General features: G+C 37.3%; 5 protein-coding genes across 8 annotated transcripts in view; 3 read left to right on the top strand and 2 right to left on the bottom strand.

Annotated features, from left to right (window-relative positions):
* The first annotated feature begins 16685 nt into the window (after positions 1-16685).
* alkal2a (ALK and LTK ligand 2a) lies at positions 16686-21808 on the top strand. 2 transcript variants are annotated; one of them, XM_084099702.1, is made up of 6 exons: positions 16686-17441; positions 18286-18562; positions 19385-19438; positions 19531-19611; positions 19846-19913; positions 21248-21808. In XM_084099702.1, exons 2-5 carry the CDS (start codon positions 18331-18333, stop codon positions 19902-19904), a joined length of 426 nt encoding a protein of 141 aa, XP_083955828.1. In that variant the 5' UTR covers positions 16686-17441; positions 18286-18330; the 3' UTR covers positions 19905-19913; positions 21248-21808. The 2 variants fall into 2 exon arrangements, with proteins under 2 accessions (XP_083955828.1, XP_083955827.1); XM_084099701.1 differs by having other exon boundaries at positions 17140-17441; positions 21251-21808.
* A 740-nt stretch (positions 21809-22548) lies between these two features.
* acp1 (acid phosphatase 1) lies at positions 22549-42614 on the bottom strand. Of its 2 annotated transcripts, none has more exons than XM_084098499.1 (6): positions 42548-42614; positions 38019-38092; positions 37315-37428; positions 32979-33040; positions 30168-30273; positions 22549-23711 (listed from the first exon to the last, which is right to left on the bottom strand). In XM_084098499.1, exons 1-6 carry the CDS (start codon positions 42588-42590, stop codon positions 23634-23636), a joined length of 477 nt encoding a protein of 158 aa, XP_083954625.1. In that variant the 5' UTR covers positions 42591-42614; the 3' UTR covers positions 22549-23633. The 2 variants fall into 2 exon arrangements, with proteins under 2 accessions (XP_083954625.1, XP_083954626.1); XM_084098500.1 differs by lacking the exon at positions 37315-37428 and adding an exon at positions 37149-37262 and having other exon boundaries at positions 23487-23711.
* A 4331-nt stretch (positions 42615-46945) lies between these two features.
* Positions 46946-49637, top strand: fam110c (family with sequence similarity 110 member C). Its single transcript, XM_084099439.1, has one exon. It carries the CDS (start codon positions 47092-47094, stop codon positions 48058-48060), a length of 969 nt encoding a protein of 322 aa, XP_083955565.1. The 5' UTR covers positions 46946-47091; the 3' UTR covers positions 48061-49637.
* A 1152-nt stretch (positions 49638-50789) lies between these two features.
* fbxo25 (F-box protein 25) lies at positions 50790-60258 on the top strand. Of its 2 annotated transcripts, XM_084099833.1 has the most exons (11): positions 50792-50892; positions 51272-51422; positions 52222-52325; positions 53428-53477; positions 53640-53732; positions 54369-54462; positions 54607-54791; positions 55217-55399; positions 56797-56940; positions 57733-57759; positions 59422-60258. In XM_084099833.1, exons 2-11 carry the CDS (start codon positions 51295-51297, stop codon positions 59509-59511), a joined length of 1098 nt encoding a protein of 365 aa, XP_083955959.1. In that variant the 5' UTR covers positions 50792-50892; positions 51272-51294; the 3' UTR covers positions 59512-60258. The 2 variants fall into 2 exon arrangements, with proteins under 2 accessions (XP_083955960.1, XP_083955959.1); XM_084099834.1 differs by lacking the exon at positions 57733-57759 and having other exon boundaries at positions 50790-50892.
* A 1441-nt stretch (positions 60259-61699) lies between these two features.
* LOC311073822 (testis development-related protein) overlaps positions 61700-64221 on the bottom strand; it is a 14952-nt gene continuing 12430 nt past the window's right edge. Inside the window, exon 4 of the mRNA XM_084099832.1 lies at positions 61700-64221. This exon is cut by the window's right edge and continues 144 nt beyond it. Within this exon, the coding sequence (XP_083955958.1) occupies positions 63933-64221 (289 nt within the window). The 3' untranslated portion in view covers positions 61700-63932.

Here is a 64221-nt window from a genome sequence, read left to right as displayed (position 1 = left end):
ATTTTAACATTGAGCTCATTTTTTTGTACATTTCCTTTTTGTACAACATCCTTGATGTGTCATTACAAGTGCACAGGTCATGTGAGTGATTCCTTCGGAGTAACTGTAACAGTAATCGGAGTAACAGTAGTAACAGTAATCGATTGTCGAGTTCATGCGCGTGATCATAGGTACTAAACCTATGCGCGTGAACTCGACAATCGATTACTGTGTGGACTTTGACCGAAAACAGGATGTAAATACAGGTATGTGCGCTGGCTGAATAAACATAATTTTTATTCATATCTTTCACATCTACTGCAGTCAGATTCACCGTGTTCACTCTGAAGGAATCATCTAACATTGGCTGTGCACTTGTAATGACACATCAAGGATGTTAAGAGGCTAAAAGCAGGTTTAAAACTTGCCCCATTGAAGTCAACAGGGTGCAAATTTTAAAAAGAGGATAACACGGTGTAGGCAACACCGATTTTTGTCGTTGTTCTCTGTACTGACAGCACTCCAAATGTACAAAAAAATGTTCAATGTTAAAACTGACCGGAGTTCTCCTTTAAAGCAGAACTCGGCAACTCTAGCGAACTCTAGTCACTTCTTCACTGATTTTCCCTTTTGTTGTCGCATGTTTTCCCCACGAGCTCCCCCTACAGCTGTTGTATATTTCACAACACGGTCGTAAAAAACTCACTTGTGGCGGCCTCCTCCCCCTCTCTACCGCTGCTCATGTGCGTTTGTTATGATCGGAGTAAGCCAACTGTATCGTGTGGAGCTATGTCTACCGAGGTGGGTAATCTGGTAATACATCATACATGGGTGTGTTTATGTCGAATTGCCGTAAAGCAATTCGTGTTTCGCGCTCGTTCTCGCTTCTCACGAGACTTCCAATTTCTATCTTGCTGGGACGGTAGTCCCCAAGTTGCAAGGTTGGTTTTCTGCCTGGGACTGCTGGGGGGAGCGGGGAAAGTCACCAATATCACCAGAACAGGTTGTTTAACCCATAGATATCATATATAAAGGCTAGATGTCTCGTGCGCGCTGCTGGCCAATGGAGATCGACGTCCGCACACGGCGGCCATCTTGCCACAGTGGACTCGCTCACTCGTTTAATGGTGCATATACTTTTAAATAACCATAACTTGCTCAATTTTCTACCGATTTTCAAACGGTTTGGTTTGTTATAAACGTCAGAGATGTAGTTATGACACTACATACATACACTGCATACATATGAAAAATTATAACATACATGTTCAAGCATTCGGAATTATAGCCACGTTAATAACGTTTGTAAGAAACCAAATCGTTTGTAAATCCGTCAAAATTTCAGCGAGATATGAGGATTTGTGTGCATGCTGATCACTCACGTAATGCACAGCTTCACTGCGGTAAGATGGCCGAACGGTGATGCCGGAAGTGACTGCGCCATAAGACATCTAGCGTTTATATGATATCTATGGTTTAACCATCCAAATGATTTCTAGACAGTTTTATTAAGTTAAAAAAGTTACCAAGTTCTGCTTTAACGATCGATCAATCAACAAATTAAACTCACTCATATTTGTCAACAGTTACTAAAACGTTATTCGAATTTGACAAATAATCCATTTTCTTGTCCCTTATAATCAACATAATGCAGGGGAAACTGTCAAATGAACTGCAGCAGTGCTAAACTTGCATCATACAATTACAACACACGAACATCATTGCATGAATCAAACTCACTAAGACTGTCGACAGTTTGTTTTACAAGTTTGTATTATATCCATGTATGTGGTTACAGTCAAATCATATAAAACAGTGAATCAAATCACTCCGGAACTCTGTTCTGTCTTGCCTGCAGTCGAGATTCGAGCCGGTGACATGAGCTCCACTGACAGTCCCTCCTATTGGTTGGCTCATGAAATTCGCTTCTCATTTGCATAAAGTTTAAATTTCTGAACTTTTGTTGCGTGTCTCGCGATGCTTGACACGCCCACATTCTGTCGCCAATGGTCACTGTAGCTTGTGTCGCCGGAAGTAGCCAGCGAGTAGCAAAACCTTTGTTTATTTTATTTTATATTATCATTAAATTAAATTAAATTGTATTTATTATTTTGCTTTATCCAACAGGTTTGTAAATATATCCAGTCCTTTGGCAAGTAGAAAAGTACATTAATTATTACAGGTTTATGGGCCCATGTGCTTCTAAATGATCATAGGACATGAAAATATATATTTTTTTTAATCTGCTTGTCACATTCATCTTATTAAGCAAAGATGACCAACGGTAGAAAGTGAGATGACCATTAGGTGTAAAGGCACTGACACCTGAGAACATCAAAGTGCATGGTGGGGTTTTTGGTTGTGTTTAGTCTTTAGTACTGATCTGAGATCAGTTATCTATCTTGGCTAGAGTGGTTATCATTAGAATTTTGTAATGAAAAGCTGTTTTTTGATCCGAGTTTGTCATAGCAGAGTGGGCGTTAAGGGAAGAGAAGTTTGAATTAACTTAACTTGTTCTCAGCTGGTGCCCACATGAGGTGAGATCTGACTCATGCTGTCACTTTACTGTCTCACATCCCCTTTCATGGCACAATGAAGGAAACTTCTCAGCTACCTTTATGGAATATTGAATAAAATGTAGTTGTTATCTGCGTAACCACTGTCAAATGTTCAAAGTGGAGATTGATGATTTTTATGTGGGGTTTAGACAATGACTTTTTTGCTTAAGATCAATATGAACATTTATAAATTAACAGAGACCTGCATTTAATCTAATACTGTCTGGTCATGTTCATAACAGCTGTTCATTTTCAAATTTTTTTATTTATTTTTTGTTATAGTTTTTGTCTTCTGGTGAAAAATGTGTAAATGTTGATCTTATCATATTTATTAATTTTACTCTTTTTACTTGGAATAAAATGGCATAAGTTTTTTGTCAACAAAAATAACATTATGTGCAAAGAATTACATAATGTGCAATGATTCTTTTTTTTCAACAAACAAAAATTCTAAGTAAAAATTCAAACATTTTTATGTTAAAATTTAACGTTAATATTCAAGTTTATGCTAACATTTCTTAAACAAGAAATTATAGAGAGACTGTAACTTGGTTCAAAGTCACCTGTGCATTCTTTGTTTCTGTGCAAGTGTAACTTGAAATATTACTTTTTTGTAGTAGATATATTTTTTAGTGACTGTTTCTGCAGGTTGCATCATGACAGTAGGTGGTGTATAGTGGTCTTTATGGATGCTTCTCAATCAGAAGGCTGTGTCCTAAGGCTACATATCTCGGCTGCAACTTCAAAGGATGTCACAATTTAAAAGATCCTTTAAAGGCAGCCTTCATTTCACATCCTTTGCTTTTTGAAGGATGCATCAAGTGTATCTTTTGCATCCTCCAATCACCCACAATCCTTTGCACACATTCCAGTTCATAAATTATTAATCATGAGCCGCATTGACTTTCCTGTCCGAAGCCAAACACAAACTAACTGCCCTACCTACCACGAGATTCTCTGATTCTGATTGTGATTCTCCTGATCCTGATTCCCTAATTAAAAGATAAAAAAGATCCCGGACGAGCCCCCATATTGTACCACTGAGAGACTACAGACGGTTGTTGTTTAGTGTACTGCAATAATAGAAAGGCAGTTAATATAAAAGTTTTTAATATAAAGTATTTTTCAAATTATAATTTTAGTAGTATTTTCGCATTGTGACCGGGCTGGGGGAAAAATGTATGACGTATAGCGTTTATTGCTGGGGAAGACTGTAGCCTACAAGCCTCTGAAGGACTGGACTAGGAAGGACTCACTAGGATGCAGGCTTCTTTTTGAGAAGCACCCCACGAGTGAGCATTGGAATCATTCATTCAAATGATTCGTTCAAAAACGCTGCTATTCTTATTAATGAGTCATTGAATCATTTATTCAATTGTTCAAAAATGCTGATTCGTTCATGAACCAAACGAATAATTCCCTACACTGATTCATTCAAAAACAATGAATAATTCAGGAATGAAACACCACTACTGTGTTTTGATCGGTGTTGTAAAGTTTCGCTGGTGGAGCAAAAACAAAGTTTTTGGCAATATTTTGTCTGAAATATAAGTTACTCAGAATTAATTTGTTCGTTTAATTGACTGTTGTATAACAACAGAGAAAGCGGCTTAATGCTTTCTGCCGAACAGATGGAAATGAATGAGGCTAATGAATAATTTACTAATGAAGTTAAAGTTGCCAGCCTCATCGTTCGTGCTTGTGCAGTGATTAAAATCCACCTAGCTACATTTTATGCATTATATGCGTTTGAATTATGTATTAATTTGCTAACATTTTTAATTCATTTTTAAGGAGGCCCAGCCCTTCTCTGACAGAGCATCGAAGGCTGCTTGGTAGGTTTCTCTCTCAGGACAACCTTGGAAAGCCAGAATATTAATAGCATCTCCCCCTCATCTCATGTGACATCAGGAGTGAGATGTTGTCGGAAGGTTAAGTGAATGACTTCAAAGTGTACTTAGGTCAGTCTGCATTTCCCAAATCTGGTTCAGGAAGACCCCCTTAAAAATTTAGCTTCAACTCTGACTCACATACTACGCTAACTAGTTGACAAATGTGTCTGGAGCAGAAACATTCTGTTGGGATAATCTGTCTCTGAGTCATTGGATCCACAGTACACATTTCTTGTAATGACTGAAATTTATTACGTGCACACTTACCTCCCTTATAGCAAATGCACCATATTAGAAATATATATCACTATGAAATGAATATATAACATAATTGTCAACTGAAGGTCAGGAAAATCATCTAATAGATGTTCAAAGAGCCACGTACAAGTTTGTTTTGATGTCTTTGGTTTTTAACCAGCCATTATGAGCGATATTAAGCAATTTGGGCTTAGTTTTGTATTTGCCGTAGTAATCTTTGGCTTTAAAGATGACTTAAGTAATTGTCATTGAATGTATTTAAATTCAACCAAGTGTAAATGAACATCTTGGGACTGAACAGAAAATGGGATTCCCCCTTAAAGTGAACATTTCTAACAATCACCCAACCATGAGCGTGAAATTGTAGCTAAGCACAAATCTCATAATCATAATGAACTTCAGTTGTCTTGGTAATCCCCATGATTAACAAATGTGGTTTGCAGTGTATAGCAGAGGCAGCTATTTTGTAAGGGAGAGCATCTTGAATCACTTTTGAACTGTATGCAAAAGCTCAAAAACGAATGACATGTTTATACAATCGAACTAAAGCTGAGCTGTTTTACCTAAATGCAAAACAAGGCAAAAGTGTGCAAAAGGCAACAGCACATGATGTTAAAAGTATCAAGGCTACCATCCCCCTAGCTGCTACCAAGCTGCTAGCTGCTGTCAACCAAATGCATAAATGTAAGAATAAAAAAGCCCTAACCATGCATTTCAGCATCTTATTCCAGTGTGTGTTTGAAAACCAGTTTAAAAAGCAGTCATTGCAATTCCAATTTATACGGTACTGAAATTACACAATTCACCTTGTATTGTGCAGACTTAAGTTTGAGATCTTAAAGTTGTTATTTTCAGTTGGTATGGTATTCTGTGTGATATGATATGGTATTCAAAAGTTTGGGACCAGTTTTTTAAATACTTTTGTTAAGCAAAAGTAATTAATACTTTAGTTAAGGATGCATTCAATAACTCAAAAGTGTCAAGACATGTATAATGTTACAAAAATATATATTTAAAATAAACTGTGTTCTTTTGGACTTTCTATTCAACAAGAAATCCTGAAAAAAATTGAATTTTCCACAAAAATATTCAAGATTGTTTATTGTCAAAGCAGCACAGCTGTTTTCTACATTAATAAAAAAAATAGGAAATGTTTCCCAGCTAACAGGGAATGTTCTGAGAGCTTTGGCTAAATGTTCTGGCAAAACGTTCAACATGTTTTTGTTAGCTGGGTTGTTGAGCACCAAATCAGCATTTCGAGTGATTTATGAAGGGTCATATGACTGGAGTAAAATTGCTGAAAATTCATCTTTGCCAGCAGGAATAAATTATATTTTTATATATATTAAAATAAAAATTGGTTGTTTTAAATTGTAATAATTTTTCACAATATTACTGTTTTTACTGTATTTTTAATCAAATTAATCCAGCTTTGGTAAGCATAAGAGACTTCTTTCAAAAACATCAAAACTCTTACCGACCCCAAAATGATGAATGGTTTCGTAAGTTTAAGGGATTTCCATCCCCTAGATCAATTTGAAAAATAACAGCACATCTAACAAAAGCCGCAGGATTTGAACTGTAGGACTATAGTTACACGCTAAGGTTTAATACTTGCCTAAGCAAGCACCACTGAAATCAAAGCAATGGAGGTCTGACGGAAAGGGCGATTTTCAGCTTTAATAGAGACAGACAGTTTTAATAGTACAAAATTAGGCAGAATGATGGATTATAGAATGATAAAGACCTCAACTGGTCTCTGAATGTGCATTTGATTGGTGTTACAGTAAATGTTTAATCCTCCATCAGGACTGTGGCTTGTGGCAGTGGAGAAACGAGCACTTCTACCATGTTTTTGTTCTTTTAATTCTTTGTTATTATGCAAGAAAACAATTGCAGAGGCTTTTTATTTAGCCATCTAATTGGCTATAATCAAACCATAGATTGTGACACAAGAGACGTTCTCACCTCAACCAGATGTGCCTCATCAGAAATGGATCACAGAGCTCTCTTTCTGTTTCTGCCTCCATTTCCTCACCCGGCAAACTCACGCACACGTATAAAGACCACCAACACACTAATAACTACAACCACCGACACACCCACAACCACTCGGACCTCAGCCACTCCTCTCCTGATAGCCTAAATGGTGGTCATAGGACATTATCATTAGTTCTATCAGAGGACATTTGCTCAGGAAGAGAAACAGAGCCGTGACAGTGGGTGTGGAAGATGAACCCCGCGCACAAATTATGCCGAGACGAGTCAGATGATCTCATCACTATTGATAGCAATGAGTCCAACAGCAAAGAGCACAGATACATCAGATCAAACGGTTTAGGTCATTACCGAGATGCACATGTGCACTCACTCACTCGCAGGCATACCAGACGTGCAATCACAAATACCGCACACAATGAAAATTATACAAATAAGCACACGCATGCCCACACACACGCCATAGAGGCCAGTGTCCACGGTTTGACTTCAAAAGTACTCGCATCTCATACGATTCAACTCATTAACAGTCATTTAGCATGACGTGATAAAAGTCATTATACATACACACTCTTAAAAATAAAGTTTCCAATAAGAACAAAAATGGTTTTACAGCTTGACAAGTCATTCCTGTATGAAACTTGTAAAAGTTTGTAAAGGTTTAGTTGATTCCACGTAGCAAGTAAATATTGTCTTTTTTTAAAAGTTTGGAATAATGTGCAATGATGCATCATTCACAGTAAGTACAATTGAATCTTGATAAGAAAACCTTTTTCGAAATGTCATTTTGATTTTGACATTTTATTCTCTAGCAGGGTTTTTATTGTTAACTAAAACAAACTACAGTGTAAAAGATGATATGATTAATAAGTTATGACAACATATGTTTGTACATTACTTTAACTCATCAAAATAAGTTAAGCAATTTTCAACTTTTTTTTATGTTATACAAGATTCAACTCCTTTTTAAAGTCAGTTTAATGTAATTTAAGTTGAAATGACTTGAACATTCAAGTTTACTGTACTTAAAAATTTAAGGCAGCATTTTTTTTACAGTGTAAAACTATTAAAAGATTTCTGTTAATTGAAATAAAGCAGAAATAAAATAAAATATAAATATTAGTTGAAAAACTTAAGCCATGAAAATTTTAAATTAGCACTAAAAGCATTAGCTGGAAATAAAAACTAACTAAAACTAAAACTGAAATAAAAATAAATTAAACCTTAATAGCAAAAAATGAAATAAAAAATTAACTAATGGCAAAAATCACAAAACTAAATTACAAAAAGTTTACCTAAAATTAACATAATAATAAAAATGTTTTCACAAAATTCTTTGTGCAGTTTAAGAGTATATTGCGGTTGATTGTTTACCACACTTATTCGACATAATTGATGAATTTTGCAATGTCGACAGTTATTGAACTGAACTGAATCAACACTGAACTGACTCAAGCTGAATAATGACACTATTGTATTACTTCTGTATGCATCATTGATCATTATTTTCCTGTTTATCACTGTAAAGCTGCTTTGAAAAAATGTGTATTGTATAAAGTGATATAAATAAAGGTGACTTGACTTGTTGTCTTGAGTTTGAGTCTGGCTTATGTCATTTTCTGATCCCAGTCTTGCTCAATCTCTTATTGCTTCCTGTTCTCTTTACACTTTTCTCTCTGTGCCACAGGGCCAAACATGATGTAAAAAATACATTATATATAGATTCAACTGCTCTTGAGTTTAGAAAAGGACATGCATGTATGTATAGTTCCCACCATGCAAGAGAGCATTTTCTTGCTGAAGAGCAAGTGACCCAGATCAGTGGATTCCTGCATGTTTTCTTCTGACAGCTTTTGGGATTTTGATATGTGTTTTCTCTATTCTTTTTCATTATACTGGTTATTCGTTGCCTAACATTCCTGCAAATCAGTGTGTTTATTCTTGCTTGTATTTTAATCTTTCTTGGTGCTCCACAATCATTAGTCAATCACTCCTGCAGAGAATCACTCAACATTGTTATTAAATTATGTTTTGTAAATATTTTGGCTATTTTAAAAATGTATGTTTAACAAGTTTAAATGCATTCTGACAATTCACACCTATAATGCACACAATGGCCTTATAGGGCCTGCTTTTTGTATTATTAATACTGTATAACATTTTGTATCTGTTATTTGTATTTTTTAAATATATATTTTTATCTTTTGGACATAAAAATTATCTCAATAAAAAATAAATTATTAAAAACTAATTTTAAAATTACATTATTGTTTTATTTATATAATTTGATATACAGTGCAATGCATAAGTGAATACACCCATGCTAAAGTTGACTAAAAAGAGGAATAAAAAATCATATTTTGGAAATTGAACTTAATGCCTTAATTTAAAAAATTAGGAAAAATCCAACCTTTAAGGACACCAATTTTCTTTGTGAATGAATAATGTATCGTAAATAAATAAATGTTCTTCCTTAAAATACATGGTGCATAAGTGAGTACACCCCTATGTTAAATTCCCATAGAGGCAGGCAGATTTTTATTTTTAAGTATGTTTTTTAATTTTTTTTTAGGATACTATGCATCCTGATAAAGTTTCCTTGGCCTTTGGAATTAAAATAGCCCCACATCATCACATAGCCTTCACCATACCTAGAGATTGGCATGATTTTATTTCAGTTAGCCTAAAAGCTAGTTTGATTTGCATTGAGAGATGATCTTATGGAAAGTACCCCATGCCAATCTCTAGGTATGGTGAAGGCTATGTGATGATGTGGGGCTATTTTAATTCCAAAGGCCAAGGGAACTTTATCAGGATGCATAGTATCCTGGATCCATGAAGTAACTGGCCTTTAAAAATAAAAATCTGCCTGCCTCTATGGGAATTTAACATAGGGGTGTACTCACTTATGCACCATGTATTTTAAGGAAGAACATTTATTTATTTACGATACATTATTCATTCACAAAGAAAATTGGTGTCCTTAAAGGTTGGATTTTTCCTAATTTTTTAAATTAAGGCATTAAGTTCAATTTCCAAAATATGATTTTTTATTCCTCTTTTTAGTCAACTTTAGCATGGGTGTATTCACTTATGCATTGCACTGTATATCATAATGTTATTTATATAGATTTTTAATGTCAACAGTTTTTTTGTATTTTTTTATGAACATTTGAACATGAAAATGTTTGAAATAAAATATAAATTATTAAAGCTGCCGTCCGTATCTTTTGGTGCTCTAGTGGTTAATAAACAGAACTGCATGCGTTTACAGAAGAACATTGTAGCCGGAGTTACTTCTCTCTGTTTATGTCTACGACGAGTCACGCAGGTACTGGGCTACTCCGCAGCGGTACGACCCGTACCAGTCTTAAATATTCAGAATACAAACACTTATAATAGGTGTCCCGTTGATTAAGACAAAAACACGGTTTGGAAAATGGATTCATGATGTACTCCCTTAAAAGGGGTCATATGATGCGATTTCTTTTTTTTCCTTTTTTCTTTAGAGTGTTATGTAGTTGTTTGTGCATGTATAAATCTGCAGATTTACAAAGCTCAAAGTGTCAAACCTAAAGAGATATTCTTTGTAAAAGTTAAGGCTCAGCCACGCCTTCCTAAAACGCTTCATTCAAACAAATCTACATCAGTCTGTGGGGGCAGAGTTTCATAACACCGCCCAAATGCATACGCAAAGAAAGAAGGCGTAACTTCTATTCTCGCTGTATTATTGTCCCCGCCGGCGCCGCCATGTCGTGGAGACGCTGTGTTTTTCGTTGCGAAAGCCAAACTACTTTGTTTGGCCTTCCAAAAGAGGACACAATTAGAAAACAGTGGTTAAGCTTTATTTGCAACACTGTTCCAGAACAGTACAACCAAAATATTCGACTGTGTGCTGTGCATTTTTCGGAGAACTGTTTCCAGAACCTGGGAGAGTACAAGGCCGGCTGTGCACAAAGACTGATTCTAAAAAGTGGGGCAATTCCATCATTGCAAGTACATTCTGGCGGTTCTGACTCACAGACACAGCCTGTAAATATGTTTTTATATTTTAAGAATTTACTATTCAAACGAGTTTTGAGCAATATAAAGTAGCGCTTGTTTGTCGTGTCTACGATCACAAATGCAGACATGGTTTTATGTTTACATAGTGTTCTCCCCCCAGTAGCGCAGCTCGACGCATAAAAAGACAGTTTAAGTCATTATAATCAGTAATTATGTCCCCAATGGATGCAACAAATAAAACTTTACCAATCTGATACGATCTGGTCCAGTCGCGCTGGCAAAGTTGATCGATCAGCTTGGTCATCTGCATTTTCCGGATCAGATTCGGGCTCGAATTGATATGGTAGGCTAGTACTGACATTATCACCTGTCATTATTGCTTTGGGAGCTGATGTTCCAGATATGGTAAGGGGCGTGACATTTCCGTCACACGCTTAAGGTATTTGGGCCAATCACAATGCCCTGGATCGCTGGCCAATCAGAGCACACCGTGCTTTTCAGAATGATGAGCGTTGTAAAAATTGACGTGTTTCAGAAAAGCGGGGCATAGAGGAGCAACAATAATGTAAGGTATGTGCAAAATAATGACTTTTTTTAACCTAAAACCACGTAAACACACTGCATCAAACCAAACACACAAAATAATGTTCTTTTTAGAACCATCATGACCCCTTTAATAATAATACTTTTTTTAAGCCATTTTTTCTACCCTATTTCTGGAAGATGGAAGAGAGGGAGAGACTGATATGCCTGAGATCTGCTCATCTTCAACACCTCTCCTCCACAGGTGGCAATCTGAAACTCATCTCTCTTGCCTGCTGATTTTGGCATGTAGCTGTTATCTTAACTTAACCTTTACAAACTTTTCAGAAAAAAAGAGAGAAATATCCCTGACACGTCCAGAAGCTTCCCATGCACGGCGTGGCTGCTGTTTCACAGTCTTACAACAACAGCTCAGCGAGTGTATGTAAACAAGACCTCTACACTCAGCTCCATCATTTCATATCACAACTATTTTCTTTTTGATGGGGAATGTGTTTTGCTCTCCCCTGACAATCAGTCTCACTGGAAACTGCGTGCACACACACACGCAGACACAAATTTACACAAAGAATTTGGCAGGGTTGTTTGAACTAAGTTACAAAAAAAACCTGTTGCAACTGCAAACAGCACGTCTTTCATTTTGTCACTCGGCACAGATCTGCATGAAAACAATTCAAAGATAAAGGCCGAACTGACAGCGTGACATCATTCAACAATCCTTCAATCTGTCTTATAACTCAGTCTTACAAAAGACTCTTCTGACACATAATCAGTCATAATTTGTGATTCTATGCCAAATGACAATTTCAAAATGCATGTAAATAATCCGCAGGATCACGCATGCCTTTCACAAATACTTTAAACACCTCTGTGTTTAAAACACCTGCGTTCTCGAGGAGCCACACCTATTGGCACTTTGCACGGAGACTACAATTGTAATATACACAATTGATATATATATATATATATATACAGCTCTGGAAAAAAATTAAGAGAACACTGCAAAATTATCAGTTTCTCTGGTTTTACTAGTATTTATAGATATGTGTTTGGATAAAATTACAATTTTTGTTTTATTCTATGAGCTACTGACAACATTTCTCCCAAATTCCAAATAAAAATATTGTCATTTATTTGCAGAAAACGACAACTGGTCAAAATAACAAAAAAGATGCAGTGTTGTCAGACCTCGAATAATGGAAAGAAAATAAGTTCATATTCATTTTTAAACAACACAATGCTACTGTTTTAACTTAGGAAGAGTTCAGAAGAGTTCAGAAATCAATATTTGGTGGAATAACCCTGATTTTCAATCACAGCTTTCATGCATCTTGGCATGCTCTCCACCAGTCTTTCACATTGATGTTGGGTGACTTTATGCCACTCCTGGTGCAAAAATTCAAGCAGCTCGGCTTTGTTTGATGGCTTGTGACCATCCATCTTCCTCTTGATCACATTCCAGAGGTTTTCAATGGGGTTCAGGTCTGGAGATTGAGCTGGCCATGACAGGGTTTTGATCTGGTGGTCCTCCATCCACACCTTGATTGACCTGGCTGTGTGGCATGGAGCATTGTCCTGCTGGAAAAAAACAATCCTCAGAGTTGGGGAACATTGTCAGAGCAGAAGGAAGTAAGTTTTCTTCCAGGACAACCTTGCACGTGGCTTGATTCATGCATCTTTTACAAAGACAAATCTGCCCGATTCCAGCCTTGCTGAAGCACCTCCAGATCATCACCGATCCTCCACCAAATTCCACAGTGGGTGCGAGACACTAGCCTTTACTATTACCCTTCAAATTGCGCAAATTGAAATTGCGAATTGAAAATACGCTTAATGGAAACACGTAATTTATCGCAAAAAAGTTTTTACGCTCGCATGAGGTGGTTTTTCAGGCAATTCGAAAAAGAAATATTTCACAAAACTGGCTGTAATATATTAACCTACAAACATTCGTTGCCATGATTTTTGGAATGACTTCTCGCGAGAGGGAAAAATTACGTTTTAGTCACATAACATCAGTTAATGGAAACGGCGTCATTTCGCAATAGTTTTTTTTTTACTTTTAGAAAAAATCGCAAAAGTTTTGCGCAAATCTGTAATGGAAACGCGTCTACTGTGGCTTGTAGGCCTCTCCAGGTCTCCATCTAACCATTAGACGACCAGGTGTCGGACAAAGCTGAAAATTTATGATCTGGGATTGATGATTCTCATTTGCTACAAAAAACATTCAATATTAGATCAAATTAGCGCAGAATCAACTTAGCATTTCTGTTGGTGACCGCATCAAGGATCACTCAAATTTCGACATGCATCATCAAAAGCAGTTGTTAAGAACTGTTACTTTTAAAAGTATGTGTTACAATATTGCGTTGCTCCCTAAAAAAGTAACTAATTGCATTACTTAGTTACTTTTTATGGAAAGTAATGCGTTACATTGCAGGCGAAGAAGAAACATGCAATAGAAGCATTGCCCATGTAAAATAACGTGATCATCAAACATTACACAGCATACAAATCTAAACTGCCTGATCTTACCGAATAAAATGTTGAACCCATGAAGAGGTATAGGATTGTTAAAACTATTGGGGTGTTGATGGACGCTTTTAATCTCAGCTTTTTGTTCAAAATGTTGCTTTTTTAATTAAACTTACCCAAAGTGTCAAGTGTTAATAAAAAAAGAATGCATGAATAAGTGCTAGAATAAAATGTTTTTTTTGTTGCTTTTTTTTAAAGCAGAGGTTCTGTTCTTTCTTTTGATATATAGTATGTTCAGATATTCACATCAAAATTTTCTGGGGGCCATGAAAGTTTTGTGAAAATGATCCAAATAAGGTTTATTGCATCACATGAGCTAAAGTTTAATCGTGATAATGCCTAAATCTCATTATAATCGCATTATAAGGGTGCATGTAAACGTAGTTATTGATATTGCTGTTTATTTAATTTTATTGATGTTTGTATATATCATCAAAAAAGTTGTAATTAAAGTCAGTCTCTAGGTAGTTATAGAATCAATCAAATGCAACGAAATTTAATAATCTGTCTTGCTTTACAAGTATTGTTTTGATGCCAGTGTACTTTACCTTGGTTACAAAAGACTAATTTACACTCATTGAGGAAACAAACAAATTAGCAAACAAAAACCAACACATATTCACCAACATCCAATATAGCCTAATTTGTCTTGTAAATGCTTTGTCAAAGAGCTTCCTAATGGTGTAGGATAGTAACAGGGAAAGAGAGAGAGAAACAAAGCCAAAAATAAAAAACAGATTGTCAAGACTGTCTGCCAGTTTAAGATGATTCTCATGCAATTGCCTAGATTGCATGAGATATAGGACGTTTATAGGATAGTTTGTCATGTATTTGTTACTTCAAAATGTGGCAGCCATTTAACAAAAGAAATGTATGTCAGTTTTGCCAACAGAGCCATGTATATTACAGAGAAGTACAACTATATGGACCAAGAAGTTCAGCCAACATGAAATAAAAGAACACAATAAAAGAAATTTATTGGACTTAAAGAATCCCCAAGTGGTCACATAAAAAATACTTCAGCATCCAAATGCTAGCAGAGGAAACATTTAGTCCATTTCAGAGCTGAGAGGACAAAGGAGGATAAATAGACAAACCAGATGGGCAGTCTGAGAAAGACTCCAACATACGGAAAGGTGAATGAGGATGCAATGAGGAGAAACTCTATGATATGAGAATGACCACTTTTCATCAACAAAAAGCCTCATTTCTACTGCAAGAATGAGATCGGCTCATTTAAGTCTGAGAATTCTGTGAAATTTCCGAATGAGAAAAAAGAAATGTATGGTGTGCTGCAGTGTAACCAAAGACATGCCACCATATGTCATGTAAGAATGCCATAATTTCAATTCAGAATAACTCATTTCCCTTACATGCTTTGTTTGCTTACAATAAAGTCTATTCTATAACGGGGCCTGGTGTTTGCCCTTTAAAACTCTTCAATGATTTATGAGGCAATCCTTTGAGTGGCATGTTTGAATTATAGATTTCCAGATATTTCCAGTTCTTTCAAGGTTTATTTTAATTATTTGGAACAGGTCGTGAAAAGTTGAGACTCAAAGGTATCAAGGAGGCAGAATTTCCATCACTTCCTGTTCCAAACTTAATTTTTAATTTAATTGAAGTTTTTATATAAAACGGCACTCCCTACAGCAGCTTAAAATACTTCACCCATAAATGAAAATATAAAATCTGTACTGTTACATTTTTTAAAAGAAAACACTAAAAACTTTTTTACTGTCATTTATCTTATAGCATAGTGAAAAAATATATTATATTTAATGGGAAAATACATATAATTTTACAGTAACATGCATGACCCATCACATTTTATCATTTTTTATCAGTTATGTACATTAAGGTGTTTAATGCTACATTATTGTTTGTTATTTCTGCCGTGCTTCTCAAATATAATTCGCAGATGTGTATATTAAAACTTGGCACATGAAAACCGCAAACAAAATATTCGATTTTGTTGCATGAACTGCTTTTATGTTGATTTTTGGAGCCTGACATCCTCCGTATATGTAATGAAATGTAATTTTACAGTAACTTGTTACTGCAAGTCAAACATTTTCCATTTATTTTCATCATTTTCAGTGAAAGACCCTAAAGGACTTTTCTCCAGATGTTGTGCAGGACCCATCACATTTTATTAAATTGAATTTAATACTTATGCTTTGTTATCAGTTATGTCAAGTGTTTAATGCTTTTGTTTGTTATTCGCGCCATCCTTCTCAAATATCATTAGAGGATGTGCATATTAAACTTGGCACATGAAAACCACACAAAATGTTTGATTTTTGGGTCAAACTATTGCTTTAAATGTCTTGCTTACGCCACCAATTCATGAGGTTTGAACAACCTTTCAGATACCATGCAATCTAAATCTTCAACCAGTTCAACCGTCATTCTTTAGGTCTCACTGTACAGAAAAGGGTTTTATGATATCTGTAGTGTAATCACTTTATCATGTGTACCTGCCTTTATGAGCACTTCACTTCACTGATAAGATAACCACACACATTAAGCTGTTTCCATGTAAACAATCCAAAACAGTGGAAGACAATGAGTTTCAACAAAGTTTTAACTGCATAACGTTATGTTGTTATAAAAAGCACACAGATTCAGAGGCCTAAGCAAACAGGGCCCTCCTCATATTAACATTTATTTTGCCTTAAGTTGTTTTCCTATATGTTCAGGTTTAATTCTGTGTAAGACAGTGAACACTTACATTGTTAGGTGTTGGTCTAATTGACTTTTAGGGGCCCTTGATGGCATGCCTACCTTTGCCTAGTGTTGAGTCCGCCCATGCAGATCACCGTTCGTGACCGGGATGGGAGCCAAATTGCTCCATGTTCTCTTTTGCTTTGAGGGAGTGGTATGAACGAAAGCAAACACAAACTAATCCGAACTCACTTTTCTCTGGTCTGTTTGGCTGACTGTTTCTCTTGCGCTATCATTACCATTACGCAGAATAATTACATCAGCTGCAGCCACTTCCAGGCATCGATCTGTAACTCGAATCAATCCTCTGGAGACACGAAGGGATGAAATGGTGATCTATGGTGGTGTGTGAGAGAAAAACCTGATTTTCAGGCACTATAAGAGTTCCAGTCTGTGCAATGGTGGGACAGTTCCTGGTATAGCTACGTCTCTTCCTGCAAGCACAGCTTTCTAAGTGCTTTAATGAGATAGTGGGCAAGAAAAATGTCCATGGGATGCTGCATGTGAGAAACGGGAATAAGAGGATGTGCAGCGTACGTGTGACGAGTTTCTAATTAAAGACACGGCGATGTAAGCCCTCGAGGGACAACTCCTTCCGTCTGGCAGCCTCAATAAATTGGCGAGAATTGACGACGAATGTTTCGAGACATTTACTACAAGCGACGCGCGCGCTCAGTGTCCACGAGGAGCTTTCACTGGAGTTTTCTCAAGTCTCGGAAACATCAGAAAGGAGTTTGACCACTCAAACTTCCCACGCTTGAGTATAATAAAGGACGATTCGCTTGAAAGGATAGTTCTCTCTCTCTCTTTTTCCCAGCTCGTTCTGCAAACCTTGCGTGGTTATATAGGCACCGGACACTCAAGACTCAATAAAACACACCGCGCGCTCAATTGCCTCAGGCTGTGCCGATTGAGAGAAAGAACAGCAGCCAACGACCGTCCTCAGGTAGGTTTTACTGGAGGCATTTAAGACCTATGGTGATTATTTTTTTTTACTTTTTTTTTTTTTTTTTTGACCATATCATACCTAACGTTATTGCTTACACATTTTTTCTCCGGAACTATTTTGATTTACAAAAGGATTGTAAATTAGGAGAAAAATCAATGCGCTTCTATGGGCTGTGATGCTTTAAATGCGAATGTGTAGTTTCTTAGCTTGTACTTTCATAGTTTAACTAGTTACTTTATCTAGAGTATCAGTCAGTTTGAATTTGTTGAATTTTAATTCAGTCTGAATTTATGTTTAGGAGCTTATTGCACATATCTCTTTAATAACTTTGGTGTGCTCATTTATATTGTATGTCTCGTATAGTTTTCCATAAAACTCCTAATAAAACGAATAATGGTTAACAATAAAATCCAGGTGCAACGCTGAGATTATTTGGTCTTGGAAGAATATGAGGAGAAATTAGTTGATACTGAAACTTTTGATTGCATATGTGGGTATCTTTCCAAATCTGAGCACAGTTTGAGACATTGTTGAAATCTGTAACTCTAGAGAAAACACGTGTGAGTTTCTGGGATCTCTTACTCTGGAGAAACATCTGAGCATGACACTTCTTGTCTTCATGCAATTAAATTGCTGTTGATGAGAAATAAATGAGTTTTGATTACCTAAATGATTAAAAACTACTTTGTGAATGACACAAGAATGACTAGGTGTGTCCAAACTGACTGGTAGTGAAAGTGAAATAACACTTCTTTTTTAAGAAATCGTAAAAACTTCCAAAGTTTATTTTTAACGTAAAGTGGACTTTTGCATCTTATAAACCCTGTGACTTCTTCACCAGGACCTGGGCAGTGCGGGACGTGCGCGCACTCTGGTTGCAGGAGCGATGTGCGCGCTGCGGGCTCCGGTGATGCTAATGGGGCTCGTAATGTTAATCTGTACCTCCGCACAAAGCGATGCCAGGGCGAACAAGGTCGAAAAAACATTCAGACGGATAATGGACATCATGAGACAGGTGGAAAACAGATCTGACGACGCGAGCGCGCAGAAGACTGAGCACGCACTCGAGCCAAATGACGCTCATAATCTCAAAACGGAAAGTGGGGAAACAATTTTAGGTAAGCAGAGCATTAAATGTCCACAAAACTAAAAATGTATGTTCTCATTGCATTGTGTCAAGTTACATTTACTTAAAAAAAGATAGCACACTTTTCAAGCAAACTGTTTGTTTTTAAATTAAGATAAAATGACACTTACTGGTTGTCAAACCTTATAGTGGAACATGTCCATGTACCTACCAAGAAACTGACTTCATGCTTCCACCATAAATCACTTTGAGACCAGTTATTTGAAAGTCATTGCAAAAATAGGTCTAGCTGATAGAGCTTTCTCTGAACTAACTTCACTTTTCTGAACCATTTCAGTCTATAAAGTTGCCACTTGGTTTGATATTTTATGTAATGCAATGAAATCACACTCTATATGCCTTGACCTATATTTAGGAAGGATATGACTTACCCACTAGGGCACTAGCCAAAATCTTAACTCTCAAAGCATTGGGTGAAACAGCGTTGCATTGCACTGTTGTGTGCCAACTAGTCAGACATGTGATATTGGTGATCAGCGACTCCCAGTTATATCAGTGGTCTCTGGCCTAGGATTTTATCATATAAGAGAGACATTAAGCTACATGTACTTAAGAACGAATGAATGTTGAACGAATAGTTATAATATTGGTGAGTGTGTCAAATGAATACTAAGAATAGGTGATCATGGTGTGTACAGAAAGTTTTTTTGGGGGGGTCTAAACCGCTTAGTTAGAGCATGATCATTGCTGGGGAATGTTGAGCTGAGTATTTGTCTGAGCTTCAGACTCGTCCCTCTTGAAGGATCAGCGGATATTCAGGATTTGACCTTTGAATGTTTCTTTCTCTTTGCAGAAATCTTTCCCAGAGACCTCAGAAAGAAAGAGAAGGTTATAAAACACTTAACAGGTGAGAGACTTTTGAGTTTTCTGTGACCTCAAAGCAACAAAGGAAAACAAATGTGTTTGAGAATTTTAACTGGGCTGTTTTCCTTCCATCAGGTCCTCTTTATTTCAGTCCAAAATGCAGGAAGACTGTCTACAGGCTTTACCATAACACCAGAGACTGCACCATCCCTGCATGTGAGTACAGTCAAGCTTTCCCATCTCTTCAGCCCCACAAACAGGTTACACCTCTGCCCACATGCACCAGGACCCTGTACAAACCGTCTTTATATTCATGACAGTCTCAATGTCGGCTAGGTGCCCCTGATTTACCTCTGCACATGGAGTTTTAACACAGAAACAGTATAGGCTACAAATTCAGGACTCATCCAGCTGATTATCCGACTCATCAGGCTTTACTCCTGTCCTCAGACTACAAAAGGTGCGCGCGACTCCTGACGCGACTGGCGGGGAGATGTCAAGAGGGTTAACTTTACCAGGTAAGACACTTTTAATTCCTTTTTTGGTTACACTTTATTTTTTGATAGACCACTTTACACATTCTACTGACTATAAGTAACTTTGCCAACCAACTCTTATTCAGTTGCAACTACATGTCAACTAACTCTCTTTAGAGTATTAGTAGACCGTTAGTTGAATAAGTTGACATGTACTTACAAAGATACTTATAAGCCACGTTTCCACCGAAATTACCCCGGAACAATTTGTCCCAGGAACTTTTTTCCCTCAGACCTGTTTCTGCGTTTCCAAGTACACTGAAGATTAGGCAAATTAGTCCGGTGACGTAGGACTGCATGCACCGCAACAGATCAACAAATGCGGCATGAACTCAACCAATCAGCATGTTCAGTGCCCAAGTCCCACCCCCGAAAGTTCCTGAACCTTGAAAAAGTACTACCTCACAAGCAGGGACTTTCTAAGGGGAAAATTGTTACCTGGAACTTCATTTAGACCCTGGTACCTGCGGACAAAACACACAGAGTACCACCCCAAAGTTCCTAGTTCCTGGGGAAAGTTCCTGGAAACGTGGCTATGGTTAGTAAAATGTCTGTAGAGGGAGCATCAAAATAAAGTGTTATTAGATATTAAGCAGACAGTCTAATAATACTATAATGACAGTTGACATGTAGTTGCAAAGTTACTTATAGGTAGTAGAATGACTAAAGTGGACCATCAATATGAAGTGTTTCCCTTCTTTCATCACTGAATGAAGGAAAATTGAGAGTTACAAGAAATTGGAGAAGAGATGGGGAATGGGATATGCAGGGTTTCCCATGATCCTGGAAAAGTAATTAAAAAGCCTAAATTTAAATAATTACATCTATATGCATTGATTTAAATTTGACACAAATTTAAATTTGTGTATTTTAATTTGTCAGTTTTAATTTCACATTTGTCAGAATTTGTGGGAACTCTGGATGCTACACTGATTCAAAAAAAAAAAAGAAGATGTTACATATGTAGGTAAATTACAAAAGTACAACAAAAAAGGGATTTATTCCCCACTTTCAGAGAGGATGTATGCAGTTAAAGGTTTTGAGACCGAGAACACATTCCAGGATTAGATAACTTATCCAACCCATTACAGATAAACCTCCGCGTCTTAGCGTTAAGATCTTTCGGATGTGATTTAAGCATGTATATAAACTTTACATCAATGCTTTGGAGACCACTTTCGAGGGAGCGCATGTAACAAACCCTGTTTCCCAATTTTTCACAGAAGGGAAAGAATTTTCAGATGCATCCAAGTGCACACATGTATATGAACACAGCCAAGTCTGAAACATCACTAAACTTCACATCCTTTATCAAGCAGGTTGAAGCCAAACCAGAGTGACCCCAAGAAGGAGGAAAAAAACAGCAGTCAAGTGCCTTTGGACAAGAGAAGAGAATTTAAACCAACACGCAACATTCCACATAATCAGCATATCGCGTCCAGAACACTGCTTCTGCCTCTCCGGAGAATTGATAGAGCAGTAAATGGACAGAGTAATGGGATGCACTTGCCCAAGGACGGTGTGATGGACTCCGCATGGAGTCGACGTTAAAATACAGGACGTCAGAGAAAGAAAGCAAAAAACGCATCTGGCGTATTGGGCTCTGAACCTGTCTGCCAAAAAAGAAAACCATTTTTCCATCGTTTCGTCATGAAAAAAAGGGATCGTCGTGGTTTTCAGTTTGTTCTCATCAGATAACATGACTCGCCACAGCCAGTGATTATTTCGTGCGACATGCCTCGACGGGGTTACAATTCAGAGCTATGACGAGAAATTGTCCATTATGGTTCATTGCAACGAGAGAGCTTTCCTTTTCTCTGTGCTAGAACTGAAAACCAGTTAACTGCATGAACGTTTCCTTTCGCTTCTGTTTGCCAGCAGACAGGTTGCTCTTTGCAGTAAAACCGTGACCAAAAGCTTTTAGTTTTTGTGTGAGACTGAGTGTATGACTGTGGAATATATTCAGTATATTTTGATATGTAAATATTGTACAAATGAGACCTATAACAAACATATCAGCGTCTGACGTACGACTGCTTCGTTGGGATATGTATATTTAAAAGACAATATATTTAAATAAATTATGATTGTTTAAACATTGTTGTCTTTAATATAAAAGTACAGCAAAAAATTTGAGGTTAATCCTTTACAGCATGAAACAGTCTCTCTATGTAGTTTAACAGCTTATCTTGGCATCAGAAAATATTTTTTTTAGGGAGTTCATGACCTCTTATCGCTCATGGTGGATGCTTTGGATGCTTCTGAGATATTGAATTTTTTTGTCTGTAACCACACCAAAGATAATGGTCAATCTGTTGCTAAATATCTTAGCTCATCTGCTAAAAATTCTCCAGAGTTCCCAAAAATATAAAGAGGATGAATAAGAGAGGAGGATAATGGGAGGAAAGGTGGTGGAGAAAAAAAATGGCACAAGTCAGTCATGTGGCATCCATCTTTCCTCATCTAAATCACCTAGATCCTAATTAATCAAAACTGGAACAACCACAATCATATTCAAAGAAACGAGGGGAAAAGCCATAAAACTGTCATAGAAATGTACAAAAATGTAGCTAAAAAGTGTTGGCCTAAGAAGTGGAAAAATAATTTCATGCGAAAGTAATTTCAGCATTTTTTGCCGGTTTATTTTGGTGAATTTACTCTTTTCAGAGAGTATGGTCAACAGAAGCAGTTTACAGCTGCTCACACAAACATCCTATGACAACTTATTTTACAATTAAGACAAAGTGCTTCTCTATGCGCTGCTATCATATGGCTTGCGTGCTTAAAGGACAATTCCGGTGAAAAATGAACCTAGGGGTAATTAACACATGGTTACCGAGTCGATCGTTCCCTGGGATGCGTTTTCATGAAAATCGAATGTAAAGAGTTTTATCTCTAAAAACAGATTAGCTCATAACGCTAGTATATGGGGCACAGAGTAAGTAAAAGTAAATCGCTAGTTAATACCACTAACAAGGCTCAAAATAGTCTCACACTAACACGGTAGCATAATGAGGGTCCCTACATGCAAACCGAAGCATTGAGAACTTTGTAAGTGTACAGACAGTTTAATAAGAAGAGACTTTATAAAGACAGTACATTACGCGTTAACATGCAGGATCCATCTCGACTAATCGAGTCACGAACGCCGTGCTACGTTAGATTTCACAAACATAATTCCTATCGACCAGCTCACTTAGCACGGCGTTCGTGACTCGATTAGTCGAGACTGTTTTCCAAGATGACGCCTGCCTGTAAACGCGTAATGTTCTGTCTTTATAAAGTATCTTCTTATTAAACTGTCTGTACACTTACAAAGTTCTCAATGCTTCGGTTTGCATGTAGGGACCCTCATTATGCTACCGTGTTAGTGTGAGGCTATTTTGAGCCTTGTTAGTGGCATTAACTAGCGATTTACTTTTACTTACTCTGTGCCCCATATACTAGTGTTATGAGCTAATCTGTTTTTAAAGATAAAACTCTATACATTCGATTTTCATGAAAACGCATCCCAGGGAACGATCGACTCGGTAACCATGTGTTAATTAACCCCAGGTTCATTTTTCACCGGAATTGTCCTTTAACTTATGAAGACACTTAAAGAATGTTTCAATCAGATATTTATATTTGAGTTTCTCATGATGAGGCGTTGAAGGGTTCCAGAGGATGGTCGTTGCATGTGTGTGTGTGTGTGTGTGTGTGTTATGAGTGCTGCTCCAGGAAGACTTTGCAGCACCTCACACACTGTTCATACACCGTCTCAAAGTCTTTATCACTCCCCTGCAAGTGAAAACAAACAGAAACCATTAAATACACCAGATCAAAGACAGCACAGCTGAAATGTCTTGATAATTGGTTATGAGCATATTTAGCCCTAATTTACTGCCTTTTTTTTCTCTAGAATACTTTAGTATGACTGAACTGAAACAATACTTTTTTTTGCCTAATTTGAGCTTAAAAGTAATACCTATGAACTACTGTTGTCAGATTGTTTTATTATTGGCAAACAGTGGAGCTGCACAAGAATTACAATCAATAGAATTAATCTGTCAATATAAATAACAACAACAACACTAAAAAACTAAAATCAGTCATTTTAAATGCTACAAATGTGCTTAGACATCACAACATTATAATGTATGAACAATATATATTTCTTCTGAGATTTGCTACAGAATACATTTAACAGTGTTATTAAATTATTAGCATTTTTAAAGATTAAGTTTAAGTGTTTAAGTTAGATGACAGCAAAACTAAATCTAAATGTACATGTAAAAATAGAGGAAATTAGATTTATATAGGCTGCCATATGGAATAATAATAATAATAATAATAATATGGAGAACACTTAAAATATAATAAAGGCTTCACATCAGTGCTATTTTAGTATTTAGTATATACTGTTATAGTATTTAGCCATTTTAAAATTGGCGTTTGTTTATATTTTTAGGTTTAGTCATTTTATTTACTATATTTCTATTTAGCTTTAATTTATTATATTTAATTGAATTAATTTATCAGTAATTTTAGTACTTCAACTTCAAACTTATTTCAGTTAGTTGACAAGGCAACATTTCAAATTTTTAAGTTTTAAATAGTTTTAGTTAACAATAACAACACTGTTTTGCACAATTGGTTTCTTCTATTAGCCCAGTCTGAGAAGTTCAAAAGCCAAAATAGCTGTCGATCTTCTGTGAACACACAATACCATCCCTATCCAAAGACACTGCACTCGACAGACCACATTTTCTGTAACAATTGAATCTTGGGTGATCAAAAATAAATAAAAATCATTAGGCCTATCTGTAGAGTGAGCATCACCGTAAGAGCAATTGCAGGGCTGCCCCCTAATAGTCGACAAGAGGCTTAGTTGACCAAATTTGAACTAGTTGGTTAGTCGCAGAAAACAAAACATCCACAGGAATTGGCGAAGTCACGCAGTCCGTGACAGACAGATCATAACACGACTGGTCCATGTGTCCAAACATTCACCTATTATTCATCAACCTCAAACGTGGCTTATCATGTAAAACATGCAAGTATTAGCCGCTTTACATGGCCGCTCCCTTTACATTAACCTAAATAAATGTGCGCTAGTATTAGGCGCATATCTAAGTGTTCATGAGGAGTGTGGAAGCTAAATTACCAGTTTAACTTAAAGGCGTATTTACGGAAAATTACCCAAAAATGAAAATTAGCCCATGATTTACTCACCCTCAAGCCACCCTAGGTGTATATGACATTCTTCTTTCAGACGAATACAATCAGAATTTAGCAAAAAATGTTACTCATTCGCCGTAAATCGATGCGTACGGCTGTCTGCCGGAAGCTAGTTATTTTAGTCGATAAAGTTTTAAATGTGGATATTTTTCTTAGACGGATGCATCGCTTCACTTCAGAAGACCTTTATTAACCCCCCTGAGCCGTGTGGATTACTTTTATCATGGATGGATGCACTTTATGAACTTCAAAACAGAAACCAGCCATTCACTGGCATTATAAAGCTTGGAAGAGCCTCAGCCAGGACATTTTTAAAATATAACTCTGATTGTATTCGTCTGAAAGAAGAATGTCATATACAACTAGGATGGCTTGAGGGCGAGTAAATCATGGGGTAATTTTCATTTTTGGGTGAACTATCGCTTTAACGTGAATTTCTCTCTAAAGGCGCATCCTTATCCCATCTATGGAGATGGCAAGTCAGAATTGTCAACTTCATCTTTGCAGCGGACACTGACTCAGAAAACACTAGTTTATTAATATATTGTTAAAGTCCTCCTGTAGTCATTCAATTTTATCCCTTAAAACTCATCTTTGATCACCGAAATGACATATTTAAATGTTTTTTCATTGAAAAAAAATTCTTCATGCTTTAAAATAGCTTGAATATAACACTACACCCTTGCCTTATTTAGTATTCAAGATTCTATGAATATGCAAATTAGCCCCACCTCCACTCACTCACCAACAAACGGTTTGACAAACACCAGTGATTTCAAACCGCATTTTTGAGACTGTCGGGTTCACTGCAGTTTTAAGGAGAAAATACTCAGCAATGGGTGTTGATTTATGAATTTGCACATGGTTTGTCTTAAAGCATATTAAAAACATCACATAGACATAAACAACATTAAAAACCTGATTTTCACCACAGGGGGACTTTTAAAATGTTCAGAATGTTCAGCTGTTTTTTCTGACCCATTCATAATCCAAAATTTGAAATGCTCATTATAATGGTTTAGTATTTCTCTGTAATGTTTATATATATATATAATAAAATGAATATCCTAAACGTCCGACTAGTCAACTAATAGCTTCAACAAGCGACTACTAATCGACTAGAAAAATCTTTAGTCGGGAGCAGCCCTAAGCATTTGGCTGGCGAATTGGAGCGCACAGCAAACATAGTACAGCGTACAGGCCAGTTTCCTATTCTGCACTGGCAGAAAAGCCTACACAATTCAGCCAGCTGGTTGTCTGCCATGAAGAAATACAAGAAAGGAAACATACAACTTTACACCTTTCAGCATGCCAAGGATAATCTTCAACAACCTCAGAATGGCTGTGACACACATGTTCTGGAAGCCTTCAGCCTAGTGAAACATCTTCACAATGTGTCCTTAATCAGCCCTTAGACACCTTCTCACCTAAAAGCGAGTTTGCTGACCTTCACAGATGTGGCTTGGAGAGCTGGTGGTGAGAGCGGTTTGACCTGACAGTGTCTGGAGGGGGGAATGCTAATGATCTCAGTTGGGGTGGCCCGTCAGGGACTTTCCAATTTCTATTTCTCAACACACTCATCCGTTCCCTCCCTATCATCTCTCATAATCGGACACTGCTCCCTTCCAAACATCAGTTTTGTGGTTTTATCTGTTGGCTAATAACTTTTATGTCATACTTGGGTGTTTGTGACATGTTGTGACACTAAACACCTCTTTTTAATACACTTAATAATACTCTTACATTGGCTTTATCTCAACAAACAGACATCGAACGCATACAGATTCATCCAGAGTTTTTGGCCTAATTGTTAAAGAGATACATCACCTAAAACAAGCTGCAATTTTATCGTAATTTATTCACTGCATGCTGTTCCAAAGCCGTGTGACTCTTTCCTCCATGAAACACAAAAGGAGATTTTTGGATAATGTGGACACTCTTTTCCATGCAATAACAATTGAAGGAAGGCTAAAGTTCTCAAGCTTCAAAAAGGATGCAAAAGCACCATAAAAGTGGTCGATCCAATTTTTATCTACATTCAAAGTCTTCTAATACTATAATATAATAACTTTGTGAGGAACAGTCCAAATTTAAGTCATTATTCACTGAAAATCTTGATCTGGTTTAAGAAACTTCAACATAAGCCATTCATCTGAGTCTGATCTTTTCAATGGAAACTTTTCAACCGAATCAATCGTTCACGAATCAGACTGATCTGGCTCTCCAGTTCAACTGCATTCAATCACATAGTGTATCCGTAGTACATCATTTTATTTGTATGTTCCTCAAGCAAATCTATTTTATGACTTCAGAATACTTGTATGAGTCATAAGGAATTATTTGTAAAGTTTATTTGTATTATAAGTTTGAAAGCCTCAGCCCAAATCACTGAAAATATATGGAGCCTCCTTAAAAGAAATCCTCTTTTTTGTGATCCAAGGAAGAAATACAGGCTTTGAATGACACGAGGACTGAATTTTCATTTTTGAGTGAAGTATTCCTTAAAAGCTGTCCTCACCCACAAGACATTAATATCCAGTAAGTGTTGACAGTTTGCAGAAACTCTGCAAATGGAGTACGCCTTAAACACACACAGATATCCACTGAGGAATCCTCATTTTTAAACATCAGTCAGGGGCCAGGACCACACAATGCATCAAATTTTCATCTTTTCTGAAAAGATCTAGACTGAGGACATGATTTATTGGATAATTTATTGGATAAGTACATGATTATGCATTTATCCAAGCACACCACAACCAAATAAGCAGCTTGCAGCATTCCAAAAAAGTTTTCTTTACACGATCAACAACCCTCAACCAACCACAACACACACCAATAAAATGTGTATAATTTAAAAATAAAATTATAAAAAATTAGGACTGTCAGCGTTAACGTATGCGATTCATTTAAAACCCTTAATGCATTAAATTAAAGCAAGTAACTTACTGAAGCACGTGAAATTGTGTCATTAACGTGGCTTGCACATTGATAATCTTAGAAGTCGGGGGTTTATCACACTGCGCTAATGTAAAGAAAACCAGCTGACTATATCAGAGAATTTCAGTGTTTTCAGTGAATTATTCATTAAAGTGTGTTTCGCTTTAAAACACATTCTCTGTCATGTTCTGTGATTGTTTCTGAAGTGCACAAGCCCTCATGCATCGCACGCTGTGTGAAATACAGACTGAACAGAACGTCAAAACATCCTAGGCCAGATGATATGTATGTTGATGTATGTTGCTATGTTTAGTAATTCTGAATGGATCTGTGTATTGTAGTAGGCATATGCGGTCAGGTCAAGGCAGTTGGATTAGATTTTTTTTGGCATCTCCATGTGGTTCTGTTCAGTATTGTAACTTGACTAAAATGTAGACAAGCTCTTTGCTGATGCACTATAATTAATAATTTTCTTCATGTGTGCTTTGGTGTGCAGGCATTTATGAATTACATGGACTCCATATAACATTTGGTTATTTGGTGTCCTTTTGGAGTCTCCAAATGTCCTTTTTTTTTTGGAAAGACTTAAATTTACCTTATGAATCACCCTTCAATCTGATTGTTTACTTTGCTGGATGGAGCAAATTATGGCAAAATGAACGTGTTAAACAAGATGGTGTATGTCTAATTTTACGACAAGTGTGCAATTAATCACACAAAAAGGTGCGATTAAATTTTTTAATAAGTCCTATAAAAAATATAATCATCAAAAATAATGACATATTAGCAATAGTCCTGGCCACAAACTCACACCATAGGTGCGTTCCATTTGACCGTAAGTGGACTGCGAAGTGGACTTCACAGGGTATTCCGCCATCTTAAGTGAGATTCCAATCCGAAGGGAGCGAACATGTTCAGTTCGAAGGGCACTGCGCACGGCATAGGGAATAAGGGAACATCGATACATCACTTCACAGGAAGTGGAGAGCGATGATCACCCAACTGTCATTTCGCGCACCACGTCATCACCAGTCAGAACGGTCATAACTAACGATGGAGGAGTTTACGTATGTGTGTAAGTATTCATACATTTCGCCATTGTTATACAAATGACAGTATTTTTAACAGTTATTGTTGTGAATATTACATATACTATTTTTGATGATTATAATTTACCTCAGTGAATGCAGCCAGCTTAGCTAGTTTGTGAAGTAAAGTGATTTTATTTTAGGTAGTTGTAAAATAGTGCAATATAATTGTAAATATATAATATAATAATAAAAATTAAAATATGAATGTAGTCCTATATATTTATGTTATATCATAATCTGCGCCGCGACCCTGTCGGTGACTTTCTTTGATGACGTTTGCAGGGCGTTTCAAATGAGCGGTTATTGTCAGTGAAGTCCTCTTCAACTGATATACCGTGCTCAGGGAGTAGGGGAGCAGTGAACACTGCGTATGGACCCTGTCGAATGGAACGCACCTCATTAGTCGAACCACTGCTGTCTGTCAATGTCGGACTGGTCAGGATGCACAAACAGAGCAATGTTTCGATGTGCCACAGTGTTTTCTAAAAAATTAACCTTACCTTCAGTTCTCTTTGTCTATTAAGCAGGGATAGAAGTATTTCAATATCCAAAAAAATATACAAAACGTGAAATTATGAATCATCATGAATCACAAGAATCCTCCTTCCAAACAATGATTACATTTTTAAGATGAATATGAAAAGGAAGTGATGGTTGTGGGAAACATCAAAATTATCTAACATCGCTAGGTTGATTTGAAACAGTTCCCACAGTAGTAAACAGCTGGAGTCGCGATTATTGGATGAACATGAACCCTAAGACGTCATATAAACTCACCATATGTTCTTAGACCATAGGATCTGAGGCATATGTCTAATTGATTTAATATTTCATAATATCTATAAATAATGATAATATAATATAATATATCTAAAAACAGGTTTCTTCATTTTATTTTGGGCCTTTGGCTACTTTCACTGAGTACTTGGCAATAGATGACCAGGGTTTGGCACAAATCTTGCTGTGTGCATGTGTGTACACTTACATAGTACGGATCTTGGATAACAAGCTGTTTTTCAGGATCGTAGGAGCCGAGCAGCTCAATCTTGGCTTTGCTGTTTTTTATGCTGCTTGCCTTCTTGTTCAGATCTCTGTAAGAAAACAGTACACACAGCTTAGATCCTGTGCAGCCAGTGAACTGGTGCATAATCATATCAATGGTGCGATTTCTTCAATTCTTCCAGATTAATTCAGGAATATGATTTAAACGCAAATGAAACTTGACAGGAACTGTCTGTTCTTTCTGCAAGTCTCCCAGGACCAGGATGTTGCAACACACACAGCTGAAAAAATCTAAATAAATTACTCATAGCAACACACATAACAACGCCAGGGTACTGATAGCTCATGTGGTTAATCATGAACGACGAGACTGTTAAAAACAAACAATAATCACTAGGAATATACAAAACTATATATCTTCAAACTAGTCTGTGGACATGAAGACTGGAGTAATGATGCTGAAAATTCATCTTTGCATCAAAGGAATAAATTACATTTTAAAATGTATTCAAATTAAAAAAGTGCTGTTCTACTACATTAATGTTTTATTCAGCATTTTCTTTTGCTGAATTTCTGTGCCTTGGTGAGCATGAGACTTTAAAAACATTTTTAAAAATCTTACTGACCCCAAACTTTTGAATGGTAGTACGTTAAAATATATAGTTGCCTTTAAATTTTAGGAAGGGAGTACCTAACCTCACAAGAAGATAACGATATTTGGGGGTCAGTGGCATCAAAAAGATGGAATGATTATTAAACTAATTGGTCTTCAAAGGAAGGTCTGTATAATTAGGCTGGTTTCAGATTCACCTGACAGTGATTGGATGAGTTTCTTAAGAGATATTCACATAAGATGCCATTTAACAGTCTTGCATTTAAAAAATAACTAGACAAAGCACAACAAAACTCAGGAATCTAAAACGCACACACACACACACACACCTGACACACTTGCGCTGAGGTTCAGCATCTTGACCAAGAGTCTCATTAACTCTCCAGTTCAGAGATCATCCCTTCCAGGTTTGAACCTATGACCTTTATGTAGGATTACCAGCTCAGACCTTTAACCTTTAAGGCACACCACCCATTCACATAATAATGTCAAAATATAGCAGGAAAAATACAACAATTGATGACCTCACATGTATATTTTCAATCTTGATTAACCCCCAAGACAGATAATCATCGCTAAAGCTTGACTGTGAGATTGCGTCAGTCTGTCGTGCTGAGCAACGGAGAAAAAGCAGAGACCTGGAACCACAGAGAAAAGACAAGGAATCTAAAGAACTCAGTAATCTTCTTAATAAGCACTGGATCTAGCAGGAACATGTGATTCCCCCCCCGCGCCCTTTACTTTATTATACCACTCATGGTACGCCCACAGACTGCTGACAGATCCATGATATAATTCATTCACTTAGTTCTGCACGATATCAAACATCATTCTCATGTCAGAACGGTAAATGTCAAGGGCCAAGTTGCTGCTCATCACTTTTGTGCTTGTAAAATCAAAGAGAAGCACACTTTTCTTAAATGCTCAGCAAATGTTCCCTAAAACTGTCGAGTAGAGACCAATAAAACAAGAAAATGCATGGCAGAAATAGAAACACATGGCAGCAAGTAATATAAACAGGTGGACAAAATACACAACTTCCTTACTTGAGTGAAAGTACAGATACTACTGGTCAAATATTACTCCGTTACAAGTAAAAGTACAGAAGCACTCGTTTTAAAAATATTTAAGTATCAAAAGTTAAAAGTAAATGTCAATGCATTGTTTTATTATTGTTGTATGTAATACTTACAGTACCTTACGCCTTTGAAGTAACCTAGTTAATACACCTACCAGTTAGTAGTATTTCAGTATTTAATGTCCACCTCTGAATATAAATAATCGGGGTGTAAAACGTTTTGAGCTTGTCCACTTTCGACCACTTCCAGAGGTAGTAAAAACGCATCAGACCGGATTTCTTTCGCAGTGTAAACACTCATGTGGTCGAATGCATACGAACAGCAGCAAAAGACCGCCTGCTCTCCATCTACTGACCAAATGCGTAAACATTATGGGAAGTGCGCTAGCCAGACGGGATTTAAACTTAGTCGGCTGAAGACTCAAGTTTGGTTTGAAGAGGAAAAATATACCAAGCATGATTTTCTCTCTCCATTCCTGATTTCTAACACACACTCACAGTAGTTTGGTGTATTCTTGTGGCTGTCAGAGCAGAAACGAAAGTTTCTCTCTGTATGTTTTCCCGTTGTCTCTGGGCTTGTCATATGTAAATTGTGCGATCTTATTTCGTCCATTAGATCGAAAGATCTAAAAAAGCCCATACATAGACCCTTACCTTGAAGAAATCAGTACAGAAGAGGTCAAAAGTGGACAAAAGAGATGGATTAAAACACCAGGTGTAAACGGGAATGTGTCTCCCTCGTCTACTTGTGATCTGATCGACCAAAACGTCTTAATATCAGGTGCAAACGGTCATAATCACTGAGACAAGCATGTAACTGACAGTATCAAAAACAGTCTCACACTTCGCACCCATCTGTCTCATAAAGAGAAGCATGCAGAGGTGAGCGTGGTTTATCATATATAGGACTACACAGGATTGATACAGGATTGATTTATATACATGCATATCTAACTTTATATATGTACACACACATACATACCATATACATTCATAGGTAATGTTTTTTTAGGGTGGGGTGAGAGTCATATCTTACACAAGGTATCAGAATAGCCAGATTTAGGATCCCACCACCAAAATCCCAACTGAACCCCTGCACATACCTCAAGTTGCTATCGTCCATGCAGAGGATGTGGTCAAAAGTCATGAAGTCATCTTTGGTGACCTAACAAACAGAAAGACTGTATAAGTAACCCATGTAACACTTCATTCACATTGTCCATGCAGTGACCCACTAAGCACGGGCCAGTGGTTTCGGCCCACAGCCACCCCATTTTCCTCTCTAATTCTTCCTGTCTTTCACCAAAAGAGGCAAATATGCAGCCAAAAGAGCACGTTGCTGGCTTGGACAAGTTCCAGGGAACATAAGCAAAAGGCCAGAGAACGAGTAGACGTGCCGTCTTTGCCTGTTCGAACATTCGCTCCCATCACTCAAGACATGGAGGTAAGAAATGGATCAAAGCACATCTGTGGTTGCATATATATGCGTGCATATATTGAGCAAGAACACATTATTCATCTGGGACACCACTGCACAGAGTGAGCCATAAGAGAAATCTATGTTTCCAATTTACAAAAACAACAGAGCAAAAACTTGAAATCATGAACAACACATACGTGTGTGTGTGTGTGTGTGTGTGTGTGTGTGTGTGTGTGTGTGTGTGAGGGGGGGACTAGAAACACCTCTTTGGCTACATGTGTTTCCTTGTATAATTGGGGGCTGTTGATTTGTGTGAGGTCAACGGGACAAAGATGTCTTTAGTGTGAGCTCAGCTCTGTACAGCCCCGTATGAACCTGACCTCTAAAGGCAGAGCTAAAGCTTGCCCACATGACTGGAATATCTGACTGACGGCTGGAATCTGTGGGTGGAAAGCACGCGAGTTTGCAGTTTCTCTTGTAATAGGTCAGTAATAGGCCAGACCATGTAAGCCTATATTTCAGGCAAAGTGATACAGCAGCCAATTTATGTTTGACAGGTTTCAATGAAGCCATTTAGGTTGTGATGACCAGCAACATAAAACTAAATGAAAACCAGTGGAATAAAGGCCAATAGTATGAACAAATATGCTCCAATGGTGAAATCAGAGATCTAGAGAAATCTGTGATTTCGCAAAGTACTTAAAAAAGCATTTTGCTCTGATGTGAACATATACACACACACAGCTGGGTCACCAAATCTGACAACACAGCATAAGAGGTTACCGAAATCCAGATTTTATAATGAAAAAATGATAGCAATAATTATTCATTTTTATTAATGTTTGATGCATAAATAATCAAAATGGTTAAAACAGAGAAAATTAACAATCATAATGAATGAGAGAGAAACAATAATAACACTCAGACAGCTTGAAGTAAATTCATTTGTTTTACCGCACCTCTCACTAGACGCAACGTTTATTTACTTATTTGCTCAACATAATGTGAACAAGGGCAAGGTGCGCTCTTGTGCGAACATTTAATTGTTACTGAAATCTTGTCACAGATTTCTCTAGGATTCCTGCACCATTTCCTAGGCTTAGGCTTACTGTTGTCACACTGCTCAGCTTCTACAGTCACTTCATCTGCCTGAAACTAAATTATGTAATTTATATTTAAGCAATAGGCTATCACACGAGCAAGAGCAGAATTTCATATATTAAAGCAGAACTTGGTACCTTTTTTAACTTAATAAAACTCTCTAGAAATCATTTGGATGGTTAAACAACCTGTTCTGGTGATATTGGTGACTTTCCCCACTCCCCCCAGCGTTCCCAGGCGGAAAACCAACCCTGCAACTTGGGGACTACCGTCCCGGCAGCGATATTTTTTTTCCCAGGATGGTAGGGGAAGACTCATGAATATTCATTAGGGAAGTCATCCCTGATTTAGTCTCGCGTAGCCAGACCTTCAGACTGACGGCTGAAGGTCTGGAATTCATAGCAGCTTTCTTTGGCCAAGGCCCGCCCATAAGGCCGTTTGACCGACATGTCAAACAACCAATTACAGTTCATTTCGTTCAGCGTCACGTTTCGGGGCGTGGAAATGTCCCCACAACAACAGACCGGCGTGCAACAAGTCAGTCAGCATAGAAAATCAAAGAAGGAGAAGAAAACAAGCAGTAAGTCATTGATCTGTTCGTGCACGCATACTTTTGAGAATCCTACGTTTAGCTGATCTTGATAAATGCTCATTGTCACTCATGTAAACACAACAGTTTTTCGTCCGTAATCACACGTCTGCGCTTTGTTTCCCGGCGGACCGAAAATAAACGCGACACTCGCACCCCCGGAAATCCGATAAAATTCAACCAATCAGATGACGACTTCGACATTCCTGAAGTGTTTCCAGTTAAGTGTACCATATGCATCAGACGTTTAGCCAACGTTCCGTGGGCGTGACGTCTGAGGCTGAGACTATCCCTGATTGGTCTTAACCCCAGTGACGGGTAGGTTTAGGGCGGGGTTAGGGGTAGGTCATCAGACCCCCAATGGCGGGTAGGTTTAGGGGTGGGGTTGGGGTAGGGGTAGGTCATCAGACCAATCAGGGATGACTTCCCTAATGAATATTCATGAGTCTTCCCCTACCATCCTGGGAAAAAAAATATCGCGTCCCGGCAAGATAGAAATTGGAAGTCTCGTGAGAAGCGAGAACGAGCGCGAAACACGGATTGCTTTACGGCAATTCGACATAAACACACACACATGTATGATGTAACGTTATTACCAGATTACCCACCTCGGTAGACATAGCTCCACACGATACAGTTGGCTTGCTCCGATCAAAACAAACGCACATGAGCAGCGGTAGAGAGGGGGAGGAGGCCGCCGCGAGTTTTTTACGACCGTGTTGTGAAATATACGCCCCCCCACAGCTGTAGGGGGAGCTCGTGGGGAAAACATGCGACAACAAAAGGGAAAATCAGCGAAGAAGTGACTAGAGTTCGCTACAATCGCTAGAGTTGCCGAGTTCTGCTTTAAGACCAACTGCAAGTGTGACGTTTTTATACAACAGTTCAATAAGTAAGTTAACATCGAGTAACTTACGTTTGAGTCACAATATTTCGAGTTAGAGAATCACTTGTTGCCACCTACTGGCGTAACTTAGTAACCTGCACACATAGTAACAGAAAAATCCCCACTACTTGAGGAAAAAAAGCCTTTGGCCTGGTTTCACAGACATGGGTTAGATTAAGCCAAGATTAGGCCTTAGTTCAATTAGGAGATATAAGTAGCTTTTATAAACATGCCTTAGAAAAAACATTACTTGTGTGTGCATCTCGAGACAAAACAATAGCACTGACATATTTTTTAACATGTCAGTGCAAGTTGCATTCAGTTAAAACTACACAAATATGCATTTAAAACAGCTCAAACATGCATTTTAGTCTGTGACTAGGCTTAAGCCTTGTCTGTGAAAACGGGAGTTTGTCTGTGGGACCCAACCAGCAACAGCACCAGTACAGCTTCCCTGGAAAGAAGGTTAGTTATTTTTAATTGATATATTTTTGATTTATGTATGTGCTATGAAAGATATGCTTGTGATACATTATGGACCAAACATGTCTTATCACAATACACACCAAACACTATTTGGAAGCCAATTCAAAACAACAAACTCTGTGGAGAATTTCCTCAAGAAATGTACAAGATATGGCAGAAAACACAGAGGGAGATGTGAGAGCAGTCACAGATGTCTGTCAAAATCAATTTATAGGCAAGAAGTTAAAAATAAGGAAGAAAGATAAAACATCTATGGTGTGTGAGAAAGATAAAGTGTGACAAAGTGCTTTTGGCTGTAAATTACGATTAGAGAATGCTCACACCAGTTCTCTTGCCAAAACTGGCTTTATTTGTGTATCTGCAAGGTTTCCGTATAAGTAACACTGACTGAAGTTAGTGAAATTTTGAAAATGTGTCATTAACATCGTACTGTACATCAGTACTGTGCTGAAAGCTTCTTGCACTCTTTCTCCTCCATCTATCCAGCTTAAATTTAATGTAAGAGCGTTAACTTGAATGGGCTTCCAGTGTCATACGCTTCCAGTTATATTGGCTGTACAAAAACGTCTGTTATGCTGCTTTATACTGCAAACTGTTATTTGTTATCATTGAATTTTATCTTGTTGTCGCTCTCATTAACACGCTGGTTTGTAGTGCAAATAATTCTATATTATTCCTCTAGTTATTTACCTATACCGGAAATCTCACACATTCAAAGAGAACAGCATACTTCCGCGTTGCAAAATAAGGTGGATATAACATGTACAGACAAAATCCCACATCTGCAGTACCTGTCGTGCCCTGTGATCTGTCTCTATGTCATGTTTCCTGAGGCAAGCCAGACCACGGGCATCAGGAGCGCTGCCAATATTCCAATCTGAGGTGGCACCAGAGTCTATAACCCACTGTAACACACAGAGAACACGGTTCTAAGTGCTAATCAGGACCCCACCGTACCTGCCGCGCCACGTGCCTCATGGACACGCCGTGTTTCTTCATGCAGGCCAGGCCACGGTGATCCGGGGGGTTTCCGATCTCATAGGTGGACGTGGCGGCACTGTCTATTCTCCACTGAAGACACACATACACACAGCATCGATGATGATGATGATGATGAAATTATACACACAAACAGAACAGAAGAATAACATTTATCTGAAGAACTAGAACCATATATACTGTATGTTACTACATGAACAATCGGATCATGTTGGCCAAGTATTCTTTTTTGAATATTTCTGGCCTTAAACTTTAAGGCTGGAATGTATCTGAAACCATTTCTTTGTATTTCTGTACTAATTTTTGTACAACAACATGTCATGTTTGTCCCTTGTGCAATCTCAGTAATAAAGTCAAATCTTCATAAGAGCAAGTGTATCTGGCAAACAAAAATAATCATGACACTGATACACTCATCCAAAGGGAAGATGAGGTGTTAGTCTAAAAGTAGTTCAGAGATTTTTGCTCTGGAGTGCCAATGTCACTTTGTTACATACCTGCTGGAACTTTAAAATCAGATACATTACATTCACCCAGAAGATGATGCACTGTTGAAATCTATTCACTGAAGCACATACGATTATTTATAGTCTTTGTAAGCTAAGACCAAATGTTGATATATACATCATTCAATAAAAGATGCATCACAAGCAGTGACATACCTTGTCCACCACCCCACTATCTGTGGCCATCTTCCTGAAAACAGCCTCAGCAATTGGGGATCTGCAAATATTCCCTGGGTATTGAGGAAAGGGAAGAATTGTATTGCTTTAGATGCCATGTGTATTACATGTGACCAAATTCCATATACACAAACATGTACAAAATGTTTCACATCATCATCATTACTCCACTTTAGTGTCACACAATCCTTCAGAAATCATTCTAATATGCTGATTTGAAGCTCAAAAAAAACCATTTCTTGTTATTATCAATGTTGAAAACAGTTGTGCTGTTTTATATTTTTGTGGAAAACATGATACATTTCTTTTTCAGGATTCTTTGATTATTAGAAAGAGCAAAAGAACAGAAATATTAGTCTTTAACACATTCTTGCCTAATTGAAGTATTCATTTCTTAAAAAAAAAAAAAAAAAAAAAATATATATATATATATATATATATATATATATATATATATATATATATATATATATATATATATATATATATATATATATATATATATATATATATATATATATACAGTGAGGAAATAAGTATTTGAACACCGTGCTATTTTGCAAGTTCTCCCACTTAGAAATCATGGAGGGGTCTGAAATTGTCATCGTAGGTGCATGTCCACTGTGAGAGACATAATCTAAAAAAAAAATCCAGAAATCACAATATATGATTTTTTAACTATTTATTTGTATGATACAGCTGCAAATAAGTATTTGAACACCTGTCTATCAGCTAGAATTCTGACCCTCAAAGACCTGTTAGTCTGCCTTTAAAATGTCCACCTCCACTCCATTTATTATCCTAAATTAGATGCACCTGTTTGAGGTCGTTAGCTGCATAAAGACACCTGTCCACCCCATACAATCAGTAAGAATCCAACTATTAACATGGCCAAGACCAAAGAGCTGTCCAAAGACACTAGAAACAAAATTGTACACCTCCACAAGGCTGGAAAGGGCTACGGGGAAATTGCCAAGCAGCTTGGTGAAAAAAGGTCCACTGTTGGAGCAATCATTAGAAAATGGAAGAAGCTAAACATGACTGTCAATCTCCCTCGGACTGGGGCTCCATGCAAGATCTCACCTCGTGGGGTCTCAATGATCCTAAGAAAGGTGAGAAATCAGCCCAGAACTACACGGGAGGAGCTGGTCAATGACCTGAAAAGAGCTGGGACCACCGTTTCCAAGGTTACTGTTGGTAATACACTAAGACGTCATGGTTTGAAATCATGCATGGCACGGAAGGTTCCCCTGCTTAAACCAGCACATGTCAAGGCCCGTCTTAAGTTTGCCAATGACCATTTGGATGATCCAGAGGAGTCATGGGAGAAAGTCATGTGGTCAGATGAGACCAAAATAGAACTTTTTGGTCATAATTCCACTAAACGTGTTTGGAGGAAAAAGAATGATGAGTACCATCCCAAGAACACCATCCCTACTGTGAAGCATGGGGGTGGTAGCATCATGCTTTGGGGGTGTTTTTCTGCACATGGGACAGGGCGACTGCACTGCATTAAGGAGAGGATGACCGGGGCCATGTATTGCGAGATTTTGGGGAACAACCTCCTTCCCTCAGTTAGAGCATTGAAGATGGGTCGAGGCTGGGTCTTCCAACATGACAATGACCCGAAGAACACAGCCAGGATAACCAAGGAGTGGCTCTGTAAGAAGCATATCAAGGTTCTTGGCCTAGCCAGTCTCCAGACCTAAACCCAATAGAGAATCTTTGGAGGGAGCTCAAACTCCGTGTTTCTCAGCGACAGCCCAGAAACCTGACTGATCTAGAGAAGATCTGTGTGGAGGAGTGGGCCAAAATCCCTCCTGCAGTGTGTGCAAACCTGGTGAAAAACTACAGGAAACGTTTGACCTCTGTAATTGCAAACAAAGGCTACTGTACCAAATATTAACATTGATTTTCTCAGGTGTTCAAATACTTATTTGCAGCTGTATCATACAAATAAATAGTTAAATCATACATTGTGATTTCTGGATTTTTTTATTTAGATTATGTCTCTCACAGTGGACATGCACCTACGATGACAATTTCAGACCCCTCCATGATTTCTAAGTGGGAGAACTTGCACTTGCACTCTCCTCACTGTATGTATATATATATATATATATATATATATATATATATATATATATATATATATATATATATATATTTCTGACACCAAACTTTTGACAGTATTGTATACTTATATATTTTATGTAGGCTACTTTCCCTGACTACTTGCCATAAGATAAAAATAGCCAAATAAATGCACAAATAAAATCCATAGACAATAAAGCATACAATTTTATGCAAACTGTAAAGTGGATAATAAAAATTACCCTCATAACGTTATGAAAATGTGTAAACCTTAGTAAATGGGATTAGGCCTAGTTTTTGTGTTGAGCATAGAGCTCGGGCGTAGACGTTATGGAATGATGCATTGTGGGTAACGGCGGCCATTTTAGAGGCAACGCAGAAGCGTTCGGAATAAAGTAATAGCATAGCCGACCGGTCTCCACCGGCACCGAGAAAGAAAGAGAAAAAGTTATGGGCCGTGACAAAAAAAGTTGGCTATACCGTATACTTACAAACTTAATAATGAAGCCAAACAACGCTACTTAAAAAACAAATTAGATTATAGGCGAATCGATCCCTATGAATAAAGTCTGGAGTAGGCTAATATCAAGCCTCAGTTTCCCTGATATTTTCCTACCTGGTCTGTGGAGTGAGCGCTTACACCTCCGATCCAGAGCCGGATTTACAATTTCCTGTGCCCTCGGCAACAACATTCACACACACATTTTAATTGTTTAATAAACAAATGGGTTTTTTTTTTTGTCACAGTCGGCTGCAAAGATGAGGTTGACGATGCTGATTGGCGATCTTCGCTGTAAGTTAAGTGAACGCGCCAGAGAGAAATGCAAATTGCATACGGATTAACTTACATAAGCAGAGAGCTGTCTGTTTTCTTTCGTTTTGAATTGTTTGTTTAAAAGTAGACACTTTTAGAAAAGTAGAACCTGTCACTGGAGGCTCACTTGCAGTTCACAAATGGATGAGTGCAAGATCTGCAGATCTACAAAGTAAACGCGAGAAAACAATCGTTCGCACCGTGAACCAAGCATCAGTGGTGACACACACACACACACACACACACACACTTGTCAGATTCTGTGAGCTACGAAGCTTGTCTATGTGGGTTTGTTACACTTCAGGAGTTATTTATTATACGTGCAATAATCCACTGTTTTCGTCCGGTTGACGACCAGCGGCGACCCAAGCCATATAAGGAAAACTAATATGATTTATGAGGCGTTTGCCCTGTCGATCATGAGACCGATTACAGCAGTTCACAATACAGCAATACTGAACCATTTTCCAAAAAATAACCTAAATTAATGACCAAATGAAATGATCAACGTTACCTACTGCCTACTATACGCTACTATACAGTACATCTACTTCCGTACCGTGATTCCCACAATGCATTGCGGCGTGACGCAACGATCCCGAGCTCTATTATGACTCACCCCGGGCAAGTAAAAAAAAAAAAAACTATGTATTATCAGAGAATGTCTAATATGGCGAGAAGTTTCACTCTCACTACACTTCCGGCTTCTGAACTGGTTGCAGTTCCACTCTGATTCCATATGAGGGCGCTCACAGGACGAGTGCAGAATGAATGGAGGTCAATGGCGGTATACTCCTCAAAATCCACTTTTCTCAGGATATAATTTTTTGTCTAGTAATTTGAATGTTGTTTTCGAAAGGAGATGCAAAGAAATTACACATTGCTGGGTGTTAGATTTTTTAGAGTCACTTATTTGCTTTAAAAAGTCTTTCAAAATGTCAATGACGTCAGAATGCTGACGTCATTAGCAGAATGCTAGCGTGTTATGGGCAACAACAACTCAACCTTTAAGAAATCAAAACGACATAAGTACTCGTTCATTCAACTTTCGACCTAAAACCCATATTGAACTTGCAAAATCTACAATCAGATCTGAGATTTCTCAACGGCAATCGGGTGAAAGAGACAAATTTAGCCGTCTAGCCCCATTGACTCCCATTCATTCTGCACTCATGGCGATCGCCCCCAGTGGAACTATGGTGGTACTACAACCAAAATTCGGTACAATAGGGCTTAATAGGGAGTGGGCAGGCTCTCCGTAGACGGGCTCTGGTATTATCCTGAACTATGTTTAAGAGAATAAACATACAGGTGATCAATGCTGAAAATATACATACAGTATAGCTTTAAGCGCCAACATTAACACGAAGTGTTTATTAATGTCTCTGAATGGATGAGATTTGCATGTGATTGCATCAGTATGCATATCCTATACAGCTCACGATTCATTCACTGAACGAGGCCAGTGAAAGAGTGATCATCGACTGAAACGGTGATGAAGGTTTGACGGTTTCCTCCAGCTGAAATGTTACTTTATCAGCCTCCCGTCTAAACATCACAAGTTAGAGAAGGTCTGGCGATATTTTATAATATTTCTTACCCAAGCACACGAATAACACCGACTTTCCACCGGGAGCCGCCATATTGGTTACTTGAGGGTTGCCCGAATTTCCGCCTGTACCAAATTCACCAACAAAAAAAGTTTGTAGGTATTTGAGGACATACATGAAAGTGTTGAAAATAAATAATTGTTTTTAAAAAGTATTTTTAATATATTACTAGTGTACAGAATATATATCATTAATAATGTGAAAACCTGACCTACATACACACCTATACTTTCAATTCTCTCTCATACATCATAAAACATAGCTATGACGTCCTCTAACAACTTTAGTATCACACAAAGTTTCCAGAGCATAGTTCTGAGAAAATGTCTTGTGTTATGGTTTGCCAGTATGCTTAAACTGCACAATAATGATTAAGAAACTATTCCCTGGTGTCTTTTCAGGCTTGCATAAGCTTAATCAGTCCAGATTCTATTATTGGTATCATTATCCCGAGGAATGGCGTTTACAGATCTAGGTGGTCAGGTTGTAGGAAAGTCCTGTTTTCCAGACCATATTTAGAGGAAGTTTAGATTGAACTATTTTTCACTCAGCTGCCAGGCCTGCTTAGCCATTTTTTCTCTGTTATAAAACCAGATTGCTTGTGAACACCAAATGAGTGAATTTACTACACAGCAAAATATATGTGCATGCACATCTGACAAAGTCAGCATAAGAAACTCAGAGAGCCTAAAGGCTATGGAGTTGGGCCAATAGGATGCAGAAATGTAAATCTATGGAGTAATGTTATACAATGTTTTTTGTTGTTGTTGTTATTCTTTACAATATTTTTTACATAAATTCATTTGGTAGACACTTTTAAACAAAGCACCACACAGTGCATTCAATATATAGCCTACATTTTAACAGTAGGCTACTAGGGATTAAATGACTTTATCAACATCAGTATGAAAGTATATATATATACACTAGTACATTCACGTTTGCCCTTGTCGATGCAACTTTCATCTGCAAAAAAAAAATCTCCTGAATAGAAAATAATACATTAAGTAAAAATTTTTTAACACAAGTGCTTTACGTGTTCATGAAAAAAAGATATGTATAAGTCCATTCATTTAAGAATATAAAAATAAAAAAGGAATGAAAAATAAGAAAAAGTTGATTTAAGAAATGAATAAAAAGATATAAAGCATAATTTGAACAATCACTCTCTGTGTTAAATGTGTTGTATGGAAAATGTGATGAATAACTGGTCTTTTTATAAACCTACACTACCAGTCAAAAAAAATAATTAAAAAAAAATAATTATATATATATATATTTTTTTTTTTTTCAGCAACTATACATTAAATTTATCAAAAGTGACTAATAATGTTACGAAAAATATATAAAATAAATGCTATTCTTTTGAATTTCCTATCCATCAGAGAATCCTTATTTATTTATTTATTTTTTTAATTACATTTTCAACAAAAATATTAAGCAGCATGTTTTCAACATTCACTGTAAAACATTTCTAACCTCCCCAACTCAAAATTTTCTAGTGACTGGTCACATCTAAATTTTTCAATTGGCCCAAGTGCAATTCTGTCAATTTAATTTTATAATTTACAGAATTTCACTTGGGCCAATTGAAAAAGTTAGATGTGACCAGTCACTAGAAAATTTTGAGTTGGGGAGGATAGAATTTTTTTTCAGTGTTGATAATAATAATAAATGTTTCTTGAGCATCTTCAGCATATTAGAATAATTTCTGAAGGACCATGTGACACTGAAGACTGGAGTATTTATGAAAATTCAGCTTTGTCATCACATGAAGAAATAAAATTGCATTACATAGTAATCAAATTTCACAATATGTTTTACTGTATTTTTGATCAGATAAATGCTGTGGTGAGCATAAGAGACTTCTTCCAAAAACATTAAAACCCCCAAAACTGAACAGGTGAGTGGGATTCCAATGCATAGTATAAAGGTAACAATTTGGAGATTCCCATAAATTTCAGTAATTGTAGATAAGTAAATGTCATAGGTGGTATATCAGATATCAGCTTTCCTCCTTTGGCTTTGATGCATAACACTGTCAAAGATAATGACTAGTGAGAAATATAATGAAAACCATATTCCAGGATCAGTGACACAAGCAGTGCCAAACTTTAAGGGAGGTGATGAATCCAACCTACTGAGAAATCCAGCACAGCTTCTCTGTACAACAACAAAATTGATATCCATTGACATAGTCATTCTGTTTTGACTGAACAGAATTATTATGCAGCACAACTACTTTCCCCCAAACTGTTAGCACTGTTAGCAAGTGTTAGCACACAAGCCATGCAGATATTAATCTATACATCTTGATCTCTGCACTGTAGCGTATACATGCTGTTTTCACAAATTCAGCTGGTTTGCAGCTGCTCCGCACACAAATCTTCTTAAGGTTTACTTCTCGATAATGAACTTTCATTAATTATGTCTTCACGTTAACATCCTCAGCCTTGCATACGGACACAATATGCTGTCTTCAGGAAATGCCTGTCAGATTTGAGTAAATGGAAAAAAAGTAAATTTATTCCCCATTTGAACTTTCCTTGTCTGCACTTCATCCACTTAAATTATAAGTGAACTCTAATAAAGTCTCATTTGGTCATGTGTACATCACTGATGCATTATTCAAGACATAAATTGTAATGTTGTGTGTTGAGAGACATAATCATAACTCACCCCAGACCTAAATGATTAACCTTGGAGGTCATGCAACCACATTGCTGTTTCCTATCAGTAATCATGTCTGGAATCATTCATATTTGTTCAGAAAAACCTTGAACGATCCTTAGGTGTGGAACGGACATTTTGCTTTGTGAGATGTGTAAACAAGTTAGAAGTTTGTGGTTTTGGTTGTAATTTGTCCTGTTGCGGTTTCACGTGTTAAAATTCATATGATGAAGAGGGCTCTGTGTTTTTGGAGTAGCTCTCATTATGGGCTTTAGGATTTGCATTCCACTATCAATGTGTTGATTGAGTCTGTATACAATTATTGTTATTATGGGTTGTTTGTGATGCAGCATGCATGAATATTTAAAAATGTCCACGTGTTTCAGGCCAGACTGACATGATAATGAGTCTCACTCTATAATATATCTCATCTGGTACTTTCCAGCTTACTGCACAGCAGGCCCCTTGAAACACATAAATTACATCCGCACAAATTCCTGGTTCTGACTTGGTTGAGTTAAGAAATGAATTCAGGGCTTCACTTAAGTTGCTTTCTGAAGTCAGCATTTTAGTGCATTTTGCACATTGAGCAATGCACAAACACTCCACAGAAATCCAGCCGGGAAAAGTCTTGCCAGGGTGTTGATATGATGTCTTTACAGTGGTGTTTGATGTGTTGCTATGCGGTTGCTAGGGTGTTTTGGGTGGTTGCTTACTGGCCATGAGTTTTATTGTTTGCCAGGTGAAAATCATTAGACTGATGGCTTAGGAAAGTCAGAGCAACTATAAGTTATTTTATTGATTCAGAAATTATGTATAGCCTAACAGCAGGTCATTAAGTGCACATCATGTGTGATCTCTTGCGCGGACACACACACACACACACACACACACACACACACACAGTACATAGTCTCCACTAGTCTGCTGCCATCTACTGGTTTCATGGAGATCCTGCATTCATCTAGATCTCATCCCAATGTCTTTCTGCCATTTATCTAATTATGTTTTTTATGTTACATGTTGCTTCTTTTCATTATACTGACACACGATATAACACTTACATGACTTAAGTCCCACACACAAGGATACACCAAACATAAGTTCAGCAAGCCAGATCTGTCAAAAAACGTTTTCCATTGTTTGACTTTGACTCTACAACCCTGCACAAAAGGAGGAAATATGATTGAATCAGGTCACACACAATGCATAAACAGATGTTGAGGAAAAAACAAGTATGATATCCTTTAAAAAGATGTGTTGTCACAAATGATCGATGAACTGTATTTTTCCCTCCATGGGAAATATTCCCTGTACACTGTAAAAAATGATTTGATTAATAAGTTATGACAAAATGTTTTCACATTGCTTTAACTCAAAATGAACTCAAACCTTTTATAGGAGTTGTTTTTTTTAAAAAAAAAGTTTGATGTAATTCAAGTTGAAATAACTTAAACATACAAGTTGATTGTAGCCTATACTTAAAAATTTAAGGCAGACTTTTTTATTTTTATTTTACAGTTTACAGTTTCCAGCCTCCCCTAAATTCGTTAACTGTTTAATTTATTCTTATACAATATTCCTAAAGAGAATTGAAAAAAATATATATATTTGCAAGCCCTTATTTTGGAGCCGTTAGTACATTTAAAGTTTCCTGACAGTATTCCAACCTTTAAATCTCTCGTGCCGAGCTCGCGCTGCCTTGACCTGTTAGTGGGTGGAGTAGGTGAGTATGAACAGGTAAAGGTGTGCGTCAGTATGTGCGTTTTCGTCAACCTACTATATCGGACCCCTCAACACATTTTGCAACAGTTGCGACACTGTTGTGGATTTAATACAATAGCCTACTAATCTAGACTGGATAATGCTGAAGAAAACGCAAGGCACGGGCACGGCCGACGTGGACGCGTCGCGCATTCTTGTGAAGGGGCCCGAGTTTTTGAGAAAACAGCTGGAGCGAGAAAGCGAGGCGAATAAAGGACGCGTCAGTGCGGTGGAGAGGCTGGCAGCCACTAAACCTCAATATGTAAAAAGCCAACAAGTGGTAAGCATCGGGTCTGCCTCCGTAAGCAGTCAAGGGTCTTCAAACGGGCACGGTTCCGTTAGGAACGCCGCAAATGTTGGCGTTAAGGACATACCGTCGCCTGAAGAAGACAGCAATGTGGTAAGACGTAGCAGCTCGAAGAAACGACCGGACTCGATTTTATTATACAGACAGAAGTGTGAACTCATGAGAGGGTTGCCTGGCAGGAGGAGATTTAATAAAAAGTCATTATTCTCTCTTAAAGACAAGACAAACGCATTTTCTGAGGCGCGTGAATCTGACGTTGAGGTAAACGACAGAAAAGAGCGTGCGCTTTGCGCCACACGTGAGGACTGCGTGAAAGAGTCCACTCAGGTGACTTTACCCATCTCAAACGGGCAGCCAGGACCTCCTCACAGGAGAGTCACTAGAACCCAAGAGCAGGAGCGCAAGAGCCGGAGAGGGGTGGCGCGCTCCAGCTCTGACATCAGCTCACGCTATTCGAAAAACTTCGCGGACTTCGACGTCTTCTTCAAATACTGCGGGCTCGAGGGTGACGTGATTGATTCCATTGGCAAGGAGAACTTTTCCGCGCGCTCGGACGACCTCAGCTCCAGAACGCGGAGCATCAGCGTCTCGACGTCAGACGACGCATTCTCGAGGAGCAGCGACGGCCTGCATGAGGAGGAATTGCAGGAGACTGTCCGTCAAGGGTTGTCAGTTGTCGAGCGCAACGCTCGGATCATCAAGTGGCTTTACAGCTGCAGAAATGCAGCGGAGTCGGGAAAGGTTCTTCGAGATCTGGATTAATGGGTCATGGCTGCAAACGATTTTTTTGTGTGTGCTCAACAACGCATAATGTCACGGCTACTTGATTTAAAAAATACTAGCCTATTACATCCCTTAACTGTTACCATTAGAAAAAAATGTCACTTTTTTTCATTTGTGAGTGGGTAACTTAAAATAAGGTCTGATGAACATTTTGTTTTACTACATAAATTACACACACCTACATTTTGAAACCACTGTTCTTTGAAAACACAAGTTGACAATTTGCTATATAAGGTCTAGAACGGTTTGTCAAGCATTTACACAAATTTGTACGTAGTTGCAGTGTTTATTTAGCAGCTTGTTAGCAGCTAGACTGTGTACTTTCTGTTGACATGAACATTTCTTAAATGCTAAACCTTTTGTACTGTATATACCAGTAGGCTACTTGATCCTGGTTAATTATTACACTGTATCTACCTAGATGCCATGTTACTTGATTTTATAATATATTAAAAGTTGTGTTTTTATATTCCATTGCAGTTTATTTTCACTGAATTCTGTGAAAACTGCGTTAATCTATAGTTTACAGTTACAATTGTTAAGTCAAACAGGCCATGATACAAGCCTGTCAGGAATGCAGAAGGGAACACCTGGTCTTGAGATATGGAAAGATAAGGCGTCAAACAAGCAGTTTTGTCCATTGTTGCGTAATAGCGGAAGCGATGGACAAAAAGCAAGTACATTCACATCCAATGTGGGTGTGTAGAATTTGTGCCACTGTCACTCAAGTTCAAAGATTAGGTGTCTGTTTATCCTGATTTAATACTGACTGTCTACTCATGTCTTCCGTGACTCACTATTGGAAATGGCATAAAACTGTGTTTGAAGTAACTTGATAAGGTGTGTGCACTGTTGAGTCAAACAACCTTACACAATTATGTAAAAATGCTGTGTAAATATGAATACCAGTCAGTAAAATCTTACTTTTCTAGCACTGTTATCTAAAGTGCAGTTTACTTTTGGATAAGTTATAGTTTAGATAATGCAGGTCTATAGTAATTTAATGATCATAAATGCGTATTTATAATGATAAAATACAACTTTAAAACACATTTTATGAATGTTAACTAACTGAACCTATCCTTCTTTTCATCATTTTGCACATGACTGAACATTTGAGAGAGAAAAAATTCTTCTTCTGTTGAATGAAGTGTTTTCGCATGCACACAAAAACGTACCCCTCTGGCCTCCTAAAGCAGACTATGGCAGGTTAGATCTTGCAGAGGGAGTGTTCGTGGCCTTTACACTACTTTAAATGATTTTGGAAAAGCTGTTATTTTTGAATGCATGTGAGAATTATTCTTATCTTTTAGCCCACTCATTCAACTGTAATCCAAACTGACAAGTTTGTCTGAAACCGCATCAAAAACAAAGATGTATGACTGTCCGATGAGTTTTTGGAATTTGTCTCTGTTGAGATAATTATGAATTACGAAATACTCTTCAAATAGTGTTACAATTTAGCTGTTGTCCATTCTGTTCAAATGATCCAGGAGTCAGCCTTATTGAAGTTAAAAAGGATACCATTCTTCATTGGCAATAAACACACAACAAGTACTTGCTATATGCATGTAAATGATTATTTATGCAGCATGGATGGACTGTACCTTTTCTTACGGCAAGACTTCTCAGCTCGGTTTTGACTTTCATCTAGGTGGGGTTTTTATCTCGCACAAATATGAGTCAGATGTCACATAATCAGGATATATCAGTAATGGCTTTGAGTCAAACCTTTATACCATAAATGGTTGTTGTCTGCAGTCATTACCTATGCTGCAAAATCTTGTTGGGAAATTGTTTTGAATTCTGTCCTCCATAAACATAAAGACATATCCAATACTGTCATTTATTAGAGCAAACAAGTGAACACAAAGAAAGCACAGTGACTTAGTGTCAACTGAAGGCAGGTTTTATTTGCAATGTGTTCTCAGGACAAGGTTTTTTTTTCTTCTATGTGCCAGGTGTTGAAAACTACAGTAGTCAACATTTTGAAGTGGATCAAAACCTTTCATCAAAGTTATATGAATTTTGAACAATACCCGTTCTTGTCGTAGGACAACTTTGATAAATGTTTCCCTTCAAATGTTGACTATAGCCTACTGTAATTGTTGGGTAAGACTTCAAGGTAAACTCAAACAAATAGGCTACATAAGTAAATAAATCGAATATAGATACAATATATAAAAAAAATGCAGTATAAGTAAATAAGTAGGCCTATTAAAATACAATAAAGATTTAATTTAACAAATAAAATGGATTAAAACACCTTACAAATTATACATAAGACTTGATGGACATTTTTACTTTTTCTAGCTGCTGTGCATTTTAATAATTTTATTTTTAACTTGACTTTTCTTTTTCTATTTTCTCTCATAAAGCTCTGTACTCACTGCAGGCTGAGGGGGTTACAAATAAACCTAGACTATATTATAGCCTACTTCTATCCAAAACCAAGCAGTGGAAATGTTTATTTTGTGATGTTATTATCCAGCATGATTGGTCAGTCTATTCCATCGCTCATTCTGTCCATTTCCCTTCCCCCATTACAAAATCAAAACATGACAACATGTGCAACGTCTGTGTCACGTGTAAGAAGCTGCGGAGACAGAGAGCTCGGGATAATTCGGCGAGTGATCGACAGCGTTACGAACCAATCAGCTTGGGAATTCCGGGTAGCAACACAATAAATACAAATACGATGGCCAATCACAATCAACGGGAGGCGTGTCTTACATTCCGCTTTTCTGACTGTTTACTTCCGTCAATATTCAACGAAAAGCAGAAAATTATCACCATAACAAAGGAATCGCTGTAAGTAAAGTTAAATATACGTCCGTTATCAATGCAAATACATTACTTTGCGCGTAAAACAACAATAGAGGTAGAGATTTAAGCTGTCTTTAGTGTTTTGTCGACGTTTAGAACGTTAAGGTTCTTGGCAGGCTTTGCATTTGAGCAAATTTGTTGACAGTAACGTAGTTGGTACAGAAGCCAGAGTTTAAATGCAATTTATAAATTAACATCAAAATGCAAAATGTTTGTTTTTTCAAAGATAATGTTTTACATCAAGATTGTGAACAAAGGCTTTTTAAGCTTTGACTGACTGTTATTGTGTGTTTTCTGATCAGATCATAATGATAAAGCCTTTGATGTGTTATAATGGTTTGAGATAAGAGTCTCTTGTATTCAGGTTTTTGGAGCAGGTGGAAGAAGATGCCTTTCTTGGGCCAAGACTGGAGATCACCAGGCTGGAGCTGGATCAAAACTGAGGATGGCTGGAAGCGCTTTGAATATTTCAGCCACAACTTGGGAGATAACATCAATGAACTTGGCTTGGAAGAGTAAGAAATGCTATGAATTATATCAATATAATGTGGAGTGATTGTTGGATCTTGATCTAGAGAGAGGTTCAAACCTGCAACCTTTCAGTTACCACCTCCGAGCTTTAACCACAAGGCTACACCACCCAAAGAAAGCATTGAGAAACAAACTAAAAAGGAAGTGTGTCATGTGTGGGAAGTCAGGTATCCGTGTTTAGAACTGTGTTATTGTGACCGCCTGTGGTTATTGTCTGAAGTAGCGTAGAACAGACATCCACAAACTGGTTTTGTGTGTATTCAGACATAAAATACTGACACGGTCCTTATCTGACCGTGCTGTCATGGAAACAGACCTGAGGTTGGTCAGACTGAGGAAACGTGGTTGTCTGGTTTCTGCTATGTGGGGATGCAAGTAGTTATTTGGATGGCTTTAGGGTGAATCTGCATCCTATGTCTGTGTGTTAAATTTCACTAGACAAAAGACCGAACACTCACCTGTGTGTGTTGTGTAAGCTAAAACGTCTTCAGATCATAAGGACTCGCCTCATTCAGCAAGACTGGGATTAATAATTAAAAAGAACTTGCATTGGCTTGTTTATTTGCTCTAGGTTTTATTGCATTCGGTGTCAGGTTTATGTCTACTAGTTAGTACTCTTAGCAGCGTCTAAATTGCTTGCTTGCCATCTGTTGATCACATGATATAATACTTTTTGTAGGTCGCTCTGAATAGGAGCCTCTGCTAGATGCCTTTAATGTAAACGTAATGCCTAAAGCTTATTTTGGGATTGTCATGATTAACTTTACCTTATTAACTCTCCAGATTGGACAACGACAACAAGGAGAACGTCTATGTGGGAGATGTCTGTGAAGTAGCTGCCAAGAAGAGAAAAAAGGACTTTTTCAACAACAACACTAAGTCACAGTGTAAATATTACATTATATGTAATTGCATCACCCTCACACTTAATTACAACACTGATCTCAAATTTCAAAGTGAATCAGAGTTTCTTTGGAGAATAGGCAATTATGCAGTTTAGCAGTCGTTATTAAAAAATATATCTCACAACAATGATCTCAAATTTAAAGGGGTAGTTTATCCAAAAATGAACATTTTGTCATCAAGTTGTTCCAAACATTTGACGGTAGCTAATGACTTCCATAGTTGGAAAAAATACTATGGAAGTCAAACTGTCTGGTTCCCAACATTCTTCAAAATATCTTCAACAGATGAAAGAAACTCGTACAGGTTTGGAACAACATGAGGGGGAGTAAATGATGACAGAATTTAAATTTTTGGGTGAACTATCCCTTTAACAGGGAGCTAGAATTTCTGGAACAGTGGGCCATAATAAAGTTCAGTGGTCATTATACACATAATTGACCAATCAGAATTACGTTTTCCAGAGCTGTGTTATAATTGCTAGTTAGTACATATTTTTACATAATGCTTAATTACTTATCACAGCAATGATCTAAAATAGTTTTTTGGGACAATGGGCAATTATACAGTTTAGTGGTCATTATACAAAGTATATGACCACAGAATGCTATATTGGACCAATCAGAATCAAGTTTTCCTATGATCTGTGTAATTACAAATTTAATAGTAGTATTTTTTTTTCACATCCCACCAAATTACAGATAAATGCAAATCAAAACCTAAGCAGTTAAAGGGATAGTTCACCCAGAAATGAAAATTGTGTCATCATTTACTCACCCTCATGTTGTTCCAAACATGTATGCATTTCTTCTGCTGAACACAAAAGAAGATATTTTTGAAGAATGTTGATAAACCAAAGAGTTTCCGTTTCCATTGATTTCCATTGTATTTTTTGTCCATACATTGGAAGTCAATGGGAATCAAAACTGTACCAACATTCTTCAAAATATATTCTTTTGTGTTCAACAGAAGAAAGAAAGTCACACAAGTTTGTAAACTAAACGATGACGTAATTTTCATTTTTGGGTGGACTATCCCTTTAAGGATGTAATATATGGGTTAAATATATTTTATCCTTTTTCTTAGTTTTGTTCCAGGAGAGATGGATCTACGTTCAGAAGGAGAGTACGAGAGAGGTGAGAGGAATTATGTCAAAGCATCAACACGTACAAGACTCAAAAAGTAGCAAATAAACAACATAAGTCACATAAAGCTATACGTCATTGTTTATATTTTACAGTTCTGCCAATAGTCTTTTTCAATCTCTTTCAATGCGCACCGTGTGTTTGTTGTTCCAGAGACATGGGTACTGTACGCTTGGTGAGGCCTTCAATCGTCTGGACTTTTCCAGTGCCATTCAGGATGTGCGGCGATTCAACTATGTAGTCAAAGTAAGATGTTCTGATCTCTGCTGAACAATTGCTGAATACAATTGAATACCTCTCTCTATTGAAATCACAGGCCTTTATCACACTTCCATGTTCGAAAAGCGGAAAAAACTTCCACTGAAGCCTGTATCAATGGCTTATAGGGATTTTTTTATTTGTAAAATTCAGCACAGATACTTCTTCTAAAGACACCATCCTCAGTTTACAATCATTAATTAAGTATTGTGAAACAAAGAAAAATGGTGTTGATTCCGACGCATGTTCAGTGATTTAAAGCTGTATATTTATTTAAATACTGTATCAGAGTCTGATCACTTATTCACTTATTATCACTTATTTTATTACAGAAATGCAATAATACAATACAAACAACAGATCACATTAAAGTGCATTACAATTAGACAAAGCTTACTTTACGATGCAGTCGTCAATAATTAGGTCAGATTGAAGTTGCTGAAATAAAGGAATATTTCCATATTTCCTAAATTACCGGTAGTTTAATTTTCTTCTCAAAACTGGCGTCCGTCCATTGAGGGAAGTTAGTTTACGCTACTAATCGGAGCCGGATGTGATGACGCACGGACTGTGATAAAGGCCTATTTTCTCCCACTTCACCCTCTCTGTTTCTTTCCCTCTTAGCTTCTGCAGTTGATTGCCAAGTCCCAACTGACATCTTTGAGTGGAGCTGCTCAGAAAAACTATTTTAATGTCTTGGAGAAGATTGTGAGAAAAGGTTAGCTGGTGTTTCAGCATTATTCACATACTCCTTTTTCTGTGAATGAACACTTTCATGCAGAAGCCATACTGGCCTGAAATATGTGCATCTACAAAATGATATTAAAAATTGGCAATGATTCGCTATTGGTTTGTTTGGCAGTTCTGGATGACCATCAGAACCCTCGACTGATCAAGGCGTTGCTGCATGATCTAAGCTCCACCCTCTGCATCCTCATCCGAGAAGTTGGGAAGTCTGTGTTGGTCGGCAACATCAACATTTGGGTCTGCCGTTTAGAAACCATCCTAATCTGGCAACAGCAGCTCAACAATTTGCAAATTCCAAAGGTAGTCTTTTTCACAGTCTTTATATGGGTTAGGGAAGTGCAGAAATATTTTTCAAAAACCTACCTATATCTATTTTATCAAAAATAAATATATAAAAATAAATAAATTAAAGATAAAAAAATTAAATTTTTATAAATGGAATAGTCAATTTCAGCCACATCTAGTTGGTTGTGGGATGACTAATTCATATACATAAAATATATATATATATATATATATATATATATATATATATATATATATATATATATATATATATATATTTACGTTATCAAATTATATAAATAATGTATATTTAAGACTGCTGTCTGATTAATTTTTGGACTAAAGTGAACTGTTCAAACTGTTGTATTTCTTGTGGTTGTACTTGACAACAACCTTCTCTTTGTATTTACATGCATAACGCTAAATATGTTTCTTTGCAGCAACTTTCAAATGGGACGACACTGAGCGACCTCCCTTTGCACATGCAAAACAACATTCTGTACAAGTTTACTGATGCCTGTGACATCATCAATCTGGGACAAGCCACACCAACACTGCACGTGCTCAGTGAGGACCGGCAACTGTGGAAGAAACTGTGCCAGTTTCATTTTGCTGAGAAACAGGTGAGGAATAAGAATTTATTAAGTCACTCATAATTGGATGTTTAGTCAATTGGAGAATATCATTCGTTTTACCATCACAAATACTATATCAATATTTATTTTTTCAATATTTCAAGTGGTCAGAGGTGGCCCCAATTGAAGTATCACCCAGATATGAATGTCTGTTTAGGCACTTATGAATGAGGTTTTGTCTGAGATTCTTTTATATGAATCATTTTTGAGATTCAGAATGGCTGAAAATTGAGTCAGCGGCTTAATTTGAGCACAAGATGGCAGTACAGAGGGATCATGCCAAGTGTGCCGTACAAGCCCTGAAAAGTGAAGCCAAAGCATTTCGATCGCCCCCTGGTGGCTGGCTGCAGTATAGGTATTAAACCCCGCCCTCTCCGTATAATCCAATGGGACTGGAGCCAAACAAAAAAAAAAATTCCAAAATGGTTTCTGTCATTTTAGGCAGTTCTCATCACGCAGACGTATGTTCAAGTCTTCGTTTTCCCAGTAAGTTTGGTTTTAGTTAGTTATTTGATGCTATAAAATGGGGTTTAGCGCCATGATTGACAGCTGTGCTTGCGATTGAGTCTGCGGGAGTGGGAGTATGTGCGGTGTCATGAGAAATCGAGTATAGAATGAATGCCTATGTATTGCATAATAAATCAAACTGGAAACCCAAGCATGCCTAACAATATATATTTTTTTATAAGGATAAGGATTGTTGCAACATACTATGTTCTGTAAAAGTAATTTAATATTAATTGTACACAATAATTGTAATGTGGTATAGTATATAAAACATTTTTAATAAATTAATTGTCATTCTATGTTCACACAAACATCATTCATTTGAATTGTAATTGGGAACTATATTGGAAGCAAAAAAAAAAAAATCTAAAATAATATAAGCTAAGCTAGCAGGCTAATCGGAGAAATTCTCAAACAGTAAGAATGAGAAATGCTTGATTTCACAACCTATAGCTTCAGTTATATGCTAGTAAATGAGCCATGTAATTTAAAATACATTAATGGTCATTATAACGCTCTTTAAACGATATAGATCATAATGTGTTTTTGCAGGAATTGTAATCAGGTGCTAAAAATACTACCCATTAAAAGTCAGTTAAACCAATGGGATCTCTCGGGGTCCTAAAGGAGACCCGATTTCTCACCCCACCGGCTCCACCTCAGGATCGCTACTGCGCAGACTCGGCCTCCGAACCACGGAATCGTTACTGGGATATTTTGGCTTCAGTTTTCTACAGTGAAAGGAAGCAGAGATGCACTGTCCCTCTTTTTTCACAGTCTATCCATCATGCGCACAGGCCTATAAACCACTGGTGTGCAAGAGAGGTCTCTGTTTCTCAGCAGAACTCACAGAGGTCTCTGTGTTTGTGTGTGTTCAGTTCTGCAGGCACTTGATTCTGTCAGAGAAGGGCCATGTGGACTGGAAGCTGATGTTTTTCACACTTCAGAAATACTACCCTCAGAAAGAACAGTACGGAGACACTCTGCAGTTCTGCAGGCACTGTAGCATCCTCTTCTGGAACGTAAGAAATCCTTTTTAAATGTCAAACATTCTGGTCCGTGAATAAACAGTAGGACATCCATCCGGATTTTGTGTCTATTTCGATATAAGTGCTCTTCTCAAATGTTTCCCAGTGTTGTGATCTTCTAGAACTGCAGTTTGGAGTCAGAAACCCCTTATAGACCCACATATTAATAGATAAGCATCAGTTTGTTTCAGTGATTTAAAAAATATATATATTTAAAACATAAATGTAATTTATTCCTGTGATGAATTCAGTGTTAGAAATTCTAATATGCTGATTTAGAAGCATTTCTTATTATGGTTGAAAACAGTTTTTCTGCTTATTATTTTCGTGGAAACTCTAATTCAGCTTTTAGTAAATGTTTTTCAGCATCCTTTGATGTATATAAAGTTTATTTATTTGAAATATAAATCTTTTGTAACATTATAAATGTCTTTACTGTCACACATTGATCAATTTAATGCATCCTTGCTGAATAAAAGTATAAATATCTTAAAAAAAAAAAAAAAAATCCTACCAAACTACCAAAATCCCCAAACTTTTCAGCGGTTGTATAATTATGTATAGTTATTATGAATAGTTCACCTAAAAATGACACTACACTACAATAAATGATGACAGATATTGAAGTGTTAGTTCTAACATACATATTTTCAATTCAGTAAGTTTAATTTCAACAGTTTTAGGTTATATCTTCTAAATTTGCCCTCTGTGATATCAGCCCTCTTCTTGTACCCTTTGACCTTTGATTATTTTCCTGTTCTCCTCCTGGTCCCTTATCTCCCAAAGGACAGACACCTGGCTTTGATCTTTAAGGTACATGCGAAATCTGATATTAATGTGCCAGCTTTTTGAAATCTTTGTCTGTTAATAAAATTTGTTTTGTTCCTTTTTTCTTTTTCTCTTCACCTGTCGTCTTTTTCTGTTTCTGCCCGTCATTCTTTCTTACACTTCAATCCATTCAAATCAACTGGACTTGATCTGTCTTGTTTGTATTCTTAATATTTGAGTAGATGTATTTATCTTTTTTGTAGAATGTCTCTTTTTTTCCATTTCTTGTGTGTTCCACATCAACGTTATACATTAAGGCTGTGTGTCCACCAAAGCGTTTTTCTCCCGAGGCTAGCATATTTTTCCAGTTTTTTTTTATTTTTATGGGAGCACTGCGTTTTTAAAACGGCAGCAGTGTGATGAGGTGCTGAGTGTCTATTTCACTCTGAGTGCTCTTCTTTTTTTTTTTTTACCGGTTGCAGAGAGTTGAAGAAAGTTCAGCTTTGCGTAAAACGCAGCGCTCATCACTGTCAATTTTTACCCAGCCGTCCAATCACAGTGGAGGCGGTGCGGGACAAATACCACACCGACCAACCGTCACATTCTGCTTGTACAACGATAACAAATGACAACAACAAGCACATCTCTTCATCCAAAACTAGTGGCAGCGCAGGTGTGTTACATTGTGTCGGCATTTTTATATTCAGAAACAAACTATTTGCGAAATCAGATACTAGTAACAGTTCATCAGCACATATAACATCTCAACTGAAAAAAACACAGGAAGGCATTTTCAGAAGAGCCAGTTTTCAACTGGAAAAAAAATGCTTTGGTGGACACGCGTTAATGCTCATCTCTGCTGATCGCTTGAACATGTTTACAGTGTCAGTAACTATAATTTTTGCTTCTACTTAAGAGTTAGGAATTAGAACAGATCGCTAACACTGAGTATTACACTTCAGGTGTGTTTGACCTTTTCTAATCTATTAGAATTACGAATCAGAATATCGGAATTCTATCAGAATTTTTGTCTGACGGATGATTGATAGAGGGACCCTAGCAACCTAACAGTAGTTATGTTTTCATCCACCTATTTTTATGCGGATTTAATAGAAACAAAATGCTGGATGGAAACGCCAAGATGAGCATACATTCTAAAAATCTTATGCGCTCAATTGAAGCAGATCATATTTTTATCCGATAAGAAGACATGCTCATAAACTATGATGGAAACCCGTTTACCGAATAATTCCCTTGATGCGCAACATAAAAACCCATGTGACTTTGCCTCAACAGAGGATGTGATCGGATAACTGGAGTAACCAGTGGACCGATTTCATTGCCTGATCCAAAGTCTGTCGTCAGAATGATTTGGTTTAATTCCCTCCCAGAACGGTCACATGACTGCATTCCCAAACATCAGGCATCTTAGTGTTTCAGTGTTTATGGCTTTTCAGCAAGTCATTTATGATATACGATAAAAGAGCCACAGTGGCTTCCTCGATTGCAGCAACTACTTTATTACTGATATTTTGCACGATTAAGTGGCGATTTTGTTCTCCTGATCACATGGGATGGAAACAGTGCTTTATTTAATAGTTAAATGTATGGAAACATAGTTAATGTGGCTGCAACTTTTGCATGGACAAAAAGCACTGACGTTTGATGTTGAAATCTGATTTTGACCGCCCTCTCTTTCCATCGCAGGACTCGGGACATCCTTGCACGGCCAACGATCCCGACAGCTGCCTCACCCCCGTCTCTCCCCAGCACTTCATAGACCTCTTCAAGTTCTGAAATTCAGAATGTTCTCGGACCTCTCGCCTTCCCATCTCCTCTGGAACACCTGCAAAGAAACACCTCTAACCAAGACTCTGAACCTTTTTCCACTCTGTGCTCCAACCATGTTTCTTATTCTCCTTGACGTTTCCCAGACAGTGTTCTATGATTAAAAAGTGTGAAATTTCAATCCTCTGACAATGTAACGAATGATTGAATTTTCTCTTTGCCTCGCTCAAATTTTAAGGGCTTATCATGGAAAGATGTCATATAATATTAGTGTTAATTTCTTTTTCTTGTTCCCCGTTGTGTTCATCTGTTCTTCGAGCACGCGAAAAGAGGCGGGATATGGGAAGGATTGTGTGTTTAAAGCAAAAAAGCAAAACAGCTTTTGGGAAAGACGAACTGAAGGGAAAAGCGTGGGAGATCCTAAGCGGAGGTTATCTTGTCTTTTTGTGGATGTGTTTTCATTTCTGTACCGATGGAATGCACGTCAGAAATAGTCGTAGGTTAATGTTTACGTGAGTTCTTGTGTTGTCTTGTCGTGCTGTGCGTATGTATTTGATGCGTCAACACTAAAGTCTACATTTGCATTTGCTGCACAAAACAACTTTTTACGATACACTTTTGTTAAGTCTGTCGTGAGGGCAGACGGAAAATCTAATGTAAGCTTTGCTATTTATGAACAAATGTATTTTATATCCTTTCTCTGAACTTTGTAATATTCCTTTACTATTACTGTAATATAAATGTTATTGAAATGGCTGAACTGTAGGATGTGTTTGGTACTATCAAGCATTTGCCAGATATATTATTATCTAAAATAATTAAAACTTTTGAAAAAACAACAACAACAAAAACAACATTTGTTTGTTTCCATCTATCTGAAAGCATAGTCTCCTCTGCTTCTTTCAAAAATTGTAAAATAATTAAATCAGCTATTTTATTTCACAAATTAGCACGGAAAATTTAAATAAATCGTTTATAAATAATTTTGTTCCTCAACATTGATAATAGAGTTAGACTTTTTGATGATATCTGAAAGATTTCTGTCCCTCCATTGACAGTCCACGCAACTACCACTTTGACGCTTCAAAAAGTTCATAAAGAGTTCGTAGAACTAATCCACATGAATTGAGCGGTTTAGTCCAAATTTTCTGAAGAGACACGGTCGCTTTACACTGAAAAGATTTAATTTTATTAAACTTTGATCAGCGATTATAAACAGAAACTCAACCGAACCTGCTTGACACATGAGAGTGAACCTCACTGGTTCCTCCTGAAGCTCAAACGTGATGCGTAACACGAGAACGAACCTCATTGGTTCCTCCTGAAGCTCAAACGTGCTGCGTAACACGAGAACGAACCTCATTGGTTCCTCCTGAAGCTCAAACGTGCTGCGTAACACGAGAATGAACCTCATTGGTTCCTCCTGAAGCTCAAACGTGATGCGTAACTCGAGAATGAACCTCATTGGTTCCTCCTGAAGCTCAAACGTGATGTGAATGAACCTCATTGGTAACACATGAGAATGAACCTCAAATTTAACAACTGTGTTTTTTGAAGCTACAAAAGGTGCAACTGGTTACGAGATTAGGAGGGTGGTTCAGACAAAAAATAAAAAAGAATACGGCATAAATATGTCATCATAAAAAGAAAATATGGCTTTAATTTTTTTTTGTTGAAAGTTTGGGATCAGGAAGATTTTTATTTTTTTTTTGAAAGAAATGAATACTTTTATTCAGAAAAGCTAAATTTATCAAAAGTGACAATAATACCTTTATTATGATAGAAAATATTTCTATTTCAGATTGCTGTTTTTAAACTTACTATTTATCAAAGAATCCTGAAAAAATGCATCAGTTTCCACAAAAATATTAAGCAACTGTTTTCAACATTGATAATTGAGCATTAAATCAGTATATTAGAACGATTTCTGAAGGATAGTGTGACACTGGAGACTGCAGTAACCACAGGAATAAATTACATTTAAAATATATTAAATTAGAAAATAATATAAAAGTTATTTTAAATTACAATCATACTTCACAATATAGCTATTTTACTGTATTTTGAGCAAATAAAAGCAGCTTTGGTGAGCATAACAGACATCTTTCAAAAACATTGAAATAAATCTTATCAACTCCAAACTTTTGAACAGTAGTGAACACTGGAGAAACAAACTAAACAAAACAAGACCCAAGTATAAAGTGTAACTCTTTATTTAGATTCACAAGCTTATGTGAATCCTTGGAACTACAACATATATAGGCTATACTGCCATTTAAATCATAATACAGAAAAAGAAAATCATTCAGTAGTATCAAGGTAAAATCAAAATAAGACTCTTGCAAAGGCCCCAAATAGAAAAATCTGAAGAAAAATATAGAAAAATCTGAAACTAACAATATGTAATCACATTTGTGGACTAATTCTATAAAGCTAACATGAACAACTGAGAGCAGCAAACCCACTTACTCTCAAAATCTGATTATAAATAAATCTCCTAAAATCAGCAATAAGACACATTCTTCAAGCAAACCAAAGATATTACAGACTGTTTAATGGCATAGGTAAAAGGTTGATGTATAAATATATATTTCATATTAGACTTATAAATGATGATTGTCATTTTTAGCGTGTTGAGGGAGTTGGAACTTTTAAATCGAGGCACAGCAAAGAAAAATGTAGCCTACTCCATGATAAAACGGCACAGCTCTTGAGGTCTTTGGAAGGCTTGAAAATAAGGTTTGTAACAGTAATCATTACAGTAAGCATTATTAATGGGATCTGGATACTCATCCCATTCCTGGAGATCCAACCTACTTCAGAGCTTGTTTTTCTCAAATGAATCCGAAGACTAATGATTAGCTGGTTTAAGTATGTTTGATTAATCAATATCTCCAGGGGCAGGACTGACCACATACACATTCAATTTAAAGGGTAGTTCACCACAAAATGTTTAATTATCCCATCATTTACTCACCCTCAAGCGTCCTATAGGAAGAAAGTCATATAGCTACACCTAGATGGCTTGAGGGTGCGTAAATGATGGGATAATTTTCATTTTTGGGTGAACTAACCCTTTAAAACCCTATATGTTGTATAAAGCCACAGTAAGTTATCTTCCTTGAGACAGAAAAGTGGCACTGAACGCATTGTTGGCATGATCAGTATAGCAAGTAGTTTGGGATTTTAGCAAGAAGGAAATTATTGCATAGAGTAAGTAGCCTACAGTACATTATGATTGTGAATCAGCAGGCAGTAGCGATTCTAAATCTACTCTGTGGAAGGCGTTTCTACTTCATTTCCCATTCAGTCTTTAACTACATACCAGAGTAAATTAACCACAACTGAATCTGCGCCATATAAACATTACAACGCAAAACGCATCGATCTCTAGTCAGCAGTGATTATGGAGATTGAGACGCGATGCGCCCTCTGTCTGTGACGGTGGGAACTGCAGCCTCACTCAAACCAATCGCCACGAATAAAACGTGGATTTAAAGGCACAGTTGTTTACCTAAAAATGGTAATTCTAGCTTCATTTCTTGACCTTTATGACGTTCCAAACCTGTTTGACTTTCTTCTGTAAAAAGTAGTTGTGCAGCAGAATGTCCTGAATGCTCTTGTCTTTTTCATACAATGAAAGTGATCTGGGACACGTTCATTGCAGTAAACAACAACTTACCGGTAGGTCTGCTCCTCACATACATTTATCGAACAAATAAAGAACACTTAGAATATAGTGCACAAGTCACTTGTACTATATTTATCATACTTTCTTGTCATTTTAGAAGCTACAATTGCATTGTATGGACAATAGTAGCCTACTTGGGGCATTTTGCTAAACTACTTCTTTTGTGTTCCAGTGAGGAAAGGTTTGGAATGACACAAGGGTAAATAAATGATGATAAGATTTTCATTTTTGCCTGAACTGTACCATTAAAGGGATGGTTCACCCAAAAATAAAAATTCTGTTATCATTTACTCACCCTCAAGTTGTTCCAAACATATATGAGTGGAACGTAAATACTGTGGAAGTTAATGGCTACCGTCAACTGTCTGGTTACCAACATTCTTCAAAATATCTTGAAACTCATACAGGTTTGGAACAACATGAGGGTGAGTAAATGACAACATATTCATTTTTGGGTGAACTATCCCTTAAAATGTTTAAATGTCATTTATGGCCTTTAAAAGTAATCTAGAAATCGTCAGTGACGTCAGACATCAACTGCAAATACATCCAGTGATTTCTCTGAAGGAGCTTCATTCAAAAGTTGGAAAAGCATTTTATATCAAATTATAAAAGTGAAAATATTTTTGATTGACAGGCATTTTGAGCAGGCACTCTTGGTCTGAGGGTCCTACTTTTCCCATGTGTGGGCTGTCCAATTCGAGTGGGCGTGGCCATTCTTACAAACATTAATATTAAATCATTTAAGCCCCTCCCAAGTGCTCTCTGATAGGCTGGCTGGACTTCTGCGACGAACGGCAGCTAATTTATCTCTTGCCCGGGCCGCCCACTGGGCAGGGCCGCCATTCTGTGACTCAGTCAGACTAGCGTAACGAGACGAGTCCTCCTCCGAACCCAAGCCAACCCAGGACGGCAAACCTAGAGAATGCGGCAAAGACAATGACAAAGGGGAAGACAGCGGGGACGAGTCACTCTTCTTCTTCTCCGGCTCATGTTTTTCCTCCTCCTTTCCGTCATTCAGCTGAGGT

This window comes from Abramis brama (genome assembly GCF_963993115.1).
Source record: "Abramis brama genome assembly, chromosome: 22".
NCBI classification, from domain to species: Eukaryota; Metazoa; Chordata; class Actinopteri; order Cypriniformes; family Leuciscidae; genus Abramis; species Abramis brama.
The sequence above is the reverse complement of the archived record's forward strand: the minus strand, read 5'-3'. Positions and strand labels throughout refer to the sequence as shown.

Bases quoted from the DNA above. Each gene is read 5' to 3' on its own strand.
- alkal2a (XM_084099702.1), top strand. From the start codon at position 18,331: ATGTGCGCGCTGCGGGCTCCGGTGATGCTAATGGGGCTCGTAATGTTA. The intron at 18,563-19,384 runs GTAAGCAGAGCA...TTCTCTTTGCAG, and splicing joins AAGTGGGGAAACAATTTTAG to AAATCTTTCCCAGAGACCTC. The intron at 19,439-19,530 runs GTGAGAGACTTT...TCCTTCCATCAG, and splicing joins GGTTATAAAACACTTAACAG to GTCCTCTTTATTTCAGTCCA.
- acp1 (XM_084098499.1), bottom strand. From the start codon at position 42,590: ATGGCGGCTCCCGGTGGAAAGTCGGTGTTATTCGTGTGCTTGG. The intron at 38,093-42,547 runs GTAAGAAATATT...CTCAATACCCAG, and splicing joins GGTGTTATTCGTGTGCTTGG to GGAATATTTGCAGATCCCCA. The intron at 23,712-30,167 runs GTAAGTGTACAC...TTTCACTTGCAG, and splicing joins TTATCCAAGATCCGTACTAT to GGGAGTGATAAAGACTTTGA.
- fam110c (XM_084099439.1), top strand. From the start codon at position 47,092: ATGCTGAAGAAAACGCAAGGCACGGGCACGGCCGACGTGGACGCGTCG.
- fbxo25 (XM_084099833.1), top strand. From the start codon at position 51,295: ATGCCTTTCTTGGGCCAAGACTGGAGATCACCAGGCTGGAGCTGGATC. The intron at 53,733-54,368 runs GTAAGATGTTCT...TTTCCCTCTTAG, and splicing joins GATTCAACTATGTAGTCAAA to CTTCTGCAGTTGATTGCCAA. The intron at 56,941-57,732 runs GTAAGAAATCCT...TATCTCCCAAAG, and splicing joins GTAGCATCCTCTTCTGGAAC to GACAGACACCTGGCTTTGAT.